This window comes from Glycine soja, chromosome 2 (genome assembly GCF_004193775.1).
Source record: "Glycine soja cultivar W05 chromosome 2, ASM419377v2, whole genome shotgun sequence".
In the NCBI taxonomy this organism is placed as follows: domain Eukaryota; kingdom Viridiplantae; phylum Streptophyta; class Magnoliopsida; order Fabales; family Fabaceae; genus Glycine; species Glycine soja.
In genome coordinates, this window is record NC_041003.1 from 39,240,483 (window position 1) to 39,312,571 (window position 72,089).

General features: G+C 38.9%; 1 protein-coding gene across 1 annotated transcript; it reads left to right on the forward strand.

The window, feature by feature from the left end:
• The first annotated feature begins 24,975 nt into the window (after window positions 1-24,975).
• LOC114393759 (receptor-like protein kinase FERONIA) lies at window positions 24,976-27,763 on the forward strand. Its single transcript, XM_028355191.1, has one exon. It carries the CDS (start codon window positions 25,089-25,091, stop codon window positions 27,567-27,569), a length of 2,481 nt encoding a protein of 826 aa, XP_028210992.1. The 5' UTR covers window positions 24,976-25,088; the 3' UTR covers window positions 27,570-27,763.
• The last annotated feature ends 44,326 nt before the right edge of the window (window positions 27,764-72,089 follow it).

A 72,089-nucleotide genomic window follows, 5' to 3' on the forward strand; every position in this document is an offset into this window, starting at 1 on the left:
CTTGTTTGTTTTCTCAAGTGTTTCACTAAAAATTTGGTGAGGCTTTGGTTTCTTCAAATCCAATTGTGCTCCTAGGATGGTTAACCTCCAAGACTCAAAAATATTCCTTCAAGCAACGCACCAATTTCCTCTTCCAATCCTTATTGTAGGCAACACTTAAACACACAAAAAAAAAAAGACAAGCAAGAAACCAAAAGATAAAATGAAAGCTAAACCAAAAGGAAATTCAGCGTGACATTAATTCAATGAGATTCAAGAAAAAATAAAGCAAAAGGACAACACCACAAGCCACGGTGGAACACAAAGTAAGTCCTAGAATGGCACTAGATTAGATTGACAAATTAAAAACAAGACTCAAAGCAAAATTCTAGTTATGCCAATTTAGAAACACATATAAAAGATGAACAACTCCAAGGAATCAAATAGGCTAGTAATACAACTCAAAATAATGAACAATTTTCAAGCAAATCAAGCATACACATTTTTGTTTTGTTCTGGACGTGAATTTTGATGTTAATCTTTATCATCATTTGTTGCTCATTTCTTTTTCGTTTTTGTTCATTCTTTCTCCATTGTTTTCTTCCAGATGTCTATTTTATCCAGGTAAAATTTTAGCTCAAAAATCAAAGTATTCAAGCGATGGAGGGGTTAAGAAGACAATATGCCAAAACTGGCAGCAACCAGAATTTCAACCTAGAAATCAAGAGTAATGTTTATGTTGCTTAAGGCTTGGATAGTTACAATTTGTGTTTGCTTATGCTCCATTGTCTTGAATAACACAATTCAAGAGAGCTTAAGACTTATCTTGATTCACAAATCCAGCCACAACTCAACACCATAACTCAATTTCTTCATAGGCATCATATAGGAAACTTAGAAAACAAAAAAAAAGTTCAACAACAAGACTACTTCTAGGAATTGATTTAGAACATGTTACAAACTAAATAACATGCATGAATTAGACTCAAAATTCAAATGATAGGCTAAAAATTGCAAGAATACATGAAAAAATGTATCTAGAATTCAATCAACAAAATCAAAATTGAACATAAACTTAGAACATAATGTGACAATTATTATGACTAAACATGACTCTAAGACAACATGAATGAAGTGATTTACACTTAGATTTTTGTGTTTTCTTTTCTAATAAATATTTTGCAATAAAATTTAGATCTAAAGGTCCAGCACAAGAAAATTATGACTGAAAAATGATAGAATCTAAAATCGACAGAAAAACATGATTCAAGAGTAAATCTATAAAATTTGAACCATAGAAATGCAAAAACAAGTGTTGATCTAAGATTTAATCGGTTTATTTTTTTTGAATCTACTCTAAACAGCTCCAAACCACAAGACAATGGAGGAGATACATGGAGAAGAAGATGAAGAATAAGGAATTAAAGTTAATTGACTGAACAAAAAGATAGAGGAAGCAAAAGAACATCACCTGGATGAAGATGCTCTGATACCACATGATGTAGCTCCATGTGGAGCTTGTAGGCCTTGGATCATATTCATCAATGGAGTCCTTTGCTTCTTGAAGGTCAATGACAGTGGAATGGAGAAGGAATAAAGATGATTGGAGACGCCACTTCAAGGAGAAAATGAATCAAGAACAAGTTCACCACCATAGGAAGCCATGGATAAGAGCTTGAAGGTATGAGAAGATGAGTGGAGGGAGAAGGAGAGGAGCACGAAATTTTATAGCTCAAATGAGGTCTGAACTTTGAAGTGTAATTCTCAAATGATCAAAGTTGAAAAAAATGCACACACAAGGCCTCTATTTATAGTTTAACTGTCACACAAAATTGGAGGAAAATTTGAATTTCTATTCAAATTTCACTTGAATTTGAATTTGAATTGGTGGAGCCAAAATTTCACTGATTATGATTAGTGAATTTTAGTTATGGTTCAGCCCACTAATCCAAGATCAAGTCCAAAATTCTCCACTAAGTGTGCTCAGGTGTTATGAGGCATGTAAAACATGAAGGACATGCATAAAGTGTGACTATATGATGTGGCAATGGGGTGTAGCAAGCAAATGCTCACCTCCCCCTTATGATGGTCCAAAATTTAATTGGATTGAGCTTCTCCCAATTCAATTAAATTTATCTCCCAACACAAACACCCACATCAAATAGTGCACTTAATGCATATGAAATTACAAAACTACCCCTAATACAAAAACAAGTCTAGGTGCCCTAAAATACAAGGACTGAAAAATCCTACATTGCTAGGGTACCCTCCTTGCACTATGGAGCCCTAAATACAAGACCCAAAAATAATGAAACATTAATCTAATATGTACAAAGATAAGTGGGCTCATACTGAGCCCATGGGCACAAAATCTACCCTAAGGCTCATGAGAACCCTTGGGCCTTCTCCTGCATCTCTGGCTCAATCTTCTTGGAGTCTTTTATCCAATGCTCTTGGGGGGTAGGATTGCATCAGGTAGTATCTGGCTAAATGCTGATAACCCTTTTATTCCTGTATTATTAGCATAATTCCATGGCACTCATCTGGCGGACACTTTGGTGTGACCAAGACCATTCATCATCTCCAGGCAAGTTTTACTTGGGACCATATACAACATGATGTGAAATCATTCATCAAGAGGTGCAGACTTGCCAGCAAATCAAACACATCACCCGCAAACCAGCAGAGCTATTGCAACCACTTCCAATTCCAAGTGGTATCCGGGAGGATTTTATCATTGGATTTCATCACGCACCTCCCCAGCTCATAAGGTTACACCGTCATTCTGGTTATCGTCGATCAATTTTCTGAGGGCGTATATCTCGGTGCCATACCCCCACAATTTACGACGTTTAAGGTGGTTTCTCTGTTCCTTGATACCATCTGTAAACTTCATGGTTTCCCCAAGAGCTTAGTGTCCGACCGCGATCCCATATTCCTGAGCCAATTTTGGAGGGAACTCTTCAAGCTTAGTGGTACATCCTTGCGGATGAGCACGACGTACCACCTGCAATCTGACGGCCAGACCGAGGTAATGAATCACATCCTTGAACAATACTTACGGTAATTTGTGCATGATTGTCCCACAAATTGGTCCAAGTTCTTGGCCCTTGCTGAGTGGTCATTGTAACAGCCGTAACTTTCCGTAACTTTTAATAAGTAAATAAGAAATAAATAAATAAATAAATAAATAATAATTAGGTCATAAATTCCCACTATATAAGCCAAATGTTAACCTAGAGCAGCTTTTTAGAAAACACATTCTGTTCCTTTCTTCTTTTCTGACGCACAAGAACCCTAACAGAGCAACCAAAGGAGGAGCTCTAGAGAGCACCAGAGACGCCACAATTGCTAACAGAGAACATTTAAGCGACTACATCGAGGTAAGGGATGAGTTACTCACGCTTGAGGATTAGAATGAACATGTGTAGGGATCCCTAGATGATCAATTTTTGGGTTATTTTGGGGTGTTTATGAAGTTTAATTATGTTTTCATGTTTAATCGCGGACTGAGTGTGTTTGATGAATCAATTGGTGTTCTGTTGCGAGTTTGTTGTAGAATTGATGTGTTCTTGTGTTAGGTGTGTACCTTAGGAATTAGAATTCTTTATAATTAGCATAAAAATTGTGTGGTGGTGATTTTGTTTATACCGGATATGTTGGCCTTTCAATCTTGTTCTTTTTTATTTTTTTTTTCCACACTGCAGTGTATACGTGTACATATATATTGATACTCTTATTTCAAAAACTTTATATTTTATTTCACGTGGGTGATTTTTCATCATGAAATTCATATGTGTAGGGATTGTTGGATAATTGAATTGGCTAAAATCGTTTAAAGAAATTAACTAAAGTTGTATTCACATTGTAATTAGGCATTTTCTTGATGTTGGTAACTTAGTTGAAAAATGTTTAGAATATAGGTATACATGTTGTTCATATAAATCAATATGAGTATATATTTTATTGTTATATATAATTGATATTTACTTAATGATATGTTTGATATTATTGTGATTATTTTATATTAATATATACTTAATACATTTGATATATATATATATATATATATATATATATATATATATATATATATATATATATATATATATATATATATAGTATGTACGTTTATACTATATATATATATATATATATATTTTGAATATAATATATTTATATATATATGTTTCACGTGTATTTTATAGTTATTTGTTTATAAGTCTTGAAGTTAAATATTGTATGTTATTAGTATTATGATACATTGTTATTTAATTGTTGAGTATATTTTGTAATTAGTTAAAGTGTGAAATGTTAAACTGTAGACATGAAATGTGGTTGTGAATGGATGTGTGATTGATATTTGTAGTTATACTACTTGTTTTGTGAGTTATAAGTTATATAGTAACCCGACCAGTGTTTACCTTGAGAGAACTTTTATGCGCAGTGTTAAAGGAAATTGTAGGATTCCTAGTTAGGATCCTAAAGAGTTAAACTGTAGCGCAATTTGTTAAATATCTTTGAAATATAAGAGTGAGGTTGTGACTATTATATAACTCATAAACAGTGTCTGCATGCAAAAAAAAAAAAATATTTTAGGGATTGGACCTAAATCAGGAAGGTGAGGCCCAAACGGATTCTTCGGAGTCTAGGCCTTGAGGGTAAAGATACTCGGTTTGAGTGCTCCTTTAAGCCCATATTGATCCCATGTGGTTGGGGCATTCTCGCAAAATAGAGTAATCCTGACTGGTCACCTTATGATGTTACTTAGTGAGACTGACCGAGTATACCCATTGTGTGGCGTGCTTTGTCATGTACTCCTAAGCGCCCCAGTGTTATTTTTCACTGACATGGTATCATATTGCATATAGGCTTGAGTCTTAGTATAATTGTTGCATAACGCTTGTGTTTGAATTTCATTGAGTTAACAAATGTGGTTGATGTTATTTTATGGAGTATGCGAACTTGAATGGGTGTGAATAATGTGTGCGATGTTGTGCGGTAATGTTATTTATATAAAGTCAGCTTTAAGTATTATATGTTTCACATGCTCTAATATTTTATTATATACGAATGTGATAACTTACTCCCGGTGTGTGTTTGTGTTTGGGTTGATTGCCACTTTGTTTCAGGTGAGCCTTCATATGATGAGTCACATGCTAGAGATGGAGAGACTTAGTTTGTGATAGGGATATGCTCTGATAAGTGTGACATTGGGGCATAGGATTTTACTTCGCTTATTATGATTTTCGCATGTTATGATTTACTGAATGATATAATTGCGTTATACTTTTCTATTTTAGTTTTTTTTATTTATTTAGAGTGGACGACCTTGTTTTGAGCCGGGATAATTTTATATTTTATTCAAAAAAAAATTCTATTATGTTTTCACTAAGTGGATGTGAACCTCTTATCCTTTTGAATTGATTTAAATTAAATGTGTTTAAAAAAAATTATTAATTAGTTTTGCATGTTTTTTTCTCCTTCTTGTATTATTATGTGTTTATAAACTTAATAATAAATTTTATATGATTTATTTAGTTACTTATTTATATTTGTGAGGGTAGAGGGTGTCACAGTCATACAATACATCCACCCACTCTAGTACCGGATTAACTCCTTTAGAGATAATCTACGGCAAGCCTCCACCATCAGTCGTGAGATACATTCTGGGTTTGTCCCCAAATGAAGCCATTGACTCCATGCTTACCACTCAAGTTATTCTTCATAATACGCTGACATAATGCCTCTTGAAAGCCCAGGAGAACATGAAGCGATTTGTAGATACCAACCATCATGACGACGAGTTTGAGGTGGGCTAGTGGTTCCATGTCAAACTTCGCTCATACCGCCAGACGTCCACATCGAATTTCCCACATCACAAGCTCACCAAGTGATTCTTTGGACTGTTTGAAATCTTGGAACGTATTGGAAAGGTTTCTTATTGTCATCGATTGCTAGAGAACTCCAAAATTCATCTGGTCTTCCATTGCTCATTACTCTGATCGTACCATGGCCCCCTTCCACCGAGTTCCACACCACTTTCACCCCTCACGTACCATCATCACCCAGTCCTCGAGCCACTTGCTATTGTAGCCCGAAAGATGGATACCTTGACCACCCCTCCAATGCCAATGGTCCCAGTGCAATGGCATCGCCTGTCGCCATAAGAGACGTCATGGGAAAAAGTGGCAGACAATATCCAACAAATTCCACCTTGAGGACAAGGTGGATTTCTCAGGGGGTGGTATTGATAGCATCCAAAACCCCAATACTAGGAACACAACAACCACAACAAAATCCCAAGTCAATAGGCCCAAAAGGAACACAAGCAAGCCAACCTACCTTAAGGACTATGAGTGTCCTTAGTGAACGCGGGATAAAAGAATATCAATTAGTTTGTTAGTAGTGCTTTTAAGTTTCAATAAATCTCAAAGTTTGTTGATAGTGGCATAGTTTGTTAGTAATGGCCTCAGCTGTTAGTAGTGGCACTTTGCTTGTTGAATTTGAATTCTGTTAGTGATAATGCGTGAATGTAGTAGCCTATATAATGATGCAGCAATAAGACAATAAAACAGGATGAATTTTAGAGTATAATTTTAGCTTTAGGAAGCCCTTTGCCCTTGAATTCAAGGCCTTGCCATAGTCTCCTTACCTCTGCTCCTATCATGTATTTCATGAGATCAACATGGTAGACTATATATATTATAATATGGGTGGCCTCTAATATGAAGCCATGAGGAATTGCCCGTAGGATATATTATTAAAATACTCGGTGGCTGCGATTCAAGAAAGAAAATTGGATGGCCAATTTTATAATACATTTTTATTTTATTTTATTGATAAAATATTTTTTTTATTCTTTTCCTCAAGTCCTCCATGGTCAAATCCCACAACCTTTCTTCAACTCCTCATTCATTACCGTTCTTCTACTACAAAATCCCACAAGACTCAAATCTGAATTTTCAGATTTCATCAATTTCATCTCAAATTTTAAACCAAATTCTAAATCTCAATCCATCAATTTCGACAGCTCATAACCATTACTCTTCACCCATAATGGTGACTTTTTCGTTTCATTCCAAATACCAAATATGAATGCAACTCTTTTAGACTAAGTTTGTTGAGGGATCAAGGATGAGATTTAAATAGAGTTAGGCCTATTCACTCGAGGGATCTTGCTTTGGGTAATTTCTCAGCATAAGAACACAAGGATAACATTAAATAGATAAAAATATTTAACAACATCAAAGGAAATTCAGTAGAACGACCCAACGCTTTTTACTTGACTGTTTGTACTTCTCAATCTCTAGATATTTTAGTTTGTATTTAATTAGATTTTCACACAAAAATCCAACTTGTCATTTACTTTGCTTTCAATGGTGTACAAATGTATGCTTATTGAACATATATTTTCTGAGTGAAACAAGTTCCCTGTGGATTCGATACTCGGTTCTTACCATTTTATATTACTTGTGCGACTCGGTGCACTTGCCGATTAGCATCGCAGAATATTAGTGAACAAGTTTTTTCTGCGAAACAGTACCCTTCTAAGACGGGTCTTACCTAAGAACCGTCTTAGAAGGATACCCTTCTAATACGGTAAGAACCATCTAGAATGACATCATTTTCTAAGATGGTTTTTTATGAAACCGTCATCGAAAGTCAAGACTTTCGACGATGTTGGTTTCAAAGACAGTTTTGAATCGTCTTTGAATGTACTTTAAAATTGTCGTCGTATGTCTTTTTTGCAGTAGTGAGGTTCAAAAGTGCCATGTTCGTGACACTTTTCGTCTTTCTCCACCTCTTCACATGCCTCTAAGCGTACACTCCTGAGAACAATTTCACAATCGTAATGCAACTCTTTTAGATTATGTTGTAATTGTAACACAAAGTACTCAATGTTGTTATTTAGTCCAGATGGCACCGTTTCCACTAAAACAACAAATCCTTCTACCAATCAAGTCCTCTATACTACAACTCACATTTCTCGTTCCCAATTCAGTTACTCTTTCTTTGTCATTGAAGGCCCCAAATTTATTCGCCTCTTCTTTTACCCAGCTTCTTATCCTTCCTTTTCCAAGACTAATGCCTCCTTCACTATTCAATCGAGTCAATTCTTTCTCCTCCATGATTTCAAGGCATCTTTAAATGCTTAAACTAAAAACAAGGAAACCATCTTCAGAGAATACATCATTTATGTGGACGACAATCAGAGGCTTATCCTCACCTTCACTCTGTCACACCACACTCCTATGCATTCATCAATGGAGTTGAGGTATATTCCATGTCAAGCAATCTGTACTACACGTTACAAAATGACACGGGATTCAAGTTGGTGGGACGTGACACATTCTTTGCGTTGGAGACAGAGTATAGAATCAAAGTAGGAGGACAAGAAATATTGCCATGAAACGACATCGGTTTGTTCAAGAAATGGGTCGGTTACCGTGATGATTTTTTAGTTAAAATAAAATCACAAAATAATGACCTACCAACTGACTTGGATGGTAAGAGGAACATAACGGTGGTCATGAATCCCGATCATGTGGCGCCCAAGGAACTATACTCAACAACGTGTGACATGGACACGAATGCAAATCTAAAAAAAATCAGCAACCTAACTTGGTAGTTCCCCATTCATCCTGGTTTCATTTATATGATCAGACTCCACTTTTGCGAACTTGACCTCAATATTAATGAAATCAGTGACAAGGTGTTCTTCATTTACATAGAAAGCCAGTTGGTTGATGATTATGCTGATGTTATGAGATGGACACAGAATTTGAAAGTTCTCGCTGTGTACAAACACTATGCCATTTTGGTTCCCCAGAATAATACTCAGAAAAAGGTTAATCTCTCACTCCAAATGCATCCTCAAACTGATAATAGAATATATGTTTACAAAGAATGTTGTAATTTATATCATGTAATCAAAGAAGAAAAATACAAGATAAATGAGAGCAATGCTCTCCCCTCCAAGTTAGACAAAATCTCAAGACTCCTAAATGATTCTTAATTCCACTATATCCCCCACTCTACTCGTTTTCTCCCTTATAACAAAATTCTCACTCTCTCTTTCTTCTAACTAACATCCACTAACTCCGAGTGGACACAATTGTCCTCTTGGGCCTATAGGAATAAATCTTAAAAGGTTTCCCTGTTATTAGCATAGGTTATCATGTAACTAGAGTTAAAGTTATCTTAGTTGGTTAGAGTTTGTTAGTTAGTTACAAGTTAGTTACTCTTGTAACTAACTATATAAACTCTAATCTCTAATTATTGTAAGCTAACTTTCATACAATGATAATCTGGCCTTTTTTTTTCATTCTTCTTCTTTTAGTTTTCTTTGCAAGCTTCGTCTGTAAGCTTCTATGTATCCATGACAGGTTCTTTTATGAGAAGAGCTCTACTGCACAACTCATCATCCGCTTCTTGTTTTGTTTGTTCTTTTTCTCATCATGAGTAGCAATCAATCATAGCAGGATCAATCCTTAAATATACACAGTCCCTTCTATCTTCATCCAGGAGAAAATCCTGCGATCGCACTGGTCTTTTCGATGCTTGATTCATCAAACTACAACTTATGGAGTCGTTCAATGCTCACTGCATTGAGTGTGAAGAACAAGGTTGAGTTTGTTGATGGCTCAATTAAGAGATATGCATCTAATCATGCACTTCACACAGTTTGGAAGAGGTGCAATAACATGGTGGTCTCTTGGCTCGTTCATTCAATCTCACCTTCAATCAGACAAAGCATACTCTGGATGGATGATGCTTGAGACATATGGAAAGACTTGAAGTCGAGGTACTCACAAGGTAATTTGTTGAGAATTTCCGAGTTACAGCAGGATATGGCATCCATTAAACAAGGTGATAATACAATAACTGATTATTTTGCAAAATTGCGAGTTATTTGGGATGAATTAGAAAGCTATCGGCCTGATCTAATTTGTACATGTGACCCAAAGTGTATGTATAATTCTCTTGGTAATGTTATAGAAAGGAAGAAATAGGATCAAGTTATGCACTTTCTTAGAGGTTTAAATGATCATTTTGGCACTGCCAGATCTGATGTACTGATGATGGATCCATTACCTAGCATAGCAAAGGTTTTCTCATATGTTGTCCAACAAGAAAGACATATCAATATTAGTGATCTGATGGGAAACACTAGTCTCATCAATGCAGCAAGCTTACTTCCATCAAAATCATGTACCTACTGTGGTAAGGATAATCACACAGTGGATAGATGTTACAGGAAAAATGGTTTTCCTCCAAATTATACTTATAGTAAAGGAAGAAGTAGCTAAGGAGGCTCTGACAAAGGGAGTTCTGATGAGAGATGAAGCAAGGTTTGTACACATTGTGGATTCATAAATCACATTGTTGATGAATGTTACAGAAAACATGGATATCCTCCTAGACACAAGCTTTACAGGCCTCAAGGATCAAATGTTAGCAATGTTAATGCTATGAAAGAAGAAGGTGATGACCTTGCTTTGGAAAGAAGTCAAGAAGTACAAAATGATGAAGTGAAGTTGACCTCTCAACAATATAAGGCCTTGATGACACCACTTCAACAACAATAGAACTCAGCGCACAACAATTCACATGTGAATCAAATTGGTATAGTCACTGGTTCTGTTGTTCCAACAATATACACAAAGGTAAGATTTTATCTATCACTTGCAATATAAGAAAATCCAGTCTAGGTGAATGAATTCTTGATTCAGGAGCAACAGATCATGTCACAACCTTCTCTCATCTATTTTCTTCTTACAAAAAGATAGATCCCATAACTGTTAAACTACCCACTGGCCACACAGTCACTGCAACTCATGCAGGTAGAGTTCAATTCTCACAGTTTTTATACCTTGAGGATGTTCTATACATACCTACTTTTCAATTCAACTTGATTTCAATATCTAAATTGCTCTTATGTTTGCCTTGCAAGTTAACTTTCATGAATGACAAGTGTTTCATACAGGACATGCAGAACTTGCAGAGGATTGATATAGTTGATATGGTGGAAGGTCTTTATAGGCTCAAGATGTTTCCTCTCAGTCTCAACAAGGAGTGTAATTCTAGTTCTACTATAAATTCTGTCTTTTCTAGCATATCAACTCTTTTCAATTCTGTCTTTGAGGGGGGCTATTAGCATAGGTTATCATGTAACTAGAGTTAGAGCTAGCTTAGTTGGTTAGAGTTAGTTGGAGTTAGCTAGTTACAAGTTAGTTACTCTTGTAACTAACTATATAAAATGTAATATCTAATCATTATAAGCTAACTTTCACTCAATGATAATTTGACCTTTTCATTCTTCTTCTTTTAGTTTTCTCTGCAAGCTTCCTCTGTAAGCTTCTGTGTATCCATGATAGGTTCTTTGACTTGTATTGGATTGAGATTGATTCCTATCAATACCATCATCTCTAAAATTTGCCTTGACCTCAAGGAAAAAATTAGGAAATTTGCTTTGAATGGAAGCAGCAAGCTCCCATGAAGCTTCTTCCATTGGTTGTGACTTCCACAAAATCAGCCATTTCATAATCAAGGACCCTTGTTGTTGAACTTCTCGAGTAGCTAAGATAGCTTTTGGTGTAGGATTGTCAACTTCATCAATAATCTCCGTCCCTTGAGGCAAAGTTGCTACATCAAAATCACTTTTCAAAGACTTCTTGAGCTAGGACACATGGAATACAGGGTGAATGCAGGATGATGGTGACAACTATAACTTATAGGCCATGGGCCCAATGTAGGATTTGATCTGAAAAGGACCATAATAATGGGGATATAGCTTGGGACAGATGCAGCGTGCTACTAATTGCTGCCTTCGGGGTATAAGTTTGACATAAACCCAATCCCCCACAGAGAAAGAGACATGATGATGATGTGAATCTGCATACTTTTTCATAGATTGTTAGGCACAGTGCAAATGGAACTTCAGTTGACGAAAGGCTTCATTTCGGTCCAGCAACATAATAGCAATAGATTGCACCTGGGTTTCTCCAATCAAATAATAGAACATAGATGGTGGTAGTCGACCATACACAATTTCAAAAGGAGAATCTCCTGATATGAATTGTGTTTGCTCACATAGACTAAAACAAAATATGAAGGACCAAAAATGAAGTATTTTTTTATTAGGAACTCAACACAAAATAAAAATTTATTAAAAAAAACACAAAAATTAACTATTTATTAAAAATAAAAAATATATTTAAGCCTACAAATAAAAAATTGAAAAAAATCACAAGAGTTTTAAATTAATTAAAAACTGAAATTAAATACTCCTAAATATCTTTTCATAAATAATATATAATACAAAAATATATAAACGTGACTACTTGAAGCATGGTTTTTTTTTTTTTACTTAAAGATATATCATTTCATTGATAATTAAAGAAGCAATACATGGAGGAACATGATAAAAAACTTGGAGACTAGGATACGATGACATGAACAACATGAAAAACTTGGCTACCTAACAAAATGACTCTACATTGCTGCATAATACAATCTATATTATCAACTACCAACTTACTATCAAATTCAAAGTGACATCCGTAAGACCCGTGTAACTTGAGTAAATGTTTATTACTATCTAGCATCTAGACAATCAAGAAGTTCTAACTCAATTGACTATATATATATATATATATATATATATATATATATATATATATATATATATATATATATATATAATCAATTAATCCCATCCCATAATAATAATAAAAGCAAATTATACTCGTCTTTTTTTAGTTAGGACTTATTACACTCGTAGTCCTTATTGTTTGATCCCTACACAATTCCCCCCTAAGTTTTACAACTTGTTATAGATGCACCCCGTATGCCATAATGGCGTGGCTTCCATTAACTCAAATCCATCATATGTCCGTGCACATGCTTGTTTAATAAAATTTTAGGACAAAAATATCCTCATCCTCCCAATTGCAATTTTTTTTTTTGCTGAAAAATTCCTCATTACACATTGTCAAAGCGTTACACTGAACTAAACCCATCCAAGGAACAAACCAACCAAAATACAAACATATGAGTTCTTCCAAGTTCCAATGCTCCAAATCAACATGTAAAGAAAACGAAACAGCACCACCTACCCCACATTTTTCAAAACCCAGAATTAAATTAAAATTGAGACTTTACGAAATAAAAGCAAGTTATCACCAAAAAAACAACATTGCCCCATAAATTTATAACCGTAAAGATCAAAATCCATAATCTCCCTTCTCATCTGAAACATTGTGGAATAGTTTCATACTATTATAAAATAATAGAAAAAGAAAAGGAATTTTTGTGTGTTCAACTATGCATTGCTTTGTGTGTGCAACTGCCAACTGGTTTCATTACAAAACATTTCTCGTTGGGCTTCTCGAGGCTGCTCCAGCAGTGGTATTAGGGGATGGCAACGTGCACCCGAAACTTTATGGGTACTTACAAAAATAGTTACAAATGGAATGGGTAACTATCTACAATATTAAAACTAGGTATGAGTATATACGGCAAATTTCTCTGTTTGGGGTTCTTTTACAAAGAATTTCCCAAACTAGGGCTGTTTTGGAAGTATTTCTCAGGGGGTGCTGTTTTTGCACGTACCCAGCATAGGACGCGCCAGTAGAATTGACGACTTCTTGCATGGCGGACAAGTGTCGAAGGCTGGAGGGACGTGCAAACCTGATTGGTGATTTCAGCATGGGACGCGCCAGAATAGATGACGATTCTTGCATGGCGGACACGTGTCTTGCAAAACGCCAGTGGTGTTGGCGCTTTAACCCTGTGATGTCCCGTCAAGCAGCAGCAGCAGCAGAAGGCAACAGAAGTAGGTGCAGCTAGGTGCAGGGAAATGTTAGTCCCATTGGCGCTTCGTGCCTGCTGAAGTCGCTGGTGCCATTGGCGTTTTGCCTTGTTCTTCGTTTATAAACTGCGTTTTGGCCTTCAATTCTTTGCCTGCATTCCTTGCTCCTTGCTTTCGAGTTTGCTTGTTATCCGAGAGAGTGAAATATTGTGTGGAGAGAGAACTGCTTGGTTGGTGCGGTTCTTGTTGGTGTTCTTCCATTTTCCTAAAAAATTTGTAAGTTATATATTGAATCTTTTGTATGTTTTTATTTATATAGATGTTTATATTCTGATAATAAAATGGTTTTAGGTAGTGTAAGATAATAATTTTGTATAGTTTAGGTAGTGTAAGATAATAAATTTGTATAGTTTAGTTTCAATTCTTAATGTTATAGGGTAGATTAGATTTAGTTTAAATTTTTATATGGTAAATTAGGAATAATTTTTTATATGGTAAATTAGGAATAATTTTATATGATAGATTAAGTTTAGTTGAAATTTTTTATATAGGTCTAGGTACCATAATTTAATAATTTTAGATTAGGAATAATTTTAGGTACCATAACTTATTAAGTTTAGATTAGCTTTAGTTTAAATTTTGTATATGGTAGATTACATTTAGTTTAAATATTTGATATCATAGATTAGAAATAATTTTATGTATTGTAAATTATTAATTTAAAAATAGGTCTGAATTAACTTTTTTATATTACGTTAATTTTAATTTTAATTATTATTAGTTTCATATGTTATGTTTAAATTAGAATAGTTTTAAGTATTTTAAATTATTGATGTTGTATGTTAAATTATTTTACTCGTAATTATTTGAAATCATTAATTTTGTATATGGTAGATTACATTTAGTTTAAATATTTGTTATGATAAATTAAGAATAATTGTGTGTAATGTAAATTAGTAATTTTAAATTAGGTTAGAATTAAATTTTTTATATTACGTTAGTTTTAGTTATTATTAGTTTCATATGTTATGTTTAAATTAGAATAGTTTTACGTATTTTAAATTATTGATGTTGTATGTTAAATTATTTTACTCGTAATTATTTGAAGTTATTAATTGTGTATATGGTAGATTACATTTAGTTTAAATATTTGTTATGATAGATTAATAATAATTTTATGTAGTGTAAATTAGTAATTTTAAATTAGGTTAGAATTAAATTTTTTATATTACGTTAGTTTTAGTTATTATTAGGTTCATATGTTATGTTTAAATTAGAATAGTTTTACGTATTTTAAATTATTGATTTTGTATGTTAAATTATTTTACTCGTAATTATTTGAAGTCATTAATTTATATATTTTAATTTATATTTGTTTGTAATTTAATTTATTTATAGAATATATATGAATTAGGTTATTTGTATAATATATTTTGTTATTGAAATTTTAAAAATATAATTTCTTATTTATTTTAATTAATTTTTTGTAAATATACTTAATTTTTGTATGTATAATTAATGTATAAATTTTATCGCAATTAATTGTATTATATTTTATTTTGTAGGATCAATGACATCTTCGTCGTCATGCTCATCAAGTATACAAACTAGGTCTGGTCCAATTGATGATGACGTATTGTGGATGCAACCCAAGCATGTTTCAGAACATGTTTGGAATGGGGAACTAGATAAAAAACTACACATCAGACGAGCAGTCCCGACGTATCAAGGTGAAGAACAAATACCAGAGGAAATTGTTCCTCTGCTTCGGCAATGTGGGTTTTATTGGATCATGAAGATGGGATACCTAAAGATAAATGCGGCCTTAATTAGTGCGTTCATTGAAAGATGGAGGCCTGAAACCCACACGTTTCACCTGAGATGCGGAGAGGCTACCATTACTCTCCAAGATGTGTCAGTTTTATTAGGTCTGCATATTGACGGGGCACCATTAATTGGTTCAACAAATCTTGTTTGGGCCGATTTGTGTGAAGAATTATTAGGAGTCAGACCACAGGAAGGCGAAATTGAAGGCAGTGTCGTCAAATTAAGTTGGTTGACTCACCATTTTTCTCACATAAATATTGATGAGGGTAACGTTGGTTTACCCGTGCGTGGATCCTTCGATTCATAGGAGGTGTCCTCTTTGTTAACAAAAGTAGTAGCAGAGTTTCTTTAAGGTACCTACAATTTTTACGTGACTTTGAACAGTGCAGCACGTATGTGTGGGGACCTGCCATGCTTGCGTATTTATATAGAGAGATATGCAGCGCCACCGATTATAAAGTTAAATCATTTGGAGGTATGTGCATCTTAATCCAAATGTGGGCATGAGAACGATGCACGACTTTGGCTCCAAAGAGGACGCCTCCCGTCATAGAAAATAAACCACTTGGACACAAGTTTGTCGTTGAAAAAAATTAGATTTGAATTGAAAATATTTAATGATGGAACGTGTTGACAATGATGATTTCATTTTTATTGTAGGTGGCTGCGACGTGGAAATCAACATATTGGCAATGATGATCTTAGAGTTTTTCGTCGCAAATTGGATCTGATGAAACGACATGAGGTAAGAAGATCGTAATGTATTGGTTAAATGAAATTTTAATATGTTATATTTGACTGAAAATTGACAAGTGTGTTGTTATATGCAGTTTGTCTGGGAGCCATACACTGCAACTGTGATGGCAGCGCTGCCTCCAATTTGTGTGGTTGGAAGTGTAGCCTGGTTCATGGTGGTGCCACTGATTTGTTTCCATGTTGTTGAGTGGCACCAACCCAATAGAGTTTTACGAGAATTTGGATTGCAACAACCTATTCCCGGGTGTCCTTCGCAATCGCAGAATCTCCATGGCATAACGCTCAAAGGAAAACAAGATGAGAATTGGTTCCACCTGTTGGCCCCAATCATTAGTCAGTGGAACAATCAAGCTGAGTTTCAGGTCGACGTTTATCCTCGACAGGAGGGCCTACTGGGTTTTAACTCGGATTACATGGTGTGGTATAGGCGTAAAACAAAGATGTATGTCGACCCAAACAATGCAAACACAGCTGCATTGGTACTTATCTGTTTTTCGATGTTTAACTTCTAATTATTTTCTTAAGCATGAGCATTAATTTGTTGACACTAATAATTGCAGGGTGAAGTTGTGGAGACTTTACAGTATATGGTGTCTCCACAAGGGAGGAACACATGGACAGTTGATGATCTCGTGCCTTACGTGGATAAGTTAGCGATTATATCAGAAGAGCAAGAGAGAATCACTGAGCCAGTGTCACATGGTCCAGCATTAGAGCGTGAATTCCCAGCTCAAGAGTTTCACATTCTTCAGTCCAGTGTTGAAACTCGGGGCATAGGCAGACAAAGGGAGCCTGTTGAAGGTCAACAATATTCCCAACAAATGATGGAGCGTGGTCATGGAATGTATTACACGCCAGCAACATTTTCCGAATATCCTTCACAGATGTATCAGTATCCTTTTGAAGTTCATCACACTGATACTTCTGCGAGCAAACATTCGTTCGATGGTGTTGCGGAAACACAACCTCATTTTTCATGGCCCACTATGACTCCTTCACAGCAGCACGATGCCCCCATGGCAACACCTAACGCCCCATTTGCTCCGCAATTGAATGTACCCGGAGCAATACCTGATATGGGCGACTTATTAGGTGTTGATTTGCGTCAGAAGTTTTCTGCTGAGGCTGAGCAAGCAGAAGCGGGGAGACAACGCAGCAGAAGAAATCTTGATCGTCAAGCGCGAAGATGGGATCGACCATGTGGCACATCCTCACGACATCACGGACACCATAATGACTGATTTTTATGTCTCTGTGTAAATTTGTTGTTGTTTGTAAGACATTTGATTTTGACAGTTAATCTATCGCATCTCATTTATTATGCCTTACTAATGTATAGAGTTTATGTGGCGCATCAAACTATAATAATAAACAAAGTTTAAAAAAAAACTAAAGTAGAAAAAGGGGTTAAGGCTTAGTGTTAAGTCTAAGGCTTAGTGTTTTGTATTAGGGGTTAGGGTTAGGGCTTAGGGGTTTAGGGAGTAGGGATTAGGATTAGGGGTTAGGGTTAGGTTTTAGGGATTAGGGTTAGGGTTAGGTTTTAGGTATTAAGGATTAGGGATATGTCTTAGGGCTTGGGGTTAGGGTTAGGGTTTTGGGGTAGGGGTAGGGTTAGGGTTTAGGGCTTAGTGTGTTGGATTAGGGGTTGGGGGTTTGGGGTAGGGTTAGAGTTAGGGTTAGGGCTTAGGGTTTTGGATTAGGGGTTATGAGTAGGGTTTATGGTTATGTTTTTAACTAATGAATTCATGGAACCCCACAAATAGCTAATGTATAGAGTTTATGTGGCGCATCAAACTATAATAATAAACAAAGTATAAAAATAAAACTAAAGTACACAAACGAAAAATAAGTAGTTTTAGTAACTAAAGCCAAACACCAACGCCATATGTTTTTAAGGCATTGACTAAGACCATAGTTCATCATTGTAGATAGTTCTCCTTTAGTATCAATTTGAATACCCCTAACTACAACATTGGACTTCCCACTTTCACTGAACCTAGGTTTAGGGTTGAGGTGTTAGGGGTTTGGATTAGGGATTAGGGGTTAGGGTTTAGTGTGTTGGCCTTAGGGTTTAGGTGTTTTGGGATTAGGGTTTACAGTGTTAGGGGTTAGGGTTTAGGTGTTTTGGGATTAGGGCTTACTGTGTTGGGGTTAGGGTTTATGTGTTTTATGCTTAGGGTTTAGTATGTTGGGGTTAGGGTTTAGTTGTTAGGGTTAGGTTTGAGGATTAGGCTTTAGGGTTAGGGTTTATGGATATGGTTTTTAGTAACGAATTCATTGAAACCCACAAATAGCCAATGTACACAAACCAAAATAAGTAATGTTTTTAACTAACAAATTTATTCAACCCCACAAATTCAATACATTGAAGAGAACTTAAACAAATACAAGTCACTCGACTAACATACATAAATCAATGATTTGAGCAACTCCCACGCTCAGATTGCATTGGACAGCGACGCCTGTTATGCCCTTCGGCTCCACATCTACTGCATTTTTGTCGGTGCTTAGATGGTTCGACCCAATCCATCTCATTCCTTATCCTTGTTGATTTTGGCCGACCTTTCGTACGAATTGTAGTTGGGTCAGGGATAAGTGTCCATGCGTCATTAGAAGGAGGAATAGTCGCTTCATTCCCAAGAGGCCACCATTGTGCGGAGTAAGCATTTAAGATGTGCTCATTTGTATAAACAACATCTATATATTGGTAGTAGTTCAGGCTCACGTAACCACAAACTGCAATAATATGTGAACATGGATAGTGAAGTGCAGAATACCTTCTGCATTGACAATAATGACCGTTTAAGTTAACTGCCCACTTTTGTCCGCCACGTTGCGTAATAGGATTGAAGGTCTCCTCTACTTCAAACCTTGTGGAGTGGATGTCATACACGCGAACGATGTGCGAACAAGCTTGTTCTTGATTTTTTTTTAAGTTCTTTAACAAGCTTTGAACAATATACTTGCCCTTCATTTAACTATCTCTGGGCTTGGCGGCCACGCTCAACAAAGTATTTTCGAAACCTACTGTATGTTGATTTGACCAATGCTGTTATGGGAATGTTGCAATAATCCTTCAAAACCTTATTGATACATTCTGAGAGGTTGGTTGTCATGTGGCCATATCGACGTCCTTCTTTATCATAAGTCATCGTCCATTTTTCCTTTGAAATGTGATCAATCCATGTTGCTATGGCTGGACTCAGTTCACGAAATTTTTCTAAATTTTGATAAAAAAAATGTGCTTGCAAGGAGTGTAGGCTGCATAAAATTAGTTATGAATAACAATTTTAAGTATATATGAAAGTTAAATAAACGTGACCATCAAATATGAAATCTTACCCAATTTCTTCAACATTTCTTTTTGTTTGGCATTATTGAATTTCCGATTGAAGTTGCTTGCTATGTGTCGCACGCAATAGACATGATAACCGTGGGGAGGTTGTCAACCAAGTGCTTCGTTAGCGACAACGGACTTTATACTCGTGTGTCGATCAAATATCAGACAAATACCATTTTTATCAGTGACGTGTTCACGCAAGTGTGCCAAAAACCATGACCACGCTGTCAACGTCTCACCTTCAACCACCACGAATGCTAGAGGAAGGACACCACCATTTCCATCTTGTGATGTGGCCATTAAGAGGGTCCCACAGTATTTTCCGTACAAATGTGTGCCGTCAACTTGTATGATTGGCTTACAGTACTTGAAAGCTTCTTTACATTGCCCAAAAGTCCAAAAAACTCTATGAAACTGACGGTGTTTGCGACTAACCGTATTCGCAACGATAAAATCGTCATGTAGTACTTGAAAATATGATCCAGAAGAATGATTTTGCATCTGTGTTAGCCACGATGAAAGTTTCGCATATGACTCATCCCAATCGCCATATTCAATTGCAATGACTTTTTGTTTCGCCAACCAAGCTTTTTTGTACGACACCTTGTACGCAAATTCACTGTTAATCCTCTCTTGAATCAAAGAAATTTTTATTGATGGATCTTCTCTGATCATGCCTGTCGATAACATAACAAAATTTAAATGACAATTAACAAAAAATGAACATAAAATACGTATCTACTACACAAGTGGCAATTAAATCTGAATCAAGTTTCTCGTGATCTTGTGTCATGGTCATATTCAGACATGTGTGTGGTCCACCCCATTGTGTGACTTTCCACGTATCTGTTTTTTTAGATAAAATTGCCCTCATATAGAAAGGGCAATGGCACTCTGCATTTTTATTCAAGCAACAAACCACATACTTGTTCGTTTTGCTTTCAACAACTTTGAAACTTTGATGCACCTTCATAACATATTGTTTGACTGCATTTTTGACCGCATCTTTACTATCAAATTTCATGCCAACATATAATTCTTGGCCAACATTAAAGGTCGACGGCATCTCCAAACCGCAAATGTCCTCCTCATCAGGATAACTTCAGTTGATATTGTTATAATGTAAGGCATCATTCCAAAATGGATTTTCAATTCGTTGTGCACCTAATAGTTCAAAATAAAAAAATCAAATAATACTTATTTAGCGTTAAATACAATTGTCATCAAATAATAAATGTATTGTCTAATTTTTTTATACAGCAAATTATACCTTCTGCTGGGTGAACAATTCTTACTGGTTGAGGAATGTTGGTGACTTCATCGTCTGTATCAGATATACCGTCAATACTGTCATCTTCGTCTAAAGACTCTTCAACGTATGAGTTAGACACAAGATAATCATCATCATCATCGTCTTCGTCAATATGTAAATTGCTCATATTTGTTGTCGGTTGTGTCTCATCATTAGATAAATAATTTCCACATGATGTAAGCGAATTGGCAGAATGAAACATTGAACCACCAGCCACATCCTTTTCTATGTACAATTCCAGAACTGACATTTGGTCTTGTTGTTTAAAACTTTCCAGCATCGTTTCAACGTCTTCGTCATCACAAATTTGCAAGGCAATATATTTTCCTGACACTAAAAATCTACAGCTGATAGCAGAAATAATTTCATTATTTTGTAAATTTACCTTATCTCCAATTTTTTTCTTCAAAGCATTGAAACTAATTCCACGTTTAATCTGAATCACGTTTTTACTGCCTTCAAATATTACACCATCATTATCTTCATATACCATTCCATTGAAATACAACACTGTTATAACCGAATTCATCGTGTACCTACAAAAACAATATTTTAACGCGTCAAATAAATTACAAAATGGGTATCACAAAAAGTCATTACTGAAACTTCAAAATAAAACTTTATTTTAAAAAAAATTAACTTCAAATCAATTTCACATTAAGACACTTTAAAAAAATTAACAATTTCAATGTAGTAATTTTAAACTAATCAAGATGTAATTAAAATTATTAACTTTAAATAAATTTCACATCAACCCACTTAAATAACACAAACGATTTTATAAAACTTTAAATCAAAACTAATAAAATGTAATCACAAAAGATCTCTTTATTGGAACTTCACATTCAATTTCTCTTTTAAAAAAATTTAATTAACTTCAAATTAATTTTATGGGACAAACTTAAAAAAAATGAACAATTTCAAGATAGTCATTTTTAACAGAAAATTTAATAATTCATTAACGAAGTTAGTAGTATAAATAATTAATCTTAATCATTAATAACTTTAAAATGGAAAAAGGTAATTACAAAATTACTACAAATATAATAAAATATTTGTAGTACGAGAAAAAACAAAGCATCAAATAACACTTTCAAGTTCAACATTTCTAAATTTTTAACACACCAACAAACCAACCTAATCTAATTAAAAAAATACTACAACTTCATATTAAAAAAAAATTCGTACTCAAAATACTTACTTCAAATAAATATCATCTATAAATTTTTTTTATTCAAAGTTCAAACGTTCATCAACACCAACCTAATTTAATTAAAAATAATAATACAAATTTCATATTCAAAATATTTTCTTCAAATAAACATCCTTACACAATTTTTCTGTTTATTTTTTACATTTAAACACACACTAACAAGCCTATTAAACATAAGCTAATATAATTTTTTTAAAAAAAAATGCTTCATACCACAGAAATTTCCAAAGCCACCAAAATGCCAAAGCTACGAAAACGAAAGCAAAATGTTCAAAAGGAAAGCGCTGAAGAAATGTAGAAGACTCTGGGTATTGACTGGGTATTTAAACACCTTCAAACGCCATCACCATTGGCGTTTTCATGTAAGTCGCAGGAACCAATGGCGCCTCCCTCTTCCAAAATCGCAACCACCACTGGCGCTTCCCTGCAACTATGCATGCCAGTCTGCAACGCTGCAACCTAGGGCTACGCGTTTGACTGAGCCATCACCAAGTCGCCACTACTGCTGGCGCTTCCAAAGCCACCTCAGCAAAAGGGAACTCGCTGCTGGGAATGGCGCTTCCATGGCCATGTGGCTCGTCCCTGTCGAAGGCGCCATAAACACTGGCGCCATGCATGGCCTGGTACGTACAAAATAGCACCCTGGGAGAAAAACTTCCAAAACAGTCCTAGTTTGGGAAATTCTTTGTAAAAGAACCCCAAACAGGGAAATTTGCCAATATATACTTGCAAACTTATTAGAGTATGGTTGCAGGTGTGGGTATTGATATTATAGTACCCGCCCCAACCCGTCCCACACATATCACACACATATAATTAATATATGTTACAAAATATATATATATATATATATATATATATATATATATATATATATATATATATATATATATATATAATTTACCGTGAAAAATAATTAAATTTTTTATGATTAATACTCTAATTTCTAATCGTCTCTGCTAGAGAATGGAAAACACTAAATCTTTAATTAGAATTTTTGTTAAGAGATTAGAACATTAACTTTTAACGATCGTTATGTTGAATGATTATTTTTATAACTTTATTTATTTATGACTTGCGTTTGAACGAACCAATGTTATGTTTATGTGTTTTTAATGTTATGTTTGAATTATTTAAAATCAATTTTTACTATGATTGTAGTAATTGTTTTAATTATTTTTTATTGATTTATTATTATTAACCTTATACATAAGTAATCTGCGGGTTGCGGGTGTGGGTATATAGGTACCCATTGAGTACGGAGATGAGGATTAAAATTACTAACCGCACGAATATGGTGTCGGGTACAAGTATTATTTTTAAATGCAGGTATGGGGACATGTACTATAAGATCCTACCCATTGTTGTCCCTAGTCGTATCGGTACCCTAGGGTGACGTTGGGCCACACACATGCATCCATGGTCTTGCCACATGGGAGCTCATCAGGGGAGAGGAAAATGCGGAGTTGGGAATTGGCTAATGCTTGGATGCAAGTGGCAACGACGATGTGGTTGTGATTGTCGATGGAATAGTCTTGGATGGACTTCACGATGGACTACACGACAGTGAGGTTTGGGGGCATGACGGAGACGATGTGGTCACCGTGGATCTAAAAAGGGTTCCAAGATAAGGTTTTTCTGGCGGTGGCTTACGAGGGATTTTGGATATTTTATTCAAAATTTAACACCGTTAGTAACTATGATGGTTGAGGGGAGGCCAAAGTAATGCATTTTAAGGTAGGAAGTGCAAGTGTAATAGGTTTTTAACTCATACGAGATTAGCGTAATTTGGTCCAACAACAACAACAAATGTTGTAATAAATAATTGGATAAATAACTACTTTTGTCCCTAAATATGTAATTTATTGACAAAAACGTCTTTGAAAGTTGAAAATACAATATTTAATCCCAAAAATGTAAAAAATGCGACAGATATATTTGGCCATTAGCATTTGTCTGTCATCGTTAATAAATATATACGAGTATTTAAATCCAAATACGCAACAAAAATGTATTTTTATTATACACAATATGTTTTTTAATTTTTATTTCTTTAATTTAATATAAAAATAAAAGTAAATATTTAATATAAAATGTCACAAGATTTAAAAGAAAACAAAATTAAATCTGAATGTTCAACAATAAATTATTCACACTTTTTTCAATTTACTGGAGTATAATATTAAGGAAAACGAAACAAATTAATAAGCATGAATAATAGATATTAGGTGCACAAATAATAACAATTATCAATCACAACATTTAAAGGAAGGTGGTGAACGTAGCAAGAGGGGAGAGAAAAAGAAAAAGAAGATCCGGTGAAGATGAGAGAGAACTACTGTCCTTATCAAGAAAAGATGTATGGTTTGAAAGTAATAGCTAGTTTTCAGAAGTCTCTTTTAATTAGAAATCATTTGATCCATTCATTTTTCAGGATGGTTTTTCAATGGTTAAAATTGAATGAACCACTGACTTTTATAGATTCCAATATTGATTTAGTTCATTCCTTACCCATTTTAATTTAAAATTGTTAAATTATTTTTATCATTTAATACAAATTTAAAAGAACTTTTTCCCACGAGGTTGTAGAAATTTGAAACACCTAGAGATCTTTTATCCAAGTACCCGACAAAGAACTCACAAATAATTAACATGTAAGTTAAGAAAAATAAACCATCAACTACGTATATTTGCCCCCCCTTGACTCATGCAATCGTCTTTCACCAACAAACACTCTGCATGATAAGTCATCCCAGGCTTCCAAGCAACCACGAGCTAGCAATGATATTAAGTCTTCCCAGCGCTTCACTGACTTAGAGTTGTACTCTCTCACCGCAAATTAACCATGAGCTTCCTCAGTATCACCTTCATAACACTCTTCCTCCTTTCCCACCACTACATACACCACCCCCAAGCGAATACCCCAGTGGACCGTTTTACCATCAATTGTGGCGCCTCCGTGATATCCTCCGACGGTGAAAGAACTTGGATGGGGGACACAGACTCAATGCTTTTATCCAGTCAAGATAGCACCGTTTCTGCTAAACCAACATCACAATCTCCATCTACCAATCATGTTCCCTTTACCACTGCACGCTTGTCACGTTCCCAATTCAACTACTCCTTCCCCGTTACCCCAGGCCCCAAATTCCTTCGTCTCTTCTTCTACCCAGCTTCTTATCCTTCCTTTCCCCACACCGATTCCTCCTTCAAAGTTCAATGCAACCAATTTCTTCTCCTCGACAGTTTTAATGCCTCTTTAAACGTCGATGCTGTAAAAAAGGAAACCATCTTCAGAGAATACATCGTCTATGTGGGCGACAATCAGATGCTTATCCTCAGCTTCACTCCGTTCCAACCAAACTCCTATGCTTTCATCAATGGAATCGAGGTCTTTTCCATGCCAAGCTACCTGTATTACACGTCAGCTACCGACACAGGATTCACGTTTGTGGGAAGTGGCACACTATTCAGCATCCAAAGCAGTGCTGTATTGGAGACATATTATAGAATCAAAGTGGGAGGCCAAGGAATCTCGCCTGGAAACGATACTGGTTTGTTCAGGAACTGGATTGGTCACGATGAAGATTATTTAATTACACATAATCTAAAGAATAATCTACCAGGCGACACGGATGCTAAGATGAACATAATTGTGAATCCTGATTACGTGGCACCCAAAGAACTTTATAGTATAGCACGTGACATGGGATCAAATGCCACTCTGAACAAAATCAGCAACCTGATTTGGGAGTTCCCTGTTGATTCTGGCTGCACCTACATGATAAGGCTCCACTTTTGCGAGCTTGATCCGCATGTTTATGACATCGGTGATAGGGTGTTCTTCATTTACATAGCAAGCCAGTTGGCCGAGAGTGGCGCTGATGTTATGAGCTGGAGCCAGAAACAGAAAGGTCTGGCTGTGTACAAAGACTATGCCATTTTGATTCCCAAGAATGATACTGAGAAAAAGGTTAATCTGTCGCTCCAGATGCATCCTTATCAAAGTAGTTGGGATACCGAATACTCCGGCCCTTTCTTGAATGGTCTCGAGATATTCAAAATCAGCGACTTTCACTTGCCCGTCCAAGAAGGACATGACAGCATGCTTCCTGTCACCTTGTGGGTGGTATCTGGTGTTTTCTTTGTTTTGTTTCTCTTCATATCGGCAACCTACGAGCGCCGTCAACTCTTGCTTTCCACGAACAAGTCAATCAACACGGAGGATTCTTCTTTGCCATCAGATGACTCCCATCTCTGTCGTCGCTTCTCCATCGTTGAGATTAAAGTTGCAACCAAAAACTTTGATGACGTCTTAATTGTCGGCGTCGGGGGATTTGGCCATGTCTACAAGGGCTACATTGACGGTAGTTCCAACCCTGTGGCCATCAAGCGCCTCAAACCGGGTTCGCAACAGGGGGCTCGTGAGTTTCTGAATGAAATTGAGATGCTTTCAGAGCTCCGCCATCGCCATCTCGTCTCTCTCATCGGCTACTGCAGTGATGACAATGAGATGATACTAGTCTACGATTTCATGACACGTGGCAATCTCCGTGATCATCTCTATGACACCGATAATCCCCCTCTCTCATGGAAGCAAAGATTGCAGATTTGCATTGGTGCTGCGCGCGGGCTGCGTTATCTTCACAGTGGCGCGAAGCACATGATCATCCACCGTGATGTGAAAACAACCAACATCTTGTTGGATGAGAAGTGGGTGGCCAAGGTTTCAGACTTCGGCCTATCCAGAATTGGGCCCACGGACATGTCCAAATCCCATGTCAGCACTGCTGTGAAAGGAAGTTTTGGATATTTAGACCCAGAGTATTATAATCGGCAACGTTTGACGGAGAAGTCTGACGTATACTCTTTTGGGGTTGTGCTGTTTGAGATACTGTGTGCTCGTCCACCTCTAATCCACACTGCAGAGCCTGAAGAATTATCGCTAGCTAATTGGGCTAGGTACTGTTACCAAAGTGGGACCCTGGTGCAAATTGTGGACCCCATGTTGAAGGGAAGCATCGTGCCTGAGTGCTTTACCAAGTTTTGCGAGATCGGGGTGAGTTGTTTGTTACAAGATGGGATGCATAGACCGTCGATGAATGATGTCGTTTCAATGCTGGAGTCTGCACTGCAGCTGCAAGAGGGAGTGGAGCAATTAAAAAATGTTGGTATTGTTACTGTCCAAGTTCATGAAGAAAGAAAGGGAAATGGTGACAATGTCTTTAATAGCAATGAGCATGACTACCATTTCAAGGATAGTGATACATTGCTCCGGTTTCTCCGAGATAATCGACCCAAAGACATGGTGACCAAATGGAATTAACCAAACACTCTAGAAATGGCAGCAAAACAATTAGATTAGAAGACCTACTATATTACTACTAGCTAGATATGCTCACAATTTATGTATCTTTTTATTTCATAGTCAATGAGTATAATATGCGATTGTGGCCAAGTGTACCTTACACAACAATAATAATAAACCGTAAGTCTAGATATTGTACTCAAAGGACTAGAGTTGGTTCCAAAACAATTAAACTTTGTAAGCAGTCTAAGTAACTCGGTTTGAACAGATGGTTTAGAAAAATATTGTTTAATCACTTAGAGAGAAAAATAGATTTTAGAGAACAAACAAGCAAATATTCGAGAAATTAACAATGGGAAGACCTAAGGTTGTGATTTCATTAATTACTATTCGTCTCTCTTAATTTCATCAAAACATATTAAGTATGATTTATTAATAATCTTTTACTTTATTTAATTTGAAGTTGCCAATGCATGTAGGATTCGAATCAGGGGAAAGGCTAAGCACATAGAGAGTGATTAAAATAATGAATTTGATTAGAGGCTCATTCACACGGTTGATCATACGTTGCTCTATAAACCTAATTGTTCCATTGTTCTGTCAATTAAATAACAATTAACTGACTAAGACGAGGAGTGATCAATCACGTATAAATTAAAGCAATGGAACAGTTTAATTGACTGAATAAACACAAAGGATTCAATTAAAATAAGAACTGGGGAATTACATGCAAGGTCTACATCACAAGCACCCTAGCTAAGGAATTCTAACCAGCCATAGGCACAAAAGAGCAAAAAATTACAATTGAATACATGAAGAGTAAGACAAAGGATAAAACGTCCGAAGCCTAAGTGCCTCTCGCAGTCACTTATTTCGCAAAAGAGTAAAGGATACCGAAAGTTTGGCTTTTTGTTTTCTATTTATAACAAAATTGAATGGTTAGGTCGTGGGATCCAGTAATTCAAAATATGTTGGTGCCTCCTCTAATAAGCATACATGGTCTTGCTTGGAAATGACAATGAGCAGGTTTCTGGTGAAAAAGGCCCGTGTTGCTTCCCGAGGAGCTTTTTCCCTTCATTCTGCTTAGCACCATTTAGATGAAGCAGACGAACGTGCCAAAGGAAGAGAAGGAGAAAAGTACATCCCGCGAAAATCAGGGACAACTACTGTCCTTACCTATTACGGTATATATGTTTGGATTTTTCTGCGACTGTTCTAAAAATATGTTGGAAATATTTGGCCGGGTCATGTGTTGATTATTTTTGAAAGTGTGATAGCAAAATTTTGCCTAAAATTCAATTATGAAAAAACTGTCCTTGATATTTTGATCGCTTAGGAATACATTTGCAAACTCATGAGGATTTTCCGGGCTTAAAAACCATCACAATTAGAGAAAAAAACTGTCATTAAAATAAAAAAGTTTAAATATATTTTTTATCGCTTATAAATACAATTTTTTTGCATTTTCTCCCTAATATTTTTTTTCTTTGAGTTGAGTTCCTAATAAAATAATCATTTTATTTTTGGTCCTTGATATTTTATTTTAATCCATGATAAAGAAGAAATTTTTTTATTTGCTTAGTGACAAATTAGTGAATTTTGTTTCAGTTTTGACAATTCACAAATGAAAAAAATTTAACAGAAAATAAACACAAAATTCGCTAATTTATCATGGAGTACAACAAAGTATCAAAGAAAAAAGATAAATTAAATTATTGTTTTATTAGGGACTAAATACCAAGAAAAAAATTTATTAGGAAACAAATACAAAAATCGAATATTTATTAGAGATCAAAAACACATTTATGCTAGATAAAAAATGAAAAATACAATTTGTGATGATTTTGTGAAATTTGTAGCATTTTTTTTTTGCAAATTGTGATGGATTTTAATCCCAAAAAATTCAACCACAAAAAATTGCAAAAGAAGAAGGCCACAAATTGCAAAGTGTAAGTTGGAATTTAACCAAGTCTAACTCCAGGTTAAAATTTGACACATTTTAATTTTGTGAGTAGAAAACACATTAAAATACTAAAAATTTTACGGGAACAAAATTTAAACATTTTTAATTTTATGAGGACAAAAAATATATTTTTTTTCTTATTTTTTAGGATGGCATTTCAATGGATACAATTGAATGAACCACTAACGGACAAAAGTATTAATTCATTGTCTTTGAAAAAATATATCGACTTTAATATTGGTTAGTGCATGTCTTACACCTTTTTTTTGGTACACACAAAAAATACAAATGTATTTTCATGTATATAGACTCCAATATTAGTTAGTCCATATGTCTTACCCTTTTTGATTTAATGTATTTAAATAAATTTTTCATATGATTACTAAAAATACAAATGCTTAAATAATACTTTTCTTGCATAAATCTATCAACTACTAAAGAGCTCTAGCACAATTAATTGAACAGCATGTATGAATTTTTGTAAATTTCTTGAAACTTATATTTGATTATAGCAGATAAAAAAAATCTATCAACTATATTTTTGCGCTACATAACTCAATAGCTAATATAACAACTCTTTCTCTCACTATATTGGTAAATTTATGAAAAATTCAATAAAGTTGTAGACAAGGAGTCTTTGTTTCCACGACCAGGGAACAAAATTGGTATTGTAGGCTCCATGCAAACAATAAGAGAGGGTTCTAATATAGGGACGTAGGTCCTGTTTGAAGGAGTTTGTGTACAACTGATTGCTGTTGTGGCTTTGAATGCAGAATTTGCAACAAATGATGCAACCACTGAGCATGATTCCAAGGTTTTGGTGATCCATTTATCACCTTCTTTGCCAGTTTTTTCATGTGCAATAAGGAAGAGGTGCTTTGCTGTTTGCCTGTTCTTAAAAATTTGGTGGCATGGAGTTCCTAACAAGCTGAATCATCATCATCTTCTTCATTGTTTGGCTTAAGGGACATAAAAGGGAAATTGTAAAGAAATAATCATCTCTCTCCACTCAATTTCCAGCGTATTTCTAAACTACCAAACACAGTGTAAAGGAACATGAGAAGTTACCACAACATGCAACCATTATCTAAATCCAAAATCTTTTCCAACCCTATCACTTAAGTTGAGTCCATAGAATGTACTCTGTCTATTTCCCATTTCCATCCAGATTGACATAAAATATTGAAAATCCAAAAGTCGCAATCTTTTTTTTTTTTTTACTTGGCTTATTAGTTTTTATGTTGAAAAACAGTGGGTAACAGAGAGAGATGCTTGAATAAAATCAAACTTTAAAAATAAAAGGAAAAAGTAAATTTTATCCAAATTAACTTATTATTTGCCCATGAACAAACATAAACATTTTTATTATTTAAATATCACATAATCATTTCTATTTGTGAAGATTCGCCTATAGAAATTATTATGTGCTTATCAGAATACATTTTCTACAAGATCATTGCTAATTTGTGAAGATTTTCTAAAATTCTTGGGAGGATAGATAAGAAGAATGTTTTCCCTACACCAACTGTACGTATTCCAACTGCTTTTCCATTGCAGCACTGGAGACACATCAAGGCTTATGACTCATATACTTGGCAGCACGCTAGGTTCAGTGCATTGTTATCTTGGTTGTCTACTTGAAGAAATGCATTATCTTTAATTAAACTCCTCTTATTCAACAAGTTGAAAATGGTTGCCAATGTCTGTGGCCAAAGGAACAACAATTTGCAAGTGTAGGGTGTTGCAAAAGAAAGTAATATTATATTAATATTGGTATTTAATCTTTTATTATGTACTTGCATGTGTAGGATGTTGCAAAAAACACAGCAAAGAGACAGTTGTAAACCATACAGTTCTCTTTCCTCTCTTTCTTGAATATACGTAAATTTTTGAAATGCAAGAGGAGATGAACTAATATCACACAAAGACATAAACAAGAAAGAAAACACAAAATTAGACAATTTACAGAGTCTTTTTTTGGCATCAATATGAAAGACTAAACTGGACAATCAATTGTAGTCATCAGGACCAAATCAAAGGTAATAAAGCTACAAATAAGAGATCCTAAAAAAAATAAAACAACAACGATACAACAAAAATCTCAAGTACTTTTTGTTGAGTGTGAGAATATCAGGTGAATTTTGCAAAAAGAAATCCTAACATACTACTTGTTCCTGTTGAATTCCGACGAGGTTCGACCGAGTTGTTTGGTCCCCTCCTTCTCAGTGAAATCTCCGATCTTCGATGTTGAACTAGGGGGAGGTACCTACAAAAGGGACTCCAACAAACAAGTCAATAGTTCTCTTAGGTGTATATGTGTCTATATCTGGGATGAGAAAAACATACATAGGGGTCTCCCCTCTGGGTCTATATTATGAGTTCAGTGTTGTGGGAGTCATGCCATGATCGAGCCACGTTCGTGAACTGTTCCTCTATGTGTTATGGGCAAGTTCATGGGCAGCAGTTGAGGATCGCCACTATCCAATGTCGTGGGGGCCCCTTGAGCTGAGTGCGTGTCGAGCTTTATGGGTCGTACTGTACATAAGCCTCAAAGCTATGAATTCATGTGTGGATGATAAAGCTGAGTACACGTAGGTCAGCCGAGTCGAGAACATCGTCGCTGGTGTTTTGTGTTGAGTATGGTCATGCTTGGATGTTCATATGCCAAGGTTGACACAATGAGCATAACCGAGTTATAGAAAAAACCATGAGGGGGTATTCAAAAAATATAAAAGTTTGATGACACATGTCTGGATCAGTGTGGTCGATCATGATGACCCTTGGGTGTCTTGTCATTTTGAGAAATGCAATGGAGCACGTGTAACGACACGACCCCCAAGGGGTTTTGTCATTTCAAGATACGCAGTAGGCATGTGTAAAGACTCCCCCTTTCATGGAGTGTTAGAACTGGAAGTGAAATTTGAAGAAACTCAGAAATAGATGAAGGAGCGAGAGTCGAAATAGTTCTCCCACGAGTGTAATATTGAAACTGAAAAAGAAATTGAAGAGAATAGCAGATACAAGATGCCAACTGAATTGCCCTGCAATTCAATTCCAACCAAACCACCTTCTAACTACCCCCTCTGAAGACTAAGCTTCCCTTATTTATACTACACATTCTAACTAATCCTTTAGGATTTACAGCTGGCACAACTCAGCGCTTAACAGAACTAACAATCTAGAAACTACGCTTGGTTCCTTCTCTCATACACCTTCCTAATAGGAAGCCTTGTTCGAGTAGCAATCCTATCAATACCCCCCCTAAAAGAACTACCTTGTCCTCAAGGGGAAAGGAAGGAAAAACCTCCAACATCTTGGAAGCTCGCTCCCAAGAGTTATTACAAGATGGCAAATGAGCCCATTTCACCAAAACCTCCATATTGCCTCCAGCATCAGTCCTCAACTGCAGTATATCTTCTGGCTGTACAACTAATTCAAGCTCCTCAGTCAACATTGGTGGCAAAGTTTGAGGTGAATGCTGAGGTTTCAAAGCCTTCTTAAGCAATGAAACATGGAACACCAGATGAATTTTAGCTTCAAGGGGCAGATCTAACTTGTAAGCCACCTCCCCCACTCAACTTAGAATCTGAAAAGAACCATAATACCTAGGAGCCAATTTAGCATATGGCCTAGGAGCCAAGGATTTTAATTTGTAAGGCTGGAGTTTTAAGAAAACCCACTCCCCAACTGCAAAATTCACCAACCGCCGGTGCTTATTTGCTTGTGTTCTCATCTGGTCTTGAGATTTCAACAATTTTTGTCGCAATTCCGCAAGCAAATCATCTCGTTGTTGGGCCAACTGATTTACATCATCCAACTTTGATGGAATGGTGCAGCTCTTAATCAACAATGGAGGATCTCGTCCATATAAAGGTTTAAAAGGTGTCATTCCAGCAGAGATATTGTAGTTACTGTTAAACCAGAACTCAGCCCAATGCAACCAATTCAACCAAGTCTTGGGCTTAGGGCCAGCAAAGCACCTAAGATAGGTCTTTAAGCACCGATTAGCAACTTCGGTTTGACCATCCGTTTGGGGATGATAAGAAGTGCTATGCTTAGGACTAGTTCTAGCCAATTTAAACATCTCCCTCCAAAAACTGCTGAGAAAAATTGCATCCTTATCCGATATAATTGTAGAAGGAAATCCATGAAGCTTCACAACTTTCTTCACAAACAAAGCTGCTACCTCCTTAGCATTGTAAGGATGCCCAAGAGGAAAGAAGTGAGCATACTTTGTAAGTCTATCAATGACTACAAAGATTGTATCCTTGCCTCTAACTCGTGGAAGGCCAGCAACAAAATCCATAGAGATGTCCTGCCACACTTGGCAAGGAATAGGCAAGGGTTGAAGTAGCCCAGCTGGAGATAAAGTGGAGTACTTGTTCCTTTGACACACATCACATTCTTCAATAAACTTCTTGATATCTCCCTTCATACCTTCCCAAAACAAAAAGCTAGAGACCCTTTTAAAAGTTCTAAACAATCCAGAATGCCCTCCACAAGGTGAATCATGGCATTCAACTAAGATAAGTGGTATTTTGTTAGAACCCTTAGGCAGCACCAATTTACCTTTATACAAAAGCCTTCCCTTCTTGAACTCATACCCAGCATGAGAAGTAGGAGAGACAATTAAGTCCTGCACCAACTGCTGCAATTTAGGATCTTGTTGTAATTCCCCATCCCAAGAGTCATCATCTTCCACATGTAGGATTGATATGGCAGCATACATATCTCTCCTAGACAAACTATTTGTTGCAGTATTCTCCTTACCCGGTTTGTATTGGATTTCAAAATCCAAACCAATGAGCTTAACAGCCCACTTAAATTGCTCAGTACTGAACAATCATTGATCAATCAAGAATTTAAGGCTCCTTTGGTCAGTTCTCACAATGAAATGGTTGCCCAAAAGGTAGTGTCTCCATTTGGTCACAGCCTGAACCAAAGCCATAAGCTCCCTCTCATAAACAGATCTTTGTTGAGCTCTCAAAGATAAGCCTTTACTCCAAAAGGCAAGAGGTTTACCGTCCTGCATCAGAACAGCCCCCAACCCCTTACTAGAAGCATCGGTTTCAACTACAAAGACCTTAGTGAAATCAGGTACAACCAGCAAGGGAAGATCAACCATGGCTGTTTTCAAGGCCTGAAATGCAGATGTAGCTTCCTCTGTCCAACAAAACTTATCTTTCTTCAAAAGCTCAATTAAGGGTTTGGCTAACTTACCATAAATTTGGACAAAACGTCTATAATACCCCGTTAGTCCCAAGAAACCCCTAAGACCCTTCATATCAATAGGAATAGGGCAAGCCGCCACCCCTCCTCCAGAAATCACATGTCCCAAGTGCTCCAAACTAGATTGTCCAAAGCTACATTTTTTCTAATTTACCTTTAACCCATTCTGCATTAGTATTGCCAAGACTTGGTGGATATGAACAAGATGAGCATCCAAATCCCTGCTATACACCAAGATGTCATCAAAAAAGACTAGGACAAATCTCCGGAGGAAAGGCTTCAAGACCTCATTCTTGAGGGCTTGGAATGTGGAAGGAGCATTGGTAAGACTGAAAGGCATCACCAAGAACTCATAATGCCCCTCATGAGTTCGGAAAGTTGTCTTCTCTATATCATCTTCCTTCATCCGAATTTGATGATAGCCTGATTTTAAATCAAGCTTAGTGAATATTGTTGCTCCATCCAGTTCATCAAGCAACTCTTCAATGATAGGGATGGGAAATTTGTTAGGGATAGTAATTTTGTTGAGAGCCCTATAATCCATGCAAAAACGCCAACCACCATCTTTCTTCTTAACTAAGATGATGGGACTAGAGTAAGGACTAATGCTTGGTCTTATAATCCCAGCCTCAAGCATTTCTGAAACCAACCTTTCTATCTCAGTTTTTTGATAGTGTGGATACTTATAAGGTCGTAGATTAGGTATCTCAACCCCCTCCTTCAAATGAATTGTATGATCTAACCTCCTTTGGGGTGGAAGACCTTGAGGATCCTCAAAAACCTCAGAATACTGCTGAAGAGCCTCTGAAATAACTTCAGGTACAACTGAAACCTCTACTGATTTCTGCTCTGCAGAATCATACTGAATTAACAAGCCTTTCCCTTCCTCCTTCAAAATTTGCACGAAAGCTCCATAAGACAATTCAGTCCTAGTTAAGGAAGGATCACCAACCAAAGTAATCAACTTGCCATCTCTAGACAAGGTAAGCTCCAACTTGCCAAAGTTGGTTTTGACCTCTCCCAAACTAGACAGCCAATCCAAACCCAACACCAAATCCACCCCTTGTAAGGTGAACAAATAAAAGTCTTGCTTAATCTCCATTCCTTGCAATAGCAAACTCAACTTGGAACACTTTCCCTTTCATTTCACCCTATGACCATCCCCCAATTCCACAATATAAGAAGGGGTATCTTCCACCATCAAGCACAGTTTCTGAACTACCTCCTGAGAAATGAAGCTATGAGAAGCTCCACAATCTATGAGTACCAAAACAGAATTATTCTGAACTACCCCTTGTATCTTCCAATAATTTGTGGAAGTCAGCCCAACCATTGAACAAAGGGACAATTGTAGAGAATTGAAAGTTTCTCCTTCATGAAACTCAATATCCTTGTCCTCCTCCTTATCTTCTTCAAAAATGATCATACAAAACTGCTTATTCTTGCATTTGTGTTCTCTATGGTAGGGCTCATCACATCTGAAACAGAGTCCCTTCTCCCTTTTGTCTCTCATCTCAGCCCCGGACAAACGTTTGAAATCACCACCCCTGGTTTTATTCATTTCCCCAGCTTGAACACTAACAAGATTAGTAGCAGAGGTACCACTCTCAGTTTTCTTATCTAACCAAGGCTTGGTATCCACAGTCATAGATTTAGTGTAAGAACTAGCCTTAGGAATAGTGGTTGGCTTAGTGAAAGTGTTGGTTCCCTTCTTAGTCCAAACTAGATTCTTCTCCTTAATCATAATAAACTTTTGAATTAAATCAGATAGAGACTTTAATTCATAAAGTTTTACCTTGACTTGAATTTCCTCTTTCAAGCCATTCATGAAGATGCCTCGTGCAAATTCTTGATCAATGGCCTTCAAAGCTCCAACATATTTCTCAAACTCCTCCACGAACTCCACCACCGTCCCTGTTTGTTTTAGTGCCAACAACAACTCAAAGGGATTTTGCGCCATTGAAGGTTGAAACCTGCGAACAACCGCCAGCTTGAACCCATCCCAAGTCGGTTCAGGATTGCACCTAGCCCACCATTGATACCAGCTCAGTGCTCTACCCTCCATGGCCACCACAGTGGCACGCAATTTCTCTTTCTCATGAACGTTTCGCAACTCGAAGTATCGTTCCAAATGGTGCATCCAACCGTACGCATCGTTGCCGGAGAAAATTGGGAGCTCAAGCTTCCTCCACCGGTCGCGCTCAGCGTGGTCACCCAGGATTCTACCATCACACCTGCTGGTCTCCTCTTCTTCCCCGCGAACATTACCGCTTCCATTTGAAACAATCTTGGCAGCGAATGCAGCCAATTGATCCTCCGTATGTTTGGCGCGTGCCTCTGCTAACTCCAATCGTGTGCGCCATTCCTCGTGCTCCTGCTCCCAATCACTCGAATCTCTCACCATGCTTCTTGTCTTCATGCAATGCACAGTAGAAGGAAGCAAAATCAGGGCACCGGATCGGTGCTCTAATACCAGTGTTAGAACTGGAAGTGAAATCTGAAGAAACTCAGAAATAGATGAAGGAGCGAGAGTCGAAATAGTTCTCCCACGAGTGTAATATTGAAACTGAAAAAGAAATTGAAGAGAATAGTAGTTACAAGATGCCAACTCAGTTCCAACCAAACCACCTTCTAACTACCCCCTCTGAAGACTAAGCTTCCCTTATTTATACTACACATTCTAACTAATCCTTTAGGATTTACAGCTGGCACAGCTCAGCGCTTAACAAAACTAACAATCTAGAAACTACGCTTGGTTCCTTCTCTCATACACCTTCCTAATAGGAAGCCTTGTTCGAGTAGCAATCCTATCATGGAGCCTTGTCGCTTCGCTTCTCATGCCATTTTTGAATGAACGTGACCATTGAGGTGGCTATTGGGGAATGAAACGTGCGGACCAGTAGTACACCCTTCTTTCCTACACTTTTCTCAATTTCTCTCATTCTAGCATTATTCTTGCTATTGGAGTGCTCTTTGTTATGCTTCCCTTGCTCTTGCTTTCCTTTCACTTCTTATTAGATACACTCCTTGGTCCTATTTCCTCTTTCTTCAGTCCTGCGTTCTTCCTTTGTTCTTAGCATTTATTCTTAGCATCTTGTTAGATGTCTTCCTCTACTACAGAGGATGGGTCTCCCGTTTTGGGGTAGGTCCCTTGTGGCTAGGGAAGTGAGAGGTATAGAGGAGTTTGGGAGTGAGGATGAGTTTTATGCTTCATCCCTTTCATCTATATTTGATTCGAATAGAATGGAAGATTACTTGGTGAGGGAGGGGGTTGGGATGTCTAAGGAGATGATGAGGACGAAGGGGGATGATGTTGTAGGGGTGGTAAGGGGGCTAAAAAGCGTACGGGGAGCAAGTTTGCCCTTATCGCCATTTATGGGTACAAGTGGGTTTTCATGGAAGGCAACTCATACCTTGCTCAGTTCCAAACCCTTGAGTCCATAGAGGAGTTAAAAAGGAAAATTGACATGATGAACCTGGATGATGCCAAGCTGTTGATTGTTGAACCTTGTGGCGCCGAGGAGCATGTGTTCATGAAGGCATCGAAGGGTGAGGCTGACTTTGTGTACTTGTATGAAGATGTCTTTAAGGAGTTGAATATTCAATTTCCATTTCTGAATCTTGAATGAAAAATGTTGAGTATAACGAATGTTGCCCCTGTGTAACTTCATCCTAACAGTTGGGCCTTCTTGCTTGCCTTTCAAATTCTTTGTAAGAGTTTGAAAATAGAGCCCACTATTAATAAGTTCATGTACTTCTACTAGTTGAAGATGGGTGTCAAGGTCGGTTGGGTTTCCTTAAATGCATTCAAGTTTGGAAAAATGTTCCAGTGGTATACCCAATCGTGGAAAAATTTCAAGTTGGGCTTTTTTCGAGTTCATCCTAAATCTTGCTTGTGGAGAGTCAAAAGAGTTGTTCTTTAAGAAGGATGGAAAAACTCCCAATGCAAGTTTCCTTTTTATTGGCAATGTTTTCCTTTTAAATTCAAATCCCATCCTCACCAACTGTTATTGGCCTAAGAAGTCAAAGACATAGAGATTATAAGGGAATGGCTGCAAGAGATGTTGTGTAAATTCATTATGGCTATTCCAAAGTCGTGTTTTCCCAATGAAGTTCTAAGTAGTGAGTAGTTTTATTCCACTATCTCTTTTTGGTAAAATTGGGGAGGTACAGATAGGTTTTATTGTGTATTTTTTTTGTAGAAGCTATGAAGGCTAGGGCGAGGACTACAAGAATTTGAAGATCTTGGTGGTTGATGATCAAGTTGATGCTAGAAAGATGAAGTAAAGGAAAAGGGCCAAGGATTCATCCAAATCTGACCTTGCAAAGAAACTGACAAAGCTCATGGAGGAGCATGTTGAGGGTGATGGTGCGAGGTGGAGGTCATCCATCTAGATGGTCCTAATGTAGCAGATAAAGGTTTGGCAGAAGGAAATATAGCCGAGTAGCCTGCTGAGGTGTTGCAAAAAGAGAAAGGAAAAGAAGGTGGACACAGTCAAGAAGTCAGCCGTGTTTGAGAAAGAAAAGGTGGTAGATGTTGCTCAGAAGTCTACCTCAATTGAGTCTGAGGACAATCCGAGCATGAGGGTACCTTGGATGAATAATGCCATCCATCATTATCACAAGGGTACCTTGGATCATGTTTTGGTGGCCCCCAACATCATTTCCTTGTGGAATGCTAACTTGACTAATCCCAAATTCGTCCAGTCTTTTCCTTTCATGACCCAAACCAACCGTGGTATGATGGATTATGTTGGGCCAGAGGTGAGCTTGGATGTGACCTCCCTTGCGGTTTTTCATCATCGGAAAGAGACGGTATCGAAGGCTGACGAGAAAACCAAGGCGATGGTTGCATAGTTGAAGGCTATGAAGGTCAAGCTTAGTAAAACAAAGGAGGTTTAGAATTGTCTAAGAATAGAGGAATTGTGAAGAAATTGCAAGAGGACCTTGATGTGCTAAATGTAATGGTTGTCCAGTCAAAGTGACTTGATGTGGTAAATGTAATGGTTGTCTTAGTATTTTTCTTTGTACCCATGAAACCTTTTAATGAATAAAATTCAAAGAAGAGTTATTGTTATGCTTGTTTGTTTTTTGATGTGTGTGAACAAACTTCATTTGCTAAGTGTTGTAAAAAAAACAAAGTTATGTAAAATAATATTGTCAAGGTTCGAATTTGAGCCTTTGAGAATCGCTAGAAAAAGCCAAGGTTCAGACTTGACCTTATGAGAATTGCTTGAAATAGCCGAGGTTTGGATTCGACCTCCTAAGAATAGGTAGAATAAGCTAAGAGTTGGACTCAAACTTATGAGAATTTCTTGAAAGAGTTGAGGTTCGGATTCGACCTCCTAAATGTTGCTTGTAAAAGCTGAGGTTTGAATTTGACCTCCTAAGCGTTGCTTGAAAAAATCAATGTTCGGATTTGACCTTCTGAGAGTTGCTTGAAAAAACCAAGGTTCAGATTCAACCTCCTGTTTTTGTAAGATGATGTTTATTAAATGGACTATGTAAAGGAGAGGAAAGTATGTAAATTGTGATGTAGAATGATTTCATTAATGATTTGACTTTACAGGGGATCATCCTTTTACATGGTTACTCAAGTGTATCTCGTTAAAACCTTTTTAGCAAAAACCCTTATTTTTTTACAAGTGGGGAAAAAATACTAAAGTAGGAAAAGAGTACACTACTCGATTCTAACTGTAGTAAGACCTTAAGTGAGTTGCATTCCAGGTCTTAGGGACGACCTTTCCTGCCATGTCTTGAAGCCTATACGCATCATTTTGCAATGATTCTGCTACGCGGAAAGGGCGTTCCCAATTTAGCATGAATTTTCCCTTCTAGTTATCCTTCTTGGCATCTCCTCTTAGCCTCCAAACCATGTCGTCAGTCTTGAAGCTCTGCCATATGAGTTTGGAGTTGTGTTTCCGAGCTACTCTCCTTTTATGTGCTTCTTCATGAACCTTTGCTTTGTTTCAGACTTCTTCGACTAGGTCAAATTCTATTGCTAATGATTTTGAGTTCTTGGCCAAGTTGAACATGCTTCTATGGAGCAAAGGTTCGTCGATCTCCACCGGTATCATGTTCTCAATGTTGTAAGTCAGTCGTAATGGCGTTTCCCACATGGTTGACTAGGGGTGCAATGGTACCCCAAAGCAAGCTTGAGAGCTTGTCTACCCTCAGCCCTTTGATGCCGAGTTGTTGGAGAAATTCTTTATACCCATTTTCAGTGAATTGCCTTCCATTGTCAGTCACGATGGCTTAAGGTAAGCTGTACCTGTAGATAATGTTCTTCCATTTGAACTTCTGGACCTTTTGGGCTGTTATTTTTGCCAGGGTTTCTACTTTAATCCACCACAACAAGGAGGAATCTAATTTAGCTTTTGGTCATGGGAAATGGTTTGAGAATATCCATTCCCCCACATGTTGAAAGGTCAGGGAGAGGTGATGTTATAAAGCTCCTTAGGTGTCGCTGCCCTTGCTATTGGAAGCTTCATCCACATACAATGCCCACTAGCATTCGTTATTGTCCTGAATAGGTGGGAGTTTGGCCAGGAAGTCAGCTAGGCCTTGCCCTTTGATGGGCACTCATACTTTGAATCATGGGCCAAACTCAAAGAGTTCAACTGACCATGCAACCAATTTTTCGGTAAGGTTTGGCTTTTTGATGACTTGTTTGAGAGGGATATCGGTTTTCACAATAATTTGATGACTCTAAAAGTACTATGATAGCCGCCTGGCAGAATGGATTAGTGCTAGGACGAGCTTCTCGATCATTTGGTATTGCTTCTCTGTTCCTTGGAGTACTCGACTAGCGTAGTAAATTTGCATATGCTTTTAGCCTTCTTCATCTAGGAGAGCAGAGCTTATTGTTGAATCAGAAACAGAAAAATAAAGCAATAACTTGACTCTAGGTGTGGGCCAAAGGAGGATAGGTGAAGTGGTGAGGAAGTTCTTCAACTTGGAAAGCATTGCTTCGCACTATTGGTCCCATCGAAAGTTTGCTGGCTACTTCAATAGTTTGAAGAATGGCTTCGCCCTTTCGTCCATTTTGGTAAAAAATGAGACTAGGCCGCCACTATGTGGTCAATTTTTGTACTTCCTTCGTGTTTTGTGAGTTTCGTATGGCGATGACCATTTCACACTTGTTTGGGTTGGCCTCAATCCCCCTACAGATGATCATGAAGTCGAGGAACTTGTTGGACAAGTGGCCTTAATAACTTAAGAGGGGGTGAATTAAGGTTCAAAATTTTTCCACTAACAAATTTTAATCCCCTTTTAAATGATATATGATAGGCTCAGAATGCAGAAGAAGAAGCAATTAAGTTCATCAATGCTCTTTAAACATACAAGACAAATCAGTTGCAATAAAATAAATGAGATAAGGGAAGAGAGAATTGCAAACTCGATTTATACTGGTTCGACCACTTCTCGTGCCTACATCCAGTCTTTAAGTAACCCACTTGAGATTTTCCACTATCTCAGTAAATCCTTTACAGTCTTTTAACACACCTTATACATGTTCAAATGAGGGATTGTGTCTTAGAGTTTGTTGACACAAAGAATCAATTGGCTGATATCTTTACAAAGCCTCTACCCAAAGAAAGCTTTTTTACTATTAGAAGAGAATTAGGACTTATTGACCAATCTGACTTAGATTCCTAGTCTATACAATTACCTATGATCTTTTCCTCCTTACATTTACATTAATATTATTCTGAATGGTACTCTGCACGGTACGGTATGCTCTACTCTATTTATTCATTATAAATTGCCGAATGCTTTTCTTATCTCTACTCCTAATTAGTTTTTGATGTTGCCAAAGGAGGAGAGATAAATAAGATAGTAAGGGGAATTATCTATTTTTGGAAAAAAAAATCATATATGAAATCTTCAACTTTTTCATATAAGCAATCATTGCAAAATCAAGGGGGAGTGAACGACACAAATAGATATTCTTTTTACTCCTTACCTACAGATGGTTGTCCTCATCAAAAAAGGGGAGAATGTGAATCATGTAGGTTTTGATGATGCCAAAATAATTTACTTGATGATGGTTGTCATCATAAAAAAGGGGGAGAATGTGAATCATGCAGGTTCTGATGATGCCAAAAGAATTTACTTGATGAAAGCACACATTGTTTCAAGTCAACAAACAAGATCAAGAAAATCACAGATAAGGACTTAGTCAAATTGTTAAAAGAACCTCATTCTTATTTGCAATAGTTTGGCCTCAAAGTTTTTTTTTATTATAAAAAATGCCCTTATCAAAGTTTAATCAGTTCAAAAGTAAGATATTTTTGAACTGGTAATCGATTACTAGGTCCTCTAATCGATTACCAGAGAGACCATGAAGATTGTATTTTGAAATTTTGAACTGGTGACATAATGGCACAAACTTATTTGAATTTTGATCTGTGTAATTGATTACTAGAATCCTGTAATTGATTACCGGAGAAGAGATTTCATAAAATCTTTGAAAAGACATGACTCTTTGGAAATATAACTATGTAATCGATTACAAGAATCCTGTAATCGATTACCAGTGAGAAAATTTCAGAAAAACTTTTTGAAAAGACATATCCCTTCAAACTATTTTGAAAAGGCACAATGGGCATATATATGTGTGTCTGACTTTGGAAAGAAAGAGAGAGATTTTATAAGAGAACTTAATTGTCAAATGCTATCTAAACAACTATTGGCCAAACACTTGCAAATCTATTGAAAATTCTTCTAGGATCTTCAATTTGTATCATCTACTTTAAAGGAGAGAAATCAATCTATTCATCTCTTTTAAAACTCAGTTGTAATCAAGAGATTGTTTGTCTCTTGGCTTGTGAGAATCTTTGAACACACCTTGGGATCCCTCACCCTTGTGTTCAAGATTCTCACAAGCCAAGAGACAAACAGTCTCTTGATTACAACTAAGTTTTAAAAGAGATGAATAGATTGATTTCTCTCCTTTAGAGTAGATGATACAAATTGAAGATCTTAGAAGAACTCTTAATAGGTTTGCAAGTGTTTGGCAAATAGTTTTTTAGAAAGCATTTGACAATGAAGTTCTCTTAGAAAATATCTCTTTCTTTTCGAAGTTAGACACACACACACACACACACACACACACACACACACACACACACACACACACACACACACACACACACACACACACACACACACACACACACACACATATATATAGGCCCATTGTGCCTTTTCAAAATAGTTTGAAGAGATGTGTCTTTTTCAAAAAGTTTTTTTGAAATTTTCTCACTGGTAATCAATTACACAGTTATATTTCTGAAGAGTCATGTCTTTTCAAAGCTTTTCTGAAATCTCTTCTCTGGTAATCGATTACACATATCAAAATTCAAATAAATTTGTGTCGTTATGTCACCAGTTCAAAATTTCAAAATGCCATCTTCATGGTCTCTTTGGTAATCGATTACAGGACTTGGTAATCGATTTCCAATTCAAAAATATCTTACTTTTGAACTGATTAAACTTTTATAAAGGCATTTTTGATAAAAGACTTTGAGGCCAAACTATTGCAAATAAAAATGAGATTCTTTTAACAATTTGACTAAGTCCTTATCTTTGATTTTCTTGATATTGTTTGTTGACTTGAAACAATGCGTGTTTTCATCAAGTAAGTTCTTTTGGCATCATCAAAACCTGTATGATTCATAGAACTTACCTCTTCTAACCCTAAAGATGCATTTCTCTGAGTTTAGTCTCATATGGTACCTTCGGAGTTCGGTGAATATTTTTGTCAAGTCCGTTGGATGATCGCCGGAGTCGGAGGACTTTGCGACCATACCATTGATGTATACTACAATGTTTTTGCCGAGTATGTCTTTAAAGACCTTGTCCATGAGCTTCTGATACGTGGCCCCGACGAGTCGGTCGATGCTAGGGAGCGGGTATGCAACCTTTGGATAAGCTTTGTTAAGATCGGTATAAACGACACACATCCTCTATTTCCCTTTTGATTTCTTAACCATCACCATGTTTGACAACCATGTTGAGTATGCAACTTCTCTTATGAAACCAACTCTGATTAGTTTCGCGAGTTCTTCCTTCACAACTCGCTGCCTCTCTTTGATGAGTTTCCAATGTCTCTATGCTACTAGTTTGGCTTCAAGAAAGATAAAGAGCTTTTGGAATATGAAGTCGGGATCTATGTTGAGCATATCTACGATGCTTCAAGCGAAGAGGTCAGCATTCTATGTCATCACGTCCTCAATCCTCTTCTTGAGGTGGTCGTCGAGTTTCTCTCCAATCTTTGTGCATTGGTGTGGTGTCTTGCCTAGTTGGAGCAAATGCAACTCCTTGATTGGGGCTAACCTCATGTTTTCCTCATCTTTCCTTGGGTCAAGGTAAGCTAAGCTTGGTGTTGCGCCTGCTACATGGTTGACATCTGCTGCATCGGTGTGCTTAGAGGAGGTGAGTGTGTAAGGCTTGTCGAGTAGGCTTTTGGCGTAGCACTCTCGGGCTTCCACTTGGTCTGCCTTTATCGTGACTATGTCACCATGTTGGTTGGGCAACTTCATTGAGAGATAGGGCATTGAAATGGCGTGCCTAGAGTGTTCAATGTCATTCTTCTGATCAAGACATTGTAGGAGGTGTTGGTGTCGATAAGGATGTACTGGACCAGTAACGTTCTTGACATTTCTCCTCATCCGAAGGTGGTCTCTAGCTCTACTACACAATGGGTGTGGACTTGCCTCCCTGCAAATCCAATAAAGGGTTCAGGATGAGGTTTTATAAGTTTTGGTGAGACATCTAACTTCTGAAGAGTGGACAAGAAAAGTATGTCTACCGAGCTGCCTTCATCTATCAAGACTTTTCTGACGTCTTAATTGGCAATGCCAACTGTGACCACCATTGGATTGTCTTGCTCGGGATCGACCCTTGCAAAGTCGGTGTCTATAAACGTTATTGGTGGGATTGATCTCTTTAAGATCTCTATGGAAACATGGTTCATGCTTTTGATGGCGCGCAAGTGCCTCTTTCGTACTGACTTAGCGGTACCTTCGCTGATGAAGCCACCTGCGATGGTGTTGATAACCCTGTGTCTTCCTTCTTCGCCAATTGGTGAGGTGCCGACTTGATTTGGCTTTGCTTTTGTTTGGTCGATTCTGCCACCATGGGATTGTTGTCATCCATGATGCCGTCTTCAGCCTCTGTCGTGACCATGGTAGCCGCTTCTGTTGTTGTTAGGGGTGTAGATGTAGTTGGCAAGGGCACCCTTTTGTATCAAGTTTTCTATCTTGTCCCTCAAGGCCACACATTTCTCTATGGTGTTGCCAAAGTTCTGATGATATTGGCATGTCTTCATCCTATTGATTGAGTTGACACACTTTTTGAAGGATTTGTCCTGGATGGGGTTTGTTCTGTCCTTGTTGTGATCATCTTTTTTTTGCTCCATCGAGCACACTTGGTCACGGAAGGCAGATAACTCTTCCATTTATATGTTTCTCATTGCTCGTTCTCGAAGCTGGTCTAGATCTTTGGCTTGTTTCTGGAAAAGGTATTCGATGAATGGCCCTGGTTTAAGCACTATGATCATAGAGAATAGGGCGACACTAGGATCAAGGTCCCAGATTTTGACAGAGATTGCAATGTATCTTTCCAAGATGGACCGCAAGGACTCATCATTAGCTTGGTGGAGGTTAATGAAAGCAATAGATGTGGTGTGGTTAGGGCAACTGGTAGCATACTACACTCCAAAGCACTGGGCCTAGGTTACGAAAGAGTCAATGGATCATGGGGGAAGACACTTGTACCATGTTAGTGTTGATCCTTTGAGGGAAGTGAGAAAGACCTTGCACATCACCGTATTGTCATTGGAGTACAAGTTTACTTGCATGGTGAATGCATCTAACTGCTTGTTTGGATCTGAGGTGCCATCATATCATTCAATGTTCATGGGTTTCCAGGTGATGGGTAGGAGAATATCCATGATGTTGTCCTGGAAAGGATGTCAGGGAATGATGTTATTGTAAATATGGAGTGATCTAAGTCGAGAGTGGATTGAAGGTTGCTCGAAGTGATTGTAGGATGAAAGTTGAGTGCGAATTTCCTGAGCATGAGTGGGTGGTGGGGATGGGAAGCGAGGTGGAGATGGTGTAGTGGGGTGGTAGAGGTGGGTGCTGGAGTGCAAGTTGGGCTCTCAGGTTCCACTACTAAAAAAAATAGTTTTTTACGACGTACCTTCTAAGACAGTTCCCAAAAAACCATCATTATATATAAAGCAGTGGAACTTTCATAAATATGTGGTGTTTCAATGAAGATGGTTTTAAAAAAACTGTCTTGGAAACTACCATTCTAGGATGATTTTACAAAGCTGTCTTTATTTATTGCGTTCAACAATGGTTTTACACCTGAACCGTCATTGTCTATCCAAATTCTGCCAACTTTTTACCACGCATGATATCTTTTTTTATTCTTTTTCTTCTTTCTTGAAGTTTATGGAAGAGGTTCCGTCCATTTCTCTCTCTCTCTCTCTCTCTCTCGTCTAAGAAGACGTCATTGGTTTGGAGGAGGAGTAATGGCGCCACCTCCAAAGGCTCCACGTGAAGGGAGTGCTTTGGAAGCCACCACCGAAGGTGGAGGACTTGTCATCGCCATTATCATCCTCCACCCTTAGATTCGTTGTCTTTTGTCTCTCTCACGGCGTCATTGAAGGCAATGGCCGGCAAAAATGTTGACGTGTAGAGATATACAAGAAGGAGAAAATAGTAGGTGTGTTGAACATGGTTGGGGATTGCAACATGCAACAAATAGGGATGGAAGAGCTAGATTGAATAGGGCTGGTTTTAAGAGGGGAAGGGATATGGCCCTTCTTGTCATGCATACTAGACACTGACTGGAAGCAAAAAGCTTCCATTAGAAAAGAGTGCGTAAGACTCATAGGAATATTGGTCACCTACTATGAAGGCCTGGTCCTTCTGTAACTTCCCAAAATGGTTGTCAGCATCATTAAGCACCTTAGGGATTTTGATTCTATCGTTAGGGACATCAGCATCAACATGGTTGCTCTTCTTGCCTCCAAATTGGGTCGAGAAGCAGACTCGAAGGAGAAAGTGTTTGTTCTACTGGTCAGGCCCATTTTCGAGGCTCTCGGCAAACAGAATAAGCATGTCCTATCCAGCTCTGCTCTCTGTTTGGCTAGGATAATTGACAACATACACCATCCTCCTCTTTCGCTTTTGCACTAGATGTTGACCGGGACTCTCAAGTTGCTTTAAAACCCTCATTTTATGACTAAGCCAGCCTTGCTTGACTTCACCAAAAGCATCATTCTTACTGGGGGTACTCCAACTCAAAATATTCTTGCCACTGCTATTGCCAATATCCAGAATGCCCTTAAACACACTGACTAGACCACACACAAAACTGCATCAGTTGCAATCGCCAATATTGCTTTGAGCGCTACTTCTTCTTTCTTTGGATGTACCAGGGCTTATCTTCAATCCCTTGAGTCATGTAGATTTGACAAGGTCTTTTACCAATTGCATCATCTTTATTCTTTCTTTCTTGGTTTCTCACTCAATTTATTGCACTATAGGTTAAAGCAGTTAGGTATGTTGTTTTACAAGCGCTCAAGTATTGGATAATTCTTCCCGCTCCCCCTGATACTCCCAACCCTTCTGAAACTGGATCCTCCTTAAAAGGTGCTTTATCTTATGTAAAAATATGTATGAGTCATTCATTCACACGCCTTTAATTTTTTCTTCTACTCTGCTCATTCTTTCAACAAAAAACATATGTAGAGGTGACTCCTCAGATCTTAGAAGTACTATTGAATCCAATAGACACAATGATGTTAGCCTCCAAAATGTCAATATGAAATCAACTATGGGATGGATCCCTTTGTTTGTCAAAAATAATTATGCTAGGAACAATCGCTATAAATCCAGATGATTGGAATGTTCAAGTTGTTGCCCCCAAACCCAACCCTCTTAAATTAGGCATTCATGGATGAGGTCTCTTTGCTTGTAGAGATATACAAGAAGGAGAAATTGTAACTTTATTAATTTAGGAGTTACTCAATTGTAGATAAATACCTTACCACAATTTCTTTTGAAGACATTAAGTTCATGCTTGTTATGTTTATTTGCAGGTTGTTGAGTATCGTGGTGTGCACGTAAGGCCTAGTGTTGGTGATCTAAGGGAAGAAAAATATTGTTCAGAAGGAAAAGATTGCTATCATGGTATGATTACTTGTTTGATCTAGATGAGCGGAATGAATTAAAAGTTCCTTGCCTTTGCAAAGCCTCTAATTATAGGAGATTTATGAATTGGGCTTAACATTTTTCTCTTTTTGAGCAATTGTAGTTACCTAACCACAGTGAACATTTGTCCTTTGAGCCATTTTTTAATTTCTCAAATAGTTTAGTATAATTTGTATATCATTATATTATTAGAAAATAAAAATAGAAAACTTAGGAGCAAATGAGTTGGAGGCATTTTTGTAACTTGCAAGGATGTTCTTCAAATTATGACATTTAGATGCAACTTACTTTGAAGACAAAAGGTGTATAGAGGAGCACACATGGATGCCATATCTGTTGTTTGACAAATTGGATGTATTGAGGTTTGTTTATGCTATTTGGTGTTTTTCATTGGAAACTGTGCTTTCTTATTTATTAGTAGTGTATCTTAAATTTCTGGTTTTACTAGCAAATTGTGGTCTCGCTCACTTGTATGCATCATAAATTTTTACTTCATTACTTGTCAATAATCATAATCTTTTCTCCTTTTTATTTTTCTTATTTTGCTCGAAGCTCATAAATAGGTAGGCCAGCAAATATAAGGCTAATTGAGTTTCTGTCAAATCTAGTCATATATTTCTTTTGTATAGACACTTCCACAAGCATCACATAATGATTATTGGGTTGTTGTCACCAAATACAGTAATTGATGATGTTATATATGCTACCTCACCACTTCGATCAATAAAATATTTTGTTAGATCCATGCTCATGTTTAATTAATATCACCACTTGGATCAATTAAATATTTTGTCAAATCTATGCTCAAGTTTAATATTTTATTAGATCCATGCTCATGTTTAATTAATATCACCACTTGGATCAATTAAATATTTTGTCAAATCCATGCTCAGGTTTAATTAAGATGTAGGCTCTAGACTATTAGTTGATGTTCCAAGAGATACAAATATCAGCGGTATGTAACATATTTTAATTTCTTGCATGTTATATCATATAATCAACTTATTGGGTAGCTTTCTAGTTACTATACTAAAGTTTTTGCATTCTATCACTATCAAGTGGAGTACAATCTTTTTCTGGCCTACTTTCTTCAACTATTACTTTCTGCATATATAACCAATTATATATAGCTTCTTAAAACAGAATTGGAAGATGACTTTCTTTAATGAAAATGTCATTTTATTTTCCAGATTATTACTAAAATTAAGGAAGGAATTATGGAAATAAATTATTTGAAACAAGACATATTATCTTTGTGTATATTTAATATGATATATAAAAATTAAATTTTAATAAGGTGACAATAGTCTTAGAAAAAATAAATCTCATCAATTTGATATATTGTATCTAGATTGTAGTTTTAATATGCGAGTCAATTTTTTAAATTAAATGTAATTAATTAAGAAACTGGTTGCGTTGGTGAGACTTTTTGTCATAAACTACAATCTATATCTTTTTTCTCAAGATTTCTGAAACAAGTAAATATATTGTACATATATCACTTACAGCCCGCTACTGAAAAATTGTTGATCTTGGTTAGATGTAACTGGACTGTATTTGCAATATAAGTTATGTTCTCTAAATAGTAAATTATATGAATAACTAGTTATAGGAATATTTGATGGTTCTTTATTTTCTTTCCGCCAAAGAATATTTGAAAACAAACTTCTAACTTCGTTCCCAAGCAGTGACGGATCCAAGACCCTAAGTCAGTGGGTGCAAATTATAAAAAAAAAAAAAATCAGTGGGTTCAATTATATAAATATAAATAAAATAAAATATAAAAATATAAGATTTTATTTATAAATTTAGTGAATTTTAAAAAATGGGGGGTGCAAGTGCACAACCTCAGACCAATGTAGGTCCGCCACTGTTCCCAAGTATCTTCCATTATTGAAAAACCCAAATCATTAATTTACTACTTTTCCTTATTTTGCAGAGATATTAGAGATATTATCCATTAAATAGTTCATTAGACATTATCAGTCTAATATATGTAAAATTTGTTCTTTATTTTTCTACCAACTCAAGTTCTTTGCTTGGTTGCTATGGAGAAACCAATTTCTCTTAGTTTAATTTTTCCCGCTCATGTTACGATTTAAATTTTTAACTTGTTAATAAATATTGGCAAATCATTTTGAGTTACTAGCATAACATTTTGAATGTTTATGGATTTAATTACAATCATTTTATATGTAAAACAAATCTGTTTTGTATTAGTAAAATGTTCTTTGGATTTTTTATAATTTTTTTTAAAAAAAGACATTCTATGACAGTTATTCAGAGAACTGTCTTAGAAAGTCCACTTTCTAAGACGATTTTTCTAAAAACTGTCTTAAAATCCTGTAATTTTTTTAATTTATTTTAAAAAATATATTCTAAGATGATTTTTTAAGACGATTTTCAAAAAAATCATCTTAGAATCCCCATATTTTTATAAAAAAAAGAAGAAATTTTAAGACGGTTTTCACGTAACAACCATCTTAGAAATTCCAGTTTTTTTAAAAAAATACATTCTAAGACCATTTTCAAGTTAAAATTGTCATAAAATGATATCATTCTAAGACAGTTTGCAAGTCAAAACCGTCTCAGAAAAACTGTCATTCTAAGATGGTTTTGACTTGAAAACCGTCTTAGAAAGGTATTCTTTTAAGATAGTTATTTGTCTAAAAACTGTCTTAGAGTGATAGCATAAATATGGGTTTAACAACAACAAACGTGAGAAGGCACAGAAGAAAAGGGTGGTGGATGATGAAACTGGCGACAAACATCAGCTGGATGAAGTCCTATGAAGATCCTCCTCATTCTCAAAGAGGGGAACGCGCAACAATTTGAAGGTTGTACATTCAGGAACTAAAGAATTCAAAATAGCTAGTAATAAGAGGGATTTGTTTTTGGGATTTTCTGAGCAGCAAGAGCGGCTACGCAAGAAGCTTGCACTTGAGGAGGAAAGGATATTTGCAGCTAATGAACAACTTTCTTAACTATTTGTCCTTAAGATTTTACTGTTTCTTTTTGCTAATATGTAAATATAAATGGTATAAGGGTATTGTCATACCCTAATTTCGTCCGGGGATTATTATTTGATGATATACAACCTTTGATTGGCCGCTTCGAGATACTTGGCACCCTTTGTTGCACAATATGTGAAGTCCCGAGACGTGCCGAAAATCAAAAGGAAGCAGGCTTACGCGATCCGTGAAAATTCCGTAATGTGACGAAAATCGAAAGGAGGTGTTTTTCGCAATCCGTGAGTTTTCATAACTTCTTCGAAAGCTAAAAAAGAGTAAATACATAATCCGTAAGGATTCGTAACCTTGCGGAAGGAAAATAAGTATCGTTACGAAATTCGTAAAGTTTCGTAACGTTACGGAAAAAGAATTACCAAAAAAGGTAAAGGGGGTGCATTTAGTAAAAAGGGGGGTGCAAATAACAATCAGGCCCACTTGGGCTTTCCAGATTCTTCCTCCAGAAGGCTGTTGCTTCTGGAGGAAGCAACCTTGCTCGCCTGGGCGAGCTGGGTGGCAAGCTCCTCCCCTATTTTACTATAAATAGGGGGAGGAGTGAAGGGAGAAGGGGTTCAGCCTTCTTGGCACTTCTTATTCTCTCAAAATTGCTGAGGAAAATTATTTCCGTGAAGAAAATCCAAGCCGAGGCGCTTCTGTAACGTTTCCGTGAGTAATTACGCGAAGATTCTCGACCGTTCTTCAACATTCATTGTTCGTTCTTCGTTTTCTTCAGTCTTCAACGGGTAAGTACCTCAAACCGAGCTTTTCAATTCATTCTATGTACCTGTGGTGGTCCACATTTTGTTTCATGTATTTTTATTTTCATTCACTTTCTATACCCCCTTTTGACGTGCTTCAGTCATTTATTTAAGTTGTTTCTCGCCTAATCTAAAAATAAAATAAATTTCCGCCGATCATTTGAATTGTATCATCTGTTAATTTCGGTTAAAATGAATTCTGACCATTCGGTCGTGCCATAACCACGTCGGAAATAAAAAAAGAGGTAAAATAATAATATAATAATCAAAAAATACCTTTTTAGTAAAATAAAACGAAAAATCAATCGTACGTTTTCTCTTTGGGATTTCTCATTCTTAATTGAATTGACTAATAACTAAAGCGAAATTAAGGCTAAAATCAACTCGCCTAGTCAAGCTCGTCCACAAAAAATAGGGTTTTGAAAGTTTATCATTTCAGTTTCTTACCAAGTAAAATGGATCATTTTTAAAGTCCAACGCCTTAAAATGATCACCCTTCAAGTAAAAAGAATCACTTGATTCACGCATAAGAAAGAACTACGTAGGTCTGATTTCCTCTTTGATGGAGGGTACGTAGGAGCAAAAGCCCTGCTTTTGTCGACCTCAAAAAATAAATAAAAAGAAATAAAAGTTAAGGTAACACAATTTCCACAATTCTTAAAAATAGGCTGATGTCCTTCTAGACAAACGTAAGAGGTGCTAATACCTTCCTCAAGCGTAAATACAACTCCCGAACTTAAAATTTTCATTTTGACCGGTTTCCTTCGGTTTTCTCAACGTTTTCCACAAATAAACGTTGGTGGCGACTCCGCGCATCTTTCCTCCTTTGGAAAGCGCACCCGTGAGCCTTGCCTTCGCTCGCCCGCGAAGGGCACGTTGCGACAGTTGGCGACTCCACTGGGGACTTTTTTTGTGAGTTAGGCCTATTTTAAGGAATTGTGGATTTGTGAAACTTCGTGTGTGCATTTGTTGAACTGTGTAAAATGTAAATAACTGTTATCTATTTCGCATTCTTTACACTGCATTCTAAGCACCCACGGGTTTGAGTAAAAAAAGGGGGCCCTATACCCGGGTTCATGGGAATTTAAGGAGTGGAGGTGAATCTATTATCATGCTAGGTCTCTGACTTGCTTGATAATAGTGAAACCTCGTCTAGAGCTTTCTCTCTTTATAATGTGTTGTCGCTGGTATTCCATACCACCACAATACTGTTATCTTGAGTGATGATACCTCTAGAAAACAGCCGTGTGAGTTATGAATTGTTGGGGAGTAGTTATTAGAGACCCCTAGATATTGTCCTATAGGTTCCCAAATAGGGGCAAAGAGCAAACACGCTCTGTGCCATTCGTTCTCATGCATTTTTTTTGGTAAATAACACCAGTTTATAGTTTTGCTAGTGATGTTTGGTTTCTTTAGAGGAATACGTAACCTTTTTAATACTACGTTGAGGCGCCATCATGCCCAAAACGTAGCATTAAAATTGGATCTCTGCAGTCTCGTATGTGTGAATTACCCCTTTATGTTGTTTTCTTTCCGTTTCATGCATACGCATTGCATCATTCATGTCGGAGTCTTGATCCACCCCTTTTTTAGGTAAATGATGGGGACAAATCAAAACGGCAAAAGGTTTTATCAAGTCAAGGTTAAAAGTCTAGATGTCACCAGCCTCAAGGAATTGGGACGATTGATGGGACCTCTCCAAAGGCAAGCCTTCCGCAAAGTGTACGGAAAGATTCTAGATTTGACCGCAGCGGAGGTATTTACGGAAGCTGTCGTATCCCTCGCACAATACTACGACCAGCCATTGAGGTGTTTCACGTTTGGGGACTTCCAAATGGTACCGACTATTGAAGAGTTTGAGGAAGTATTAGGATTCCCTCTTGGGGGGAGAAAACCGTATCTTTTCTCTGGGTTTCTTCCCTCCTTGAGCAAGATTGCCACTGTGGTTGGGGATTCGGCAAAAGAGTTGGATCACATGAAGCAAACTCGCAACGGCGTAGTAGGCCAGCCACGGAAATACTTGGAAGGCAAGGCAAGGGATATGGCGAGCCAAGAGAAGTGGGGCCCGTTTGCGGATATACTAGCTTTGTTGATTTTTGGGGTTGTCCTCTTTCTGGACGTGGATGGTTTGGTGGACTTAGCCGCCATTGACGCTTTCCTCGCGTATCACCATAGCAAGGAGAGTCCAGTGGTGGCTATCTTGGCAGATTTGTTTGATACCTTTGACCGGAGATGTGAGAAAAACAGTGCACGGATTGTCTGTTGTTTACCCGCTCTCTGTGTGTGGTTGGTTTCACACCTATTCCAACAAGACACAAGACACCCGTGTCCGCTTCAAAGCTATCGCTCATGCGCCGAAAAAGGAAGAGTCGATTGGGACCAACATTTGGCTGGAATAGGAGGCAACGCAATCAATTGGTTTCCTCGTTGGAAGGAAGGCAAGGAAGAAGTTCTCTTCTCGTGTGGGGACTACCCTAATGTTCCATTGATAGGGACTAGGGGTTGTATTAATTATAATCCCGCACTCGCCATAAGACAGCTAGGGTACCCCATGAGGGGAGCGCCAACCGAAGAAAGTCTCTCGCCTTTCCTTGTGAGGGATCTAGACGCGCAAAGTCTCAAGGTGATACAAAGAGTCCACAAGGCGTGGAGAAGTCCGTTGAAGAAAGACAAGGAGCTTAGAGGCATCCGAAATGGCGTCATCGGTGGTTATCATGGATGGCTAAGAGTTCACACGCGAGGGTTAGATTGGCTCTCCAAATTGAAAGTTATCAATGAGGAGAACTTCAAAGCTCCGGAGGAAGATGAAGAAGTCCAAGCTCTGAAATTAGAGCTAGGGAAGGCGAGACTCGCCAAGGAGAAGTTCAAATCAGCCGCTACACACATCCAGAAAGAGTGCACCGAGTTACAAGAGGAAAACGCGGCCACTGCAAGAGCCCTTGAACAAGAAACTAAAAGGGCCCGCAAGGAGGAATATGGCCGAGAGAAATTCCAAGGAGCATTGTGGGGTAGCAACAATGAGCTCAAGCTCCGAAGAGAGGAAAGAGACCGGTCACGGGTGCATGGCATGATCTTAAAAGAAGAGTTAGCTGCGTGCGCAAGATCCAAGAGGAGTTTGGCTCAACACTTGGAAGCCACAGAGCAAAGCATGCTAGCTATCATAGGGAAATACAAGGAAGAGTTGAACCAGTCTGTGGCCCATGAACAAAAGCTAGTGGAGGATTTTGCACAAGTGTACGCCGAAAAAGAAGCAAGAGGGAGGGTGATTGATGCATTGCATCAAGAAGCGACTATGTGGATGGATAGGTTCGCCTTGACCTGGAATGGAAGTCAAGACCTCCCGCGTCTTTTAGCCAAAGAAAAAGCCATGGCCGAAGTGTGTACGGCCCACGAGGAGATTCATGGGCTAATCAATTACCGTCAACATATGATAGATTTGATGGCCCACATAATTAGAAACCGTTAGGTTCTCTTGTAACACCTTTGTATAATCTTGGCTAGATGAAAGCTTTGTTCTTTTTATAAAATGAGAAGTTATGAACTCATCATGTTATCTAAAAAACCCTTGGGGTGGATCCAAGTGCTCCGATCATTCATTTGCATATTCATGTTTTGCTGGCATACTCACCGTTGTTTATTTCTTTAGGAATTTCATCATAACTAAGAAAACACCAAGGCACCCCTATAACACTCGATCCAGAAAAATGGATAATGAAGAGGGCGTGCAGGAACAGATGAAGGCCGATCTATCGGCCTTAAAAGATCAAATGGCTTCCATCTCGGAGGTCATGTTAAAACTCCATAAACTATAGAGGATAAAGCCACGGCAACCTCCTCCAGTACAATTAGGGAAGCGGAGCCGGTGCTGCAGCCCGCCTTAAATCCGGGCCGAGACAGAAACATGGCAGTGTTTGGTCGAAGGTATAGCCCGCAAGCTTATCCTTATGGCTTGCCTCCGGACTTCACTCCCCGTACCACCCCGGAAGATTTAAGCCAAGCCCCTACTTTTGAGGGGCAGCTCCCACCTTATGACGACTATCCCGGACAAGACGATGAGGAAGGAGATACCCATCTCGGTCCCCTGCTCCACCTCAAAGATCCGTCCCCCCATGAACTACCCCAACCAAACATAGTCCGCCATATCCCGATTTCACCCACACCCGTAAAAGAATCTGTCCCCTTCGTGGAAGATAAGGGAAAGATTGAGGCGCTTGAAGTGAGGTTGAGAGCAGTCGAGGGCCTCGGCAATTACCCATTCTCGGATCTAGCGGACTTATGTCTCGTACCCAATATCGTCATTCCTCCCAAGTTCAAAGTACCGGACTTTGATAAATACAAAGGGACGACATGTCCGAAAGGGCATCTTCGGATGTATTGCCGAAAAATGGGAGCGTATTCTGCGGACGAAAAGTTGTTGGTCCATTTCTTTCAAGACAGATTGGCTAGAGCAGTTGTAGCATGGTATACCAATCTAGAAGCTTCCCATATCCGATCATGGAAGGACTTGGCAACTGCCTTCATTAGGCAGTACCAGTACAATACGGATATGGCTCCCGATCGGAACCAGCTTCAGAGTATGACTAAGCGAGAGCATGAGTCCATTAAAGAATATGCCCAAAGATGGAGAGATCTCGCAGCCCAAGTCGTACCGCCCATGACGGAAAGGGAGATGATCACAATTATGGTAGATACGTTACCCACGTTCTACTATGAAAAGCTGATAGGCTACATGCCAGCTAACTTTGCGGATCTCGTCTTCGCCGGAGAAAGGATTGAATCTGGACTACGAAAAGGCAAGTTCGAATATGCTTCCAATGTGGCCCCCAACAACAATAGAAGAGCCCCAGTAGTGGGCACGAGGAAAAAGGAAGGAGACGCCCACGCAGTCACCCCCGCCCCGACGTGGATGAAAGCACCCCAAAATATCCAAAGCTCATACCAGCCCAATCCCCTAAATTTTTTAATCCGAGCCGGGAATTCCCTCCCGACTCAAGTAAAAGGACCACCCGCAGCAGAAAGAGCGCCGGCCCAACGCACAGCTCCAGCCGCTCCTCGGCCAGTTAATAATACAGCCCCCGGCGCGAGCTATAAATATGCACAGCACCCGCCCCCGAAAGATAACTTCTCTCATATTCCCATGGCATACTCCGAGTTATGGCCTTCATTATTGGAGAATCACTTGGTGGTGGCCATACCCGGGAAGGTCCCCCAGCCACCCTACCCCAAGTGGTATGACCCGGGGGCCAAGTGTGCGTACCATAGTGGAGTTCCAAGACACAACATTGACTCCTGCATCCCGTTCAAGTATAAGGTGCAGCACCTGATTAGTGTCGGCTGGCTATCGTTTCAGGAGGAAGGCCCAAATGTTAAAACCAACCCGCTAGCTAGTCATGGAGGGGCTAGCGTGAACGCTGTCGAAGAAGATGGGCCATCACGGGCAAAGAGATTAAGAGAGGTGGCTACTTCTAGACGCTTCATCTATCAATCATTGCAAGCGGCGTGCATGGTCTCCCGTGGTGGAGATGAAAGGGTTGAATGTTTGTTTCACCTCGGGGAGTCGCATGACATGGAAACCTGCCCCGCGGTGGAAGAATTGCTTCAGCGGTTCATGGATTGCGAGCAGCTTGAAGTGTCCATAGGAGGGAGGGAAGAACCACAAATTTGCATGCAGTCGGAAGAGAAGAAGGTTCCTCTAACCCCCAAGGCCCTAGTGATATGTTTTACTAGGAAAGGGACCGGCTCCACACCCATGTATCCCCAGACAGCGCCCAAGCCAACGCCATTTGCATATCAAAGTAATAAGGCTGTTCCGTGAAGTATACCCCTCCCGCGTCCAGTGAAAGAGTTGCAACCGAAGTTGACTCCCTGTCAGCTAAGGTAACCAACATCACTGGCCTCAGTGGCGTAACCCGCAGTGGTCGGGTGTTCGCTTCCCCTCACCAGGCGGAATTACCCTCCAAAGGGAAAGCGCCCATGGTCCAAGAGCCCACAGACGTAGCCACCCCCTCGAAAGAAGTAGATCCTCCAGTGGTAAGAGGGGCTGAAAAGAAAGAAGGTCTTCAAGGAAGAACAGTGACTTTGGAAGAGGCCCATGAGTTCCTCCGCCTCATCCAACAAAGCGAGTTTAAGGTAGTCGAGCAACTGAATAAAACTCCAACAAGGATCTCTTTGCTTGAACTACTCATAAACTCCGAGCCTCATCGTGCGCTGTTGATAAAGGTCCTTAACGATGCCCATGTAGCACATGATATCTCAGTGGAGGGTTTCGAAGGCATCGTTAATCATATAACCACCAACAATTATATCGCGTTTGCGGAAGAAGAGATTCCCGTTGAGGGGAGAGGACACAACAAGGCTCTAATGTGTCGGTGAGATGTATGGACCACGTTGTCGCAAAGGTACTTATCGACAATGGATCGAGTTTGAATGTAATGCCGAAGACCACTTTGGAAAAGCTTGCTTTTAGTGCGTCACGTTTAAAACCGAGCTCGATGGTGGTGCGAGCCTTTGATGGTACTCGGCGGGAAGTGATGGGGGAAATCGACATTCCCATACAGATAGGCCCCCACACTTGCAACGTGGTGTTTCAAGTAATGGATATAAATCCCGCCTATAGCTGCCTCTTGGGAAGACCTTGGATTCATGCGCTGGGAGTGGTCCCTTCAACGCTTCACCAAAAATTGAAGTTTGCAGTGGGTGGACTTTTAGTGATAGTGTCAGGTGAAGAGGATATGTTAGTGAGCTGCCCCTCCTCCGCCCCATACGTAGAAGCGGCAGAAGAATCATTGGAAACGGCTTTCCAATCCTTCGAAGTGGTGAGCTGCGCCTCTGTGGAACCAAGTCCGTTGCTGCCTTCTCTCTCCAACGCGGCCATAATGGTGGTGCGTGTTATGCTCAGGAACGGATTTGAGCCCGGAATGGGTCTAGGCAAGGACGGCCTCGGAAATGCCGATGTGGTCGATATCAAGGGAAATCCATACAAATATGGATTAGGGTATGAACCCGGGATGCCGGGGAGGAGGAACGTGCCGTCAAGATTTTGGGCGGATAGGGTATGGCCCGGCCATATTAGCCAGTGTTTCACCAGCGCTGGAATGATGTCTGAGGAAGAGGTGGCCGCAATAGAAGAGGAGTTCCCTCAAGACCCACCAAGTTTTGTGCAACCATGCCACCCCGATTCCCAAGTGGGGAACTGGCGCGTGATAAGCCAGTCAGAAGTCTATGCCGCTGATTCAATGTAATTAGAGCCTATAGATTTCCTTTCTCTTTTGTTTTGTGAAACCTACCTTATTAAATAAACAAAGAGATCTTGTTTCATCTATTCTTGCAGTTCCACCTTTTCTCATATCATTTTGCATGTTTTTGTTTCTTTTGTCTTGTTTGGTATATATATGAGGGTCGATACTTTGAGGATCCTAACAACGAGGGTTTGACAATCGAGATATAAGCTAAACGATAAACGAGGAAGAGGAAGAGGACGTCCTGTCACCAGAGTTGGAGAGGTTGGTCGCTCAGGAAGAACATGAAATGAAGCCTCACCAAGAAGAAACCGAATTGGTAAACTTGGGGACCACGGAGGAAAAGAAAGAAGTAAAGGTAGGAACCGGTATGACCGCGCCTATCCGCCAAGGCTTGATAAGCCTTCTTGAACCGAGCCAGTCCTAAAGACAATTTTCCCCTGCCACACATTGATATATTGGTAGATAATACAGCCAAATTCGCCCTTTTCTCATTTATGGATGGTTTCTCGGGGTATAATCAAATAAAGATGGCACCCGAAGATGTAGAGAAGACCACTTTCGTCACCCTATGGGGGACATTCTGCTATAAAGTGATGGCCTTCGGACTAAAAAATGCTGGGGCAACCTATCAGCGTGCCATAGTGGCGTTGTTCCATGATATGATGCATAAGGAAATAGAGGTCTACGTAGATGACATGATTGCCAAGTCTCGGACTGAGGACGAACACCTTGTCAATCTGCGTAAGCTGTTTGGAAGGTTGCGGAAATACCAATTAAAACTAAACCCAACCAAATGCACCTTTGGGGTAAAGTCGGGGAAGTTGCTAGGATTTATCGTAAGTCAGAAAGGGATAGAGATAGATCCCGAGAAAGTGAAGGCCATCCTTGAAATGCCGGAACCATGCACGGAGAAGCAGGTTCGGGGGTTTTTGGGTAGGTTGAATTATATCGCGAGATTTATCTCGCAACTCACCCCTACCTGTGAGCCCATTTTTAAGCTATTACGTAAGAACCAGGCGGTCCTGTGGAATAGTGACTGCCAAGAGGCCTTCGAGAAGATCAAACAGAGTCTCGCAAATCCCCCGGTGCTCATGCCACCTGTAACAGGAAGACCTCTTTTCCTGTACATGACCGTGTTGGACGAGTCTATGGGGTGCGTGTTGGGTCAGCATGATGATTTTGGGAAAAAGGAGCAAGCCATCTACTATCTGAGCAAGAAGTTTACCGCATGTGAGATGAATTACTCAATGCTCGAAAGGACGTGTTGTGCTCTGGTATGGGCATCACATCGGATTAGGCAGTACATGCTCAGCCATACCACGTGGCTTATTTCCAAAATGGATCCCGTGAAATACATCTTTGAGAAACCGGCCCTCACGGGACGAATCGCTAGGTGGCAGGTACTATTATCTGAATTTGATATCGTTTACGTCACCCAAAAGGCGATAAAGGGAAGTGCCTTAGCGAATTATTTGGCCCAGCAACCCCTCCAGGATTATCGGCCGATGCACCCCGAGTTCCCAGATGAAGATATCATGGCCCTGTTTGAAGAGAAGCGGACGCACGAGGACATAGACAAATGGATTGTTTGCTTCGATGGGGCATCTAACGCTTTGGGCCACGGAGTAGGGGCAGTCCTTGTATCCCCGGATGATCAGTCTATTCCTTTCACGGCTAGGCTAGGTTTTGATTGTACCAATAATATGGCCGAGTACGAAGCATGCGCCCTCGGGGTTCAGGCAGCCATTGATTTTGATGTAAAACTACTCAAGGTGTATGGAGACTTAGCTTTGGTGATACGCCAGTTGAAAGGAGAATGGGAAACTAGGGATCCGAAGTTGATACCCTATCAAACTCATATCTTGAGGTTAGCCAAGTACTTTGACGACATTTCCTTCCACCACATACCCCGGGAAGAGAATCAAATGGCTGATGCATTAGCCACCCTGGCATCCATGTTTCAACTTGCCCCACACGGGGATCTGCCGTACATCGAATTCAAATCTCAAGGCAGGCCGGCATATTGTTATGCAATAGAGGAAGAGCGGGATAGGAAACCGTGGTATTTCGACATCAAACAGTATGTCGAGAACAAAGAATACCCACCAGGGATTTTTGACAATGACAAAAGGACGTTGAGGAGATTGGCTACTGGTTTCTTTGTAAGTGGTACCACCCTGTACAAACGGAACCACGACATGACCCTCCTACGATGCGTAGATGCCAAAGAGGCGAACTTCATGATTGAGGAGATCCACGAGGGTTCCTTTGGGACACATGCCAATGGGCATGCTACGGCCAGAAAAATCCTTAGGGCCGGTTATTACTGGCTCACTATGGAAAGCGATTGTTGCGCTCATGTAAGGAAGTGTCATAAATGTCAGGCATACGCAGACAATGTCACTGTTCCACCACATCCTCTGAATGTTATGTCCACTCCTTGGCCTTTTTCCATGTGGGGAATAGATGTCATTGGGGCCATCGAACCCAAAGCGTCGAATGGTCACCGCTTCATTCTTGTGGCGATAGATTACTTCACCAAATGGGTAGAAGCAGCTTCTTATACTAATGTCACGAGGAGTGTAGTAGTCAGATTCATCAAGAGGGAGCTGATTTGTCGATACGGACTCCCTAGGAAGATCATTACTGACAATGGCACCAATCTAAACAACAAGATGATGCAGGAAATGTGCGAGGATTTCAAGATCCAGCATCATAACTCCACCCCTTATCGGCCAAAGATGAATGGGGCTGTAGAGGCTGCGAATAAAAATATTAAGAAGATTGTTCAGAAGATGACAGTGTCATACAAAGATTGACATGAGATGTTGCCTTTCGCCCTGCACGGATATAGAACCTCAGTACAAACTTCTACTGGGGCAACGCCATATTCCTTGGTTTATGGGATGGAAGCAGTGCTCCCATTTGAGGTAGAGGTTCCTTCTCAGAGGATAATAGTGGAGTCAGGCCTAGAAGAGTCAGAATGGGCACAAGCACGCTACGACCAACTTAATCTTATTGAAGGTAAGCGTTTGGCAGCCATGAGCCATGGGCGTCTGTATCAACGAAGGATAAAGAACGCATTCGACAAGAAGGTACGTCCGTGCAAGTTCAACGAGGGGGACCTCGTGCTGAAGAAAATGTCCCACGCTGTTAAAGATAATCAAGGAAAGTGGGCCCCGAATTATGAAGGACCTTTCGTGGTGAAAAGAGCTTTTTCTGGGGGTGCTTTGATACTCACCCACATGGATGGCGAGGAGCTGCCCTCGCCCGTGAACTCCGATGTAATTAAACGATATTACGCTTGAAGTCTGGGGCAATCGAGAGGACCGTTGCATGTTTTTATTTCTGAGTTTTTCTCGTTCTTCTTGGTTTCCTCTAGGGATTCCCATTCACTGTATTTGTCTCGTTTCTTTGAAAAGAAAAGATGGGCGAGGTTTCAGTCCTCCCTTTGGTTTCAAACCTTGTGTTTTAGTTAGTTATAACCTGAGCCCTCTTCGCTCGGTTCATGGGGTGCCCCAAACGCTTAATTAAAATTGAACCTAACCGGCCTTCACTAAGAAAATCATCGCATTAGGAACATTTATACATGCACATACACATGCATATCTTGTGGTAACATGGGCAGAATCATCTTAGGCCACGGTCAGATGTCGAGACCAGTTGACAGCGGAAGTCAACCAAGGTAAGACGATGACCGGTCACGATTGGCCACACATTGTTTGTCTCCTACTTGCAGGTACTTAGGGATGGGGGCAAATGGGGGATAGGGTCACGACTGACCGTCGACTCTTCCCGGCACTAGACAAGCAGAGGACGTCGCTGCAAGGCAGCTCAGTATCCTTTGAATTCACAGTTTCTTTTTGTTTTAAAAATAAATAATTGATGCCTAATTCTAATTTAAGTGGGTTCAAGTAGGCAAACGCTAACCCATAAAGGGGGGAGGCATGGTTAATGTTTCCCCTTAAAAAAAAATGGCAGGTTAGCTCGCCTGGGCGAGCAACCCCTGCATTCAAAATATAAAAACGAGGGAGGGGAACGTTTTTTGCATCCAAAAACTTCCCCCCCCCCCCCCCCCTCATTCAAAAGAGAGGACTCACGAAGGCTTGCGGTTTTTGCTCCCCTAAGCCACTTTTGGTTGCATTTTGCTTTCATTTTTGGTGTTTCTACTCACCCCAACAAGTAAGTATTCAATCCTTGAGTTTTTAGCTTCCCATTGATGTGTTTTCTTCATCTTTTGATGCTCTAAAATTGTGAGAACGTGCTTATATTTGTGAGGCAGTTTTGGGTTGCTTTGATGCTTGATTTGTTGAGTTGAGGATTTGTTTGAGAAGGCCTTAGGCCTGTGTTGTTTTCTGAAGCAATGGGGCATGCCACATTGTCCCCATCCTCTTGCAATTTATGTCCAAACATGCGCCCACCAAGTGCTCGGTGAAATGCCCCAATGATATATGAATATGATTTTGTAAAATTGTGAGAGTGGGACTATTTCTTATATGTAGGTACAGCATAGGAGATTCAAAATAGGTGCCCAAATGCAATTCCAAGCTTAGGAACCCAAACTTGTAGCTTCAATGCAAGGAAACATGCTTATGGCTAGGAATCCAAAATTTGGTTTTAGAATTAGAAAAGCATGAAAATTAGGACTTGCTTGTGAGAGTTTTTTGCTCGAATTTGGGCTGCCCCATGTTTGATACTTTGCATAGAGGTGGCGTGGAAAACACCTTGCAATAGTGTGTATACATAGGTAAATATAAGGGGCGTGAAATTCTTTGCAAAGGGTGAATGAATATTGAGGTCGCTTCCTAAATGAATGTATGATAGCACGGGATTCCCTTTTGAATGCAAGTATGTGCATAATGTAAATAGCTTGCCAATATGCGTAAGTGTGAGTGAAACAATAAAAGTTTGTATGGTATATATATTTCGAGTGTGTGTAGGTAGTTTGTGATAGCAAATGTTTAGGACATAGTTAAGTGTAAATTTTGACGCAATGCCTTGAGCGTGAGAATGTGTGTTCTTTTCAAATGCATATATATGTATGACAACTAGAATGTGATGGATGGCCTCTATGTTAATATAAATAGTAGGATATTCTACACATACGCATGTGCATAAATGTGTTACTTTAAACGTGCGCATGAGTTCGTTCTAAATCGGAGAGATTATCATGACATTTTTTGCGTTAAGATAAGCATTATCTTGTAAAACTAACCTTCTAAATGTTTGTTCTCGCAGGAAATGGCCCCGAGGAAGCTTGCCTCAAAGAGATCTAGGAAGGATAAAGTGGCTGAAGGAACCAGTTCCGCTCCCGAATATGACAGCCACCGTTTTAGGAGTGCTGAGCACCAGCAGCGCTTCGAGGCCATCAAGGGATGTTCATTTCTCTGGGAGCGACGCGTCCAGCTCAGGGACGACGAGTATACCAACTTCCAGGAGGAGATAGTTCGCCGGCGGTGGGCATCACTAGTTACCCCCATGGCCAAGTTCGACCCAGACATAGTCCTCGAATTTTATGCTAATGCTTGGCCTACAGAGGAGGGCGTGCGAGATATGCGATCCTGGGTGAGGGGTCAGTGGATCCCGTTCGATGCGGATGCTCTCAGCCAGTTCCTGGGATACCCTTTAGTGCTGGAAGAGGGCCAGGAATGCGAGTATGGCCAGAGGAGGAACCGGTCTGATGGGTTCGATGAGAAGGCCATCGCCCAGTTGCTATGTATACCGGGGCAGGATTTTGCCCGGATTGCTGCTGGAAGACGGGTGCAGATCATGCGCACCAACATGACCACCCTGACTCAGATCTGGATGACTTTGCTGCTCAGCAACATCCAGCCCAGCGATCATAATTCCGACCTCCCCCTGCCGAAGTGTCAGCTGGTGTACGCCATCCTGACACGGATGAGCATTCACGTGGCTCAGTTAATCGCTGATGCCATCTATCTATTTGCAGGTATGGCGCCTACCAGGCACCCTCTAGACCCGGATAACTCCAACAGGGCCCTGGGATTTCCCGCCTTGATCACAGGACTCTGCCAGTCGTTCGGAGTCCCCGTCGCACCTAGCAAGGTGATTCGGCCGCCCATCACCCGAGCTTTTATTAAGAAGTATTGCACACAGAGACAGGCCCAGGGGGATGCTCCGCAGGCCGCAGACGCGCCGCCACCTTATCAAGCTGGCCCAGCTGGATCGTTTGATACGGAGCAGTATTTGCGGCATTTGGTTCGCCAGCAGGCGGCCAACCACCGGGCGCATGTACAGACCCATGATTGTCTTTACCAGTTGAGCCTCAGCCTGCAAAGCCAGGGTTTTACTTCTTTTCCGTGCCCTACTCCGGACCAGTTCAGGGCAGAGGTCGCATGGCCTGGAGATTGGCCTGAGGCCCGGGTAGGAGAGGCGCCAGCAGAGGCACCAGCAGAGGCTTCCGACGAGACAGATGAGGCCCGCGAGGACGAGGAGATGATCGATTTACTTGATTTCTTAGGAGGGAGCGGGGCCACATGATTGGGAGATCCCTTGATACATATTTCTTTTTGTTCCCATTTTTCTTGTTATATATCATCTTATTTTTGTTTGACTAAGGGACTAACGTTTGTTTCGTGTTGATTGACTTTTGTTTTGTACATACATATCGTTTGAGTTGTTACGTTGGTACTTGTTTCGTTGTTGTCAATAATGTTTGGTGAAATTCCAGAACCGTGTAGAGTTTTTCATTTAGGAACGTCGTCCTAAAAAATAAAATGAACCAAAAATCCTAATAAAAAGAAACAAGCATTGTGAATAAAAGTCATGTTCATAAAGAAAAGAAAAAGGGTTTTATTTATATATATGTGTAAAAGGATTTTTGTGTGTAAATGATGCGAGGAAAGGAATTCTTGTGTGTGTGAGCAACGAGTGTATATGAAGAAACTTTTGTATGAACCATAAGTGTGTGTTGGGAAAAATAAAAAAAAAAATCTTTGAACGTAAATAGGGTTTGTATATAGACCGTGTGACGTAAAGAGAAAGAGTTCCAATGCGTGTACAGAAAAAGTTTGTCATGTATAAGAATGTAGATGTACAAAGAAAAGTTTTCCTCGTAAAGGACCACATGTGTATAATTTTGTGAATGAAACAAAAGGAAAAAGAAAGAAAGACCGCGAAGGTCGACATGTTATAGTTAAGAAGTATAAATCATTCGTAAAGAGCAAACGTATCTTCTGGAAACAAGGGACTGATGCTAAGAGTTTATTTTCTGGAATAACCGAGATAAGAATGGATGAATTCATTGAACTGATAAAAGAACATAATTGGAAACGTTGGGTCTGTTTGTGTAAATTCCCAACCGTAGTATCACAATGCCATAAACAGGATGCTTGAGTGCCCACCTGGTTGTAGCCATGACTAATTTTGCACGTTGTTTTCAAATCATCATTGTCACGCGTGCCTTATGGAGTGATAGGGGAGTTCGGCCCGAGACTGACACCTTGACACCCAAATTTGTTTCGCCCCAGATATCAAGATTGGGTTCCCACGATAAAAGACCCAATTGAAACACAACCTTAAACCTTTTTGAACCTTGGCCTGTAAAAAAGGAATCCTCATTCTTTCCCCCGAAGCAAAGAACAGCGGAATCTCCTCAAGGGAGAGCGAATAGAATGCTAAAACCCGATTTCCCAAAGAAAGGGATGGGGGAAGGAGAAGAAAAAAAAAGGAAGGAAGAAATGGGAAGAAAGAAAAAGAAAAAGATGAAAATAAAGAAAAGAACAATAAAAAAGAAAGAAAGAGAAGGATTCCCGATCAAAAGGTCGAAAGGAAGTAAAAATGGAAAAGAATCAATTATCAATCAATGGAAGAGAGAGAACGGAAGATCTTCAGACCAGATAAATTTTCGGCAGGGTAAGTGACTGCCGGCAAAGGAAAACCCATTTTTGGTGTCTCTTCCTTTCAGATTGTCATTCAATGTCGTTCTCGACTGGCGATATCCCACCCCACCTGAACAAAGAGGAAAAGACCGAAACACCCAGCTTCCTCTCCAAAAAACACTACCCTCGAGAAAATCCTATTGGTCTGTGATCGTACGTTTGATCTTTGATTCGATAGGAAGTCATGTGAAAAATAGAGTCATGGTGCAGTTATGGTTTGGGAATAGGATAAAACACTTGCCTTGTGAGTTTTATACACTATGAGTGATTTATTTTCAGCTTAGCCCGATGTTTCCCCTGCGTGTTCATTTAAAAGCTAAAAGTTGACATCCGGCCCTTCATTCTCGGTTACAAGGAAGATTACCCTTGGCACAAGTATATTGTTTCTCTAAGATATGGTGCTCTCGCGAATGATTTATTTTTCTTTACAAAAAGCATGTTTGCCTTTCAGGTGAAAAAACCCGGTGGACCGTTCGGTCCTGCCAACAAACCACTTTTTTCGGAGCCCCATGAATGTCATTGCCTAGCACTGTTCATGTGTCCTCCACCTTCGAGTTTGGAGATATGCTTCATGATTGCCTAAGTGTGGACCCTCAAGTGCAATCCTCCATTCTCCACCTTTTTTCGGAGCCCCATGAATGTCATTGCCTAACGCTGTTCATGTGTCCTCCACCTTCGAGTTTGGAGCTATGCTTCATGATTTCCTAAGTGTGGACCCTCAAGTGCAATCCTCCATTCACCACTTTTTTCGGAGCCCCATGAATGTCATTGCCTAGCGCTGTTCATGTGTCCTCTACCTTCGAGTTTGGAGCTATGCTTCATGATTGCCTAAGTGTGGACCCTCAAGTGCAATCCTCTATTCTCCACTTTTTTTCGGAGCCCCATGAATGTCATTGCCTAGCGCTGTTCATGTGTCCTCCACCTTCGAGTTTGGAGCTATGCTTCATGATTGCCTAAGTGTGGACCCTAATTTCGTCCGGGGATTATTATTTGATGATATACAACCTTTGATTGGCCGCTTCGAGATACTTGCCACCCTTTGTTGCACAATATGTGAAGTCCCGAGACGTGCCAAAAATCAAAAGGAAGCAGGCTTACGCGATCTGTGAAAATTCCGTAATGTGACGGAAATCGAAAGGAGGTGTTTTTCGCAATCCGTGAGTTTTCGTAACTTCTTCGAAAGCTAAAAAAGAGTAAATACATAATCCGTAAGGATTCGTAACCTTGCGGAAGGAAAATAAGTATCGTTACGAAATTCGTAAAGTTTCGTAACGTTACGGAAAAAGAATTACCAAAAAAGGTTAAAGGGGGTGCATTTAGTAAAAAGAGGGGTGCAAATAGCAATCAGGCCCACTTGGGCCTTCCAGATTCTTCCTCCAGAAGGCTGTTGCTTCTGGAGGAAGCAACCTTGCTCGCCTGGGCGAGCTGGGTGGCAAGCTCCTCCCCTATTTTGCTATAAATAGGGGGAGGAGTGAAGGGAAAAGGGGTTCAGCCTTCTTGGCACTTCTTATTCTCTCGAAATTGTTGAGGAAAATTATTTTCGTGAAGAAAATCCTAGCCGAGGCGCTTCCGTAACGTTTCCATAACGTTTCCATGAGTAATTACGCGAAGATTCTCGACCGTTCTTCAACATTCATCGTTCGTTCTTCGTTTTCTTCAATCTTCAACGGGTAATTACCTCAAACCGAGCTTTTCAATTCATTCTACGTACCCGTGGTGGTCCACATTTTGTTTCATGTATTTTTATTTTCATTTTCATTCACTTTCTATACCCCCTTTTGACGTGCTTCAGTCATTTATTTAAGTTGTTTCTCGCCTAATCTAAAAATAAAATAAATTTCCGCCGATCATTTGAATTGTATCATCCGTTAATTTCGGTTAAAATGAATTCCGACCATTCGGTCGTGCCATAACCACGTCGGAAATCAAAAAAGAGGTAAAATAATAATATAATAATCAAAAAATACCTTTTTATTAAAATAAAGCGAAAAATCAATCGTACGTTTTCTCTTTGGGATTTCTCATTCTTAATTGAATTGACTAATAACTAAAGCGAAACTAAGGCTAAAATCAACTCGCCTAGTCAAGCTCGTCCACAAAAAATAGGGTTTTGAAAGTTTATCATTTCAGTTTCTTACCAAGTAAAATGGATCATTTTTAAAGTCCAACACCTTAAAATGATCACCCTTCAAGTAAAAAGAATCACTTGATTCACGCATAAGAAAGAACTACGTAGGTCTGATTTCCTCTTTGATGGAGGGTACGTAGGAGCAAAAGCCCCGCTTTTGTCGACCTCAAAAAATAAAAAGAAATAAAAGTTAAGGTAACACAATTTCCACAATTCTTAAAAATAGGTTGTTGTCCTTCGAGACAAACGTAAGAGGTGCTAATACATTTCTTAAGTGTAAATACAACTCCCGAACTTAGAATTTTCATTTTGACCGGTTTCCTTCGGTTTTCCCGACGTTTTCCACAAATAAACGTTGGTGGCGACTCCGCGCATCTTTCCTCCTTTGGAAAGCGCACCCGTGAGCCTCGCCTTCGCTTGCCCGCGAAAGACACGTTGCGACAGGTATCACGTAAAAACATGGTCTACATTTACTTCTAAGATTGTTAGGGGTAAAAATGACCATGTCCATAAGCCATAGCCTTATATTATTAATATTTACATATTAGAAAAGAAAACAGTAAAATCTGAAGGACAAATATTTAAGAAAGTTATTCATTAGCTGCAAATATCCTTCCCTCCTCAAGTGCAAGCTTCTTGCGTAGCCACTGTTGGTGCTCAGAAAATCCCAAAAACAAATCCCTCTTATTACTAGCTATTTTGAATTCTTTTGTTCCTGAATGTACAACCTTCAAATTGTTGCTCGTTCCCCTCTTTCTTTTCTGCAAAAAAGAAAATCAATATCAAAGAAAACATGGATGAAGTCCTAAGGATGCCATGTACATGTGTATTTCTGAAGATATAGTATTTATATTCCATCAAACATACATTGACTGTTGATTACATGTAATAGAATTTTTATAACATGGTTGCCCCAAATCACAAAAGCACAACTACCAATCTTTCAGAGTCCTTTGGTTAATTTGTCTTGTCTCCTTATGTGGTGGGGTTTTGTTTAATAATATTATACTTTTGCCTTCCAAAATAAACTTATGACTGATCCTCTTTTCATTAATCCTATTTTGTATGTTATTGTATAAAAGATCATGGGTTCTCCACCTGCTTCCACTCCTCCTTCTCCTCTTCCTCCTCCTACTTCGGACGCATTGGCTTCGACGTCTGCCGTGAAGCGGACACGCAAAGCCTCACGTCTAAGATCGTTGTCCACTAGACCACCTGGTGTTTAGAGACCAGTGGTGCATGTTGATCCTGCTACCGGGAAGGTCGACGGTCCCCATAGGAAGAAATTAAGAACATATTTGGGGGTTGTGGCACGTGATAAGGTAGACATCACCTACGAGAACTGGAAGGAGGTCCCTATTGCTCAGAAAGACCTGATTTGAGAGGATATTCAGGTATTTCTCTTTTCTTATTTGATTTTGTGTAATTAATAGCCAAAAAATACATTATTGTAACAAATCAACTTTGTTTCATGTTGTCAGGCGGAATTTGATATCCCAGAGGCTTCTGACAGTAGGACAAAAAGGAAGTTACTACAGACCGTGGGGGAGAGATGGAGGCAGTTTAAATCAGACCTCACAAGGAAATGGGCCCTTGCAGCCGATCAGGACGGTGTCGAGGACACTGTCTGTGACAAATACGGCATCAGCAAGGAAAAATGGGCTTAGTTTTGCCAGACTCGCAGAAACCCTTCTTGGGAGGTATGTTCCTTGTCATTTAAGTTGTTTTTCATATTAAACATGATGTTGTTATACTTCATTCTACCCATTTCAAACAATGTTTAATTTTTTCAGGATGTGCGCATCAAGGCACAGGCCATCCAGAAGTAGAATACTGCCCCCCACGTTTTGTCTCGTGCGGGTTATGATTATTTGGAGCAGAAGCTCCTGGCTGAGAAGACAAAGAAAAAGCTGCAGGAAGCTGCACAGTCAGGAATCGTTGATGGCGTCATCGACCCTCCATCCCCGGTCAGACACCACGTGAAGTGGAAGATGGCCCGCACGAAGAAGACATGGGAGATGACGACTGAGGCCGCAAAGGAAATCGCTGAGAAGATTGTAAGTCATTTTCAACTAA

Excerpts from the sequence above, each read along its gene's own strand:
- LOC114393759 (XM_028355191.1), top strand. The coding sequence starts at position 25,089 with ATGAGCTTCCTCAGTATCACCTTCATAACACTCTTCCTCCTTTCCCAC.